This window comes from Phascolarctos cinereus, unplaced genomic scaffold (genome assembly GCF_003287225.1).
Source record: "Phascolarctos cinereus isolate Bilbo 61053 unplaced genomic scaffold, phaCin_HiC Scaffold_3;HRSCAF=262, whole genome shotgun sequence".
Lineage (NCBI taxonomy): Eukaryota > Metazoa > Chordata > Mammalia > Diprotodontia > Phascolarctidae > Phascolarctos > Phascolarctos cinereus.
In genome coordinates this window covers 199,868,761-199,940,849 of record NW_027555736.1, presented here as the reverse complement: position 1 = coordinate 199,940,849, position 72,089 = coordinate 199,868,761, and the positions used below count along the sequence as shown (strand labels likewise).

Sequence of the window (72,089 nt, the reverse complement as noted above, 5' to 3'; positions counted from 1 at the left end):
ATGGAAATTAACATTATCAAATCAGTTTCTATCCTGAAGATTTTCTTTCTTGCTCTCAGATTTACATGCATGCGCCACTCTTATACTTTTGTAATATGCCTTGCTTATTACTGGCTTTTAAATTTTCAATTTCATAAAACCTGTATAACTATTAGGAGTGACATGCTAAGATTAAGAACATGGAAATTGCCATTAATGTTCACGTACGCCAATTATTTAGCACCTGAGATAGTTGAGAGAGATCAATAATGAGAGTTGGAAGTTAAAAGAGTGGTGAGTGTTGGATCTGCAAGTTGTGTTGCTTTCCTGCCTTAAAATTACTCTCCTTCACAAAAGTCCTCCACATTGTTGCATTGAAATTCATAGATTTAGTGGTGGAAAGGATGTTAGAGATCATCTTGTCCAACCATCTCATCTAACTGAGGAGAAAATATGGCCCAGAGATATTAAGTGACTTGCCCGATGTAGCACAAGTAATAAATGACAGAGGCAGAGTTTGAACCCAGTTCCCCTGACTCTAAATCCAGCATTCTTTCCATCCCATCACATGGATTCCTAAAGTCCATTGAGTGAATGTTCTGCCTTTTCTTACCGAGGTAGAGAAACAATAAGCACAATCAATAGGGCAACAGAGTGTATTTGCTGCTCTAGGAACAGCCTACCTAAGTAGAGAGGTAACCACCAGCCTAAAAATGATGAATTCTTCAGACCTACAACCCATAAAAAATATAAATGTAAATAGTCCTAAGTCTGCTTCCTTCTGCTTCCTCAGTGATGGCCAGAGAATATTAAAAAAAAAATCAACAGATCGTGATAAGAATCATGACTTCTACACTGTCTACTGTTGTTAACTTTAGACTCTAACACTGTTGGTGCTGTTCAGTCATTCAGTCATTTTTGACTCTTTGTGACCCCATGGACCATAGCACATTAGGCCCTTCTCCACTATCTCTTGAAATATGTCCAAGTTCTTATTCACTGTTTCTGTGACAATATCTATCAGTTTCATTCTCTGCCATCCTCTATTCCTTTTGCCTTCATTCTTTTGCAACATCTGTTTTTTTCTAATGAGTTTTATCTTTTTATCATGTGGCAAAAGTATTTAAGCTTCAACTTTAGTTTAGCCAGTGTATAGTTTGAATTAATTTCTTTAAGTATTGATTGATTTGATCTCCTTGCTGTCCAAAGGATTCTCAAATGTCTTCTCCAGATGCAATATTGATGTTTAATCTTTCCTTCTCCTATTTGACCACATCCAGCTTACCTTGGTTCACAGATCTCACATTCCAAGTTCCTATGCAATATCAAGATTTACAGCATCAGACTTTCTTTTCTTCACTAGATACATTCAAAGCCGGGCTTCCTTTCAGCTTTTGTCCATCCACTTCATTAGTACTAGAGAAACTTGTAGTTGTGTTCTATTCTTCCCCAGTAGAATATTAAACACCTTTGGACTTGAAGGTCTCATCTCCTGATGTTATCTGTTTTCATAATTTTAAAACTGTCTATAGGGCATTCTTGGAAGAGATGCTGCAGTGGTTTGTCATATTCTTCTCCAGAGGATCACCTTTTGTTAGAAATCTCCATTATGACCTCTTTATTTTGTATAACCCTGCATGGCATAGCTCATAGTTTCACTGAGCTAAGCAATTGCAAGTACCATGACAAGGGATTAAGCCAAGAGGGGAGACTGTCTACAAACAATTTTAAAAGGCGAGATCTTTTGTTCAATGTTAATCACATTTGTAAAACACTGGAGAAATTAAAACATATCTACATTAAAATTTTTTCATGAATAAAACTAGAAGACTAAAGTAGTTGCAGTTGAATGGAAAGAAGCCTCACAGGTTCTCAGAAAGTTGAGGAAAGGAGTGAGCAGAGTCAGTTATATCACACAACAAAGAAAATAAGAAGCATCTTTTAATGGGACAATTGGTCAGCTTACTAGGCAGTGCTCATTTTGAGCTTCAGCAAATAGAACAAGTCAAAGAAAATTGCAACTTGTGTTCCAACATCTGTGGAAGAGAATAAAGTAATAGAAAAAAATCTACAAAATAGTTAAGCAACTTTTTGAAATTATTGTTTAAATGGGTCCATGGAATAGTGACAAAAATAATGACAGGAAATATGGTAAATGAGTTAAACAATTAGACAAGGGATTTGTATGTTATTCAAAAGTCTCATCTATATCATATGTTTTTCTTTCAATAAGAGAGATTGCAGGTACCAAAAATGGCGAATACTAAGCAATGTCACTAAAAATACTACTATCTTAGAGAAGAAACAGTACCTGGTGTAAGATAAATTTTAAAATATGTTAACTATGCAATCACATCCCGGACTATATGAGCCTGGATAAAAATTAATACTAAATTTGAAAAAAAAAAGGTCAAGATGAAATCTTTCTTGCACTTAGCAATAGTTTTTGGGGTGGCAGCAAGATGGTCTAATAAAGGCAGGGACTCCTTTGAGCTCTCTCAAATTTCCAAACAACATTAAAATAACAACTCAAAATGAATTTTGGAGCTGAAGAACCAACAAAAGGATGGAGTAAAACAGTTTTCCAGCCCAAGGCAATTTAGATGGTTAGCAGGAAAGGTTTGTCCCGCTGGTGCGAGTAAAGCATCACCAGGATAGTCTAACACCAGAAAGCATATGAATAAATTGAACTTTCCTTAAAATGATAAATACTATCTATCTAAAAACATCAACACGCATTATCTGTAATGGAGATAAGCTAGAAACCTTTCTGATAAGATCAGGGGTGAAGCAGAGATGCCCATTATTATGACTATCATTCAATATTGTGCTAGACATGCTAGCTGTAAAAATAAGAGAAGAAAAAGAAATTGAAGGAATTAAAAGAGGCAATGAGGAATTCAAACTTTCTTCCCAGCTGACATGATGCTATACTTGGAGTATCCAAGAGAATCAATTAAAAAACTAGTTGAGTTAATTAACAAGTTTAATAAAGTTGCAGAATGTAAAATAAACCCACATTAATTATTAGCATTTTTATGTATTACCAATAAAGTCCAGAAGCAAGAGACAGAAAGAGAATTCCCATTTAAAATAACTATATGCGATTAAAGTACTTGTAAGTTTACCTGCCAAGACAAACTCATAATTACAAAAATACTTTTCACAGAAAATATGATCTGAACAATTGGAAAAGTATTAATTGTTCAGGGTTAGGCTAAGCCAAAATAATAAAAATGACAATTCCATCTAATTCAATTTACTTATTCTATGCTACACCAAACTACCAAAAATTATTTTATAGAGCTAGAAAAAAATGACAAAGTTTATCTGGAGGAACAAAATATGAAGAATATAAAGCAAATTAGGAAAGTGTGGAATAGTTTATTTGTCAGATCTATGGATAAGAAAAGAATTTATGACCAAACAAGAGACAAAGAACATTATGGGATGTAAAAAGTATAATTTTGGATTAGATTTTTATAACATAGCCATTTCTTAGATTTTCTTAAAATCTAGCCACTGCTCAGATTCTTAAAATCTAGCCCCTGCTCAGATTCTTACAATTGAGCCAATAGCTCACTAACATTCAGACTCCTTAAGAGTCTGCCCAGTATGACAAATGTTCTAATAAACCTTGTTTTTGGCTGAAAAAAACAGAATAATTTGGATTACATTAAAGCAAAAAAAAAGTTTTTGAAAAATTTTCAGTTCCTTGCCACCACAAAAACAGTTGCTATGAATGTTTTTTGTGCATATAGGTCCATTTCCTTTTTAAAAAAGACATTTTTGGATGCAGACAATAGTTCTATTGGTAAGTCAAAGAGTATGAGCTTTATAGCCTTTTGGGCATAGATCCAAGTTGCTCTCCAGAAGTTGGATTAGTTCACAATTCCACTAGCAGTACTTTCCCACATCTCCTACAGTATTTATCATTTTCCTTTTCTGTCATATTAGCTAATCTGATAGATTCATGTGGTATCCCAAAGTTTGTTTTTATGCCCTTTGCTGGCATTGAAGGAGGACTTATACAAAATCATTGAAAGTGAAGTGAGCAGGACCAGAAGAATATTGTACACAGTAACCACAATATTGTATAAAGATTAACTGTGAATGATTTCATTATTCTCAGCAATACTGTGACCTAAGACAATCCCAAAGGACTCATGATGAAAAGTGCTATGCACATCCAGAGAAAAATTTGATGGAGCCTGAATGTAGATGAAAGTGTATTTTTTTTAAACTTTCTTACTTTTTCTTTTTGTTTTGTTGTCACAATATGTTTTCTTTCACAACATGACTGATGTGGAAATAAGTTTTGTATGATTGCCCATGTCTAACTATATCAAATTACTTATCTTCTCAATAATGGGCAAAAGGGAGGGAGAGAAAAGAGGGAAGAAAGAATGAAGTTGAGAACTCAAAACTTAAAAAAAAAGTTTAAAATTTTTACATGTAATAGGAAAAATATTTTTAAATGGCTCTAATTTAAAAAATCATTTTAAAAATGGGAGATAGAAAAAAATAAATGATTGATCATTACATTTTTAGAGAAATTTGATGGTTATAAAGGTTGCTACAATAAATTGTCCAAAAGAGATGAGATACTTTACTTGATAATGCCTGTTTCTTTGTCATTTAGAGAAACAAGATAGTCAATAGACCCACACAGATAGAGTAAAAGCTCATCTGAAAAACATTATTGGGGAAGTATTACTTCAAAACCATAAAAAGGGATGATGGGGATAACTAGCATACAGAAAGCTTAGTGTGAAACTCAGCTGAGACAAGTAATTCAGGGAAAATTTAAATCTGAAAGCATATAACCAAACAGAATGAAATTCAATCCAGTATTCATTTATTAAGTGCCTACTATGGCCAGGCACTTTTTCCATTATTCTATACTAACTGCAATTGATTAATATATTTATTTTTTCAACTTTTCAATTACTTTTTCAAAAATGATCCACCGATGATACCCCAAGAGAATCTATGATGAGGATATTAAGAATAAAAAAGCAGATTTATTTGTACTCCCAAATAATATATTTTGTAAAACAGCTTAATTAAAAAAGGATATTCAATAGAAGGTAAAAATTAAAACCTTTCTTTCAAGAAGAAATGGAGGTGAGTAGGGTATTGGGTTGTAACAAACATTAAGTAAGTGCTTTTTATGCATCTAGGGCTAGGAAAAGCAAAAAATGAACAAACAAAACTATTAGTGTGGGTTGTGGGAGTTTTCCTTTGTTGATTTTTCTCTTAAAATCAACTTGCACATTTTCTAAGAGACATTGAGAGAACAAATAATAAATTTTATATAGGCAAAAGAATCTAAGCAAAAATTTATTACTCAAGAATAATAAATTAGGAGGTGTTAAAGAAAGAATCAAATTAATATTTCAATGACATGTAGTCTCTTCTGATTAGCACATTAACATTCTTGGTGTCAGAATAATATAGTGCTGAATTTTCCTATGTTGAGGAGAGGTGAGAGTATAGAGCAGAAAGGTCTATAAGATGACTATATAGAGTACAGAGTAGGATTATTCAGGAGGGCAGGTTGTTCAAGGATGGATCATACGAATGGATTTTTAAGCCTACCTACATAAGGAGGGAGTGAGTGTGAGACTTTTGTGAGAGCATTACTTGGGGAAGAATGAACAGAAGAACAGGGGTATACATATATGGTTTGTAGAATATGTGTGTGTGTGTGTGTATGTGTATACCCATAAATATATATGCATTAATATATGAATAACTAAAAAATAACTTCCATTGGGATTCATATGTCAGATTGCTGATAAATTATGGTATCTTAAACATGTAAATTAATTTTTTTCTTTCTTACTATGTTGCATATTAATGTTGAAAACCCTTTGAAACATATTAATACCAGGAGTGTTGGGCTAGCAATAAATGTATCTGCCTTATCTCACATACATATATTCATTTATGATTCTCAAGTTGAGAAAAGAAGAATTCAATGGAACAGAGTAAATCTTTGTGGAGGAGATCTAAGTACATGGGGAAAAGCAACATTTATCTACACGGGAAATTTTTGAAATATGTGTGCTGTTATAAAAGTTAATTCCCCTTCTGAATAAATGATATTTGGTTTTTATATTAGCATACTAGTTTGAACAGCTGCACAAAGCTGCTAAGATTTTTTTTTTAAGTTCAGAATTGAAATTTTGTTTTTAGGTAAGCAGGTGCAGAGACCAGTAGGTAAACTTTATTTGTAGTTTAAGCAATTTTTCTGTGACTTTGGGGTTATTAGATTAAATTGATAGTGAAGCAGGTTTCAAATACAAACTTTTTTTATTAACCCTAAATAGATTACTAATACTTGAGAGAGAGGAAGAGCTCCCATGACCATTGATTGGTATGAATTCAAATCCACAGAGAATGAGAAGTATAGGAAGTATCAATTGCATTTCACATTCTTTTGACTTGTCTTCAGGTTAGTAAGATCACAGGATGATAGATTTAGAGGTAGGAGGTCAATTACCCTAGAGGTTAAGCCTAACCCTTTCATTTTGCAGATGAGGAAATTGAGGCATAGCAAAATTTCCAGTCTTGTCTATAGTCCTTCTTTTCTCTAAATCCAATGCTCAATGCATTACTGTATGCTATCTTTCAAGGAGATTAGATATAGCTATGAGGTGTAGTTAGTACTTCAAGTTTCCCTAAAAATATCTTGGCAGAAATCTATTAATTTCAGAGGAAAAGAATGACTAATGGTAAACTAGATTGAAGGTGCAGCAATCTGTAGCTGTTTTATATGGAGAAAGAAAGATAATTGGGCAACTTTGTGTAAACACCTGGGGATCTAGGTTCACTGAGACAATATACATAAAAAAAATCTTTGCAAACTTTAAAATTCTTTATAAAAGCCATGTTTTATCATCATTACCATTACCATAATCTTTTTCTCATCTTTTTAACTGGCATTAAAACACAAATGGTCTTATGACTATTCTTCTACTGTTCTTTTATATTTAGTGTTATTGGATTATTGTATAGGGAATAAAATACCTGCTTTTGGCTGAGCCTACCCATGCTCTAGCACAGCTCCAGCTGAAGAGGAATCCTCCAATGTCCAGACCACCAGCACATTCATACCACTTGCCATGATATTCACTGTAACCCTGGTGAAACACAGGAAAACTCCACCTGGCCTTGGCATACACCAACCACCATCACCAGCTCTAGCTCAACACCAGATAAGCTACAGCCTCTACAGCCTCCGGCCAGAATCTGAGGCCTCAGCACACAAATCCAGTAACCAGACTCCAGCCCCCAGTACAAGAAGTGTGGGACAGTGCCCCTTGTGCCCCAGAAGCATAGATCAGCTTTAAAATCCAGGAAAAGGGCAAACACCATGAAGAAAAAGCAACATAGAAAAGCAAAAAACATTGATCCTTACTATGGGGACAGGGAAGATCAAAACACAAATTTAGAAAAGGGCAGCATTGTCAATATACCCACATTTGAAATGTCATAAGGGAATATGAAATGGTCTCAATCCCTAAAAGCTTTCTTGGAATAGCTCAAGAAGGAATTTAAAAGTCAAATAAGAGAGGTAGAAGAAAAATTTGGAAATGAAATGAGAGGTACGCAAGAGAGAGTCAATAGCTTTGAAAAGGAAGGACAAAAATTGACTGTAGAAAGTGAGTCCTTAAAAAATACAATTGGCCAAATGGGGAAAAAAAGTACACTGAAGAAAACAATTCCTTAAAAAGTAGAATTGGCCAAATGGAAAGGGAGGCACAATTTGTAAAAGAAAAAAAATAGAATTGGGCAACTGGAAGTTAGTGACTCTATGAGACATCAGAATCAGTTAAACAAAATCAAAAGAATGAAAAAATAGAAGAAAACATAAAATAATTTAATTGGAAAAACGGCTGACCTGGAAAATAGATGCAGGAGAGATGACTTAAAAAGTATTGGTCTACCTGAAAGCCAGATGACAAATAGAGATGAGAAAGCTCTATTTCCAAGAAATCATCAAGGAAAACTGCCCTGAGGTACTAGAACCAGAGAGTAAAATAGTCATCAAAAGAATCCACCCATTACCTCCTGAAAGAGATCCAAGGTTGAAGAAGAAATATTATAGCAAAATTCCAGAATTATCAGGTCAAGGAGAAAATACTGCAAGCAGCCAGACTGTGGAACCACAATCTGGATTACACAGAACCTTGCAGTTTCTACATTAAAACATCAGAGGACTTGGGATATGATATTCCATAAAGCAAAGGAACTTGGATTACAACCAAGGATCAGCTACCTACTTTGAACATAATCTTTCAGGCAAGGATATGGATATTCAATGAAATAGGGTACTTCCACACCTTATTGATGAAAAAGCCAGAGCTCAAAGGAAAATTTGATCTTCAAATATGTGACTCAAGAGAGGCATAAAAAGGTAAACAAGAAAGAAAAAAAACATTATTCAGTAAGGGTAAACAGTTTATATCCTTACGTGGGAAGATGATACTTGTAACTCTTGAGAACTGTATCTTTTTTATGATATTTAGAAAGGATATACATAGTCAGAGGTGTGTGAATAAATTGACTTTGATATGATGATTAAAAAAATTATTAAGATGTGAAAAGGGATTGTAATGTGAGAAGAGGAAAGGAAGAAACAGAAAGGTAAATTACATCACATGAAGAGGCACAAAATATTACAGTAGAGGAAGGGAGGGAGATCAGCATTGTTTGAAACTTATTCTCATCAGATTTGGCTCAAGGAGGGAATAACATACTCCCCTATAGAAATCTAACTTGTCTTATTGGCAGTAGGAGGGGAAAGGGAAGGAAAAAGGAGGAAGTGGTTAGAAGGGAGGGAAGAAGTAGTAAGTGAAAAAGGAAAGAAAAGATAGTGGCTGATAGAAGTAAGAGAAGATTGAAGGCAACTGTGGACAGAAGGAAAACTCATTTGAGGAGGGAATGGGAGAAAGAAAAGCATAAACTTGAGATGAAGATAGGATGGGCACAGTAATCATAACTGTGAATGTGAATGCTATGAACTCTCCTATGAAATTGAAGCAGATAGCAGAATGGATTAAAAACCATAATCCTACAATATGTTGTTTATAAGAAACACATTTGAAACAGAGGAATGCACACAGGGTAAAAGTAAAAGGCTAAAGTAGAATATATTATGCTTCAGCTGAAGTTAAAAAAAAAAGCAGGGGTAGCAATGCTGATCTCAGACAAAGCAAAAGCAAAAAGAGATCTAATTAAAAGAGATAAGAAAGGAAACTTTATCCTGATAAAAGGCGCCATAGACAATGAAGTAATATAATTACTAAACATAGATGCACCAGGTAGTTTAGCATCCAAATTCTTGAAGGAGAATTTAAGGGAGTTATAGGAAAAAATAGATGGTAAAACTATACAAGAGAGGACCCCAATCTCCCCCTGTCTAAACTAGATAAATCTAACCACAAAATAAACAAGAAACAAGTTAAGGAAGTGAATAGAATTTTAGAAAAGCTAGATATGGTAAAGATCTCAAGAAAATTGAATGGGGATAGAAGAGAATATACATTTTTCTTGGTGGTACATGGCACCTACACAAAAATTAACAATGTACTGGGGCATAAAAACCTCACAATCCAATGCAGAAAGGTGAAAATATTAAATGTATCCTTTTCAGATCATGATGCAATAAAAATAATATGTAATAAAAAATTAAATAATCTAATCCTAAAGAATGAGTGACTCAAACAACAAATAATAGAAATAATCAAAAGCTTCATAAAAGAGAAAGGCAATAATTAGACTACGTACCAAAACTTATGGGATGCAGCAAAAGTGTTTCTTAGGGAATGTTTTATATCTCTAAATGCTTACTTTAATAAAGTAGAGAAACAGGATATCAATGAATTGACCATGCAACTAAAAAAGCTAGAAAAAACCCTAAAAATCCCCAATTAAATACCAAATTGCAAATACTGAAAACCAAAGGAGAGATTAATGAAATTGAAATTAAGGAAGCTATTGAACTAATAAATAAACCTAAGAGCTGGTTTTGTGGAAAAAAAACCAATAAAATAGATAAACCTTTAGTTAACTTGATTTTTTAAAAAAGAAAAGAAAACCAAATTACCAGTATCAAAAATGAAAAGGGTGAATTCACCACCAATAAAGAGGAAATTAAAACACTACTTAGGAACTATTTTGCCCAACTGTACACCAATAAATTTGACAATCTTAGTGAAATGGATGAATATTTACAAAAATGTAAATTGCCCAGATTAACAGAAGAGGAAGTAAAATACTTAAATAACCCCATATTAGAAAAAAATAAATTGAGGAAGTCATCAATGAACTCCCTAGGAAAAATCTCCAGGGTCACATGTGTTTACAAGCAGATTTTATCAGCACTCAAAGAACAATTGATTCAAATACCATACGTGCTATTTGGGAAAATAGGTAAAGAAGGAGTTGTACCAAATTATTTTAATGATACAATTATGATACTGATACCTAAACCTGGAAGAGCAAAAACATAGAAAGGAAATTATAGACCAATTTCCCTAATGAATGTAAATAAAAAAATTTCAAATAAAATATTAGCAAATAGATTAGAAAAACTTATCACAAGAATAATGCAGTATGACCAGGTGGGATTTATATCAGGAATGTAGGATTGGTTCAATATTAGGAAAACAATCAGGGTAATTAATCATATCAACAACAAAACTAACAGAAGCCATATTATTATCTCAGTAGAGGCAGAATAAACTTTTGACAAAATATAACATTTATTCCTATTAAAAGCACTAGAGAGCATAGGAATAAATGGAGCCTTCTTTAAAATGATAAGTAGTTTCTACCTAAAACCATCAGAAGCATTATATGTAATAAGGATACGATAGAACCATTTCCAGTAAGATTGAGAGTGAAACAAGAATGTCCATTATCACCACTTCTATTCAGTATGGTACTAGCTTTAGCAATAAGAGAAGAAAAAAAAATGAAGGAATTAGAATAGAAAAAAACAAAGATATTACTCTTTGCAGATAATATAATGATACACTTTGAGAATCCTAGAGAATCAAGTAAAAAACTACTTGAAATAATAAACAACTTTAGCAAAGTTGCAGGATATAAAATAAACCCACATAAATCATCAGCATTTCTGTGTATTAGTAAGAAAACCCAACAGCAAGAGAAGAAAAGAAAAATATCCATTTAAAGTTACCTTAGACATTAGAAAGTATTTGGGTGTCTACCTGCCAAAACAAATCCAGGCACTATGTGAACACAATTATAAAATGCTTTTTTCCCAAATAAAAGCAGATCTGAATAATTGCAGAAACATCATTTCCTCATAGGTAGGCCAAGCTAACATAATAAAAATGACAATTTTACCTGAATTTATTTACTTATTCAGTGTCATACCAATTAAATTAAATGAAAATTATTTTATAGAGCTAAAAAAAAATAAGATTCATTTGGAAGAAAAAAAATGGCCCAGAATATCAAGGGAATTAATGAAAACAAACACTAGGGAAAGTGGCCTAGCCGTATCAAATCTTACATTGTATTATAAAGCAACAATGATGAAAACTACTTGGTACTTGGTAAGAAATAAGGTACTGGGTCAGTGGAATAGGTTAGGTACACAAGACACAATACTCAATGGCTATAGTAATCTACTGTTTGGTAAATCCAGGGACCCCAGCTTCTGGGATAAGAACTCAGCATTTGACAAAAAATGCTGGGAAAACTGGAAAAGAGTATGGCAGAAGGTGAGCGTAGAACAACATCTTACACAATATACAAAAATAATATCAAAATGGGTACATGATTTAGATATAAAGGCTGATGCTATAAGCAAACTAGGAAAGCAAGGAATACTTTACCTGTCAGATTCATAAAGAACAGAAGAATTTTTGACCAAGCAAGAGAAAGATAACATAAGGAAATGAAAAATTGATAATTTTGATTGCATTAAAGTGAAAAAAAAAAGGAACAAACAAAGCCAATACAACAAAGATTAGGAAGGGAGCAGGAAACTGGGAAAGAATTTTTACAACTAGTGTCTCTTATAAGAGCCTCATTTCAAAAATACATAGAGAAATAAGTCAAATTTATAATAATACAAGTCATTCTCCAATTGATAAATGGTCAAAGGATATGAATAAGCAGTTTTCAGATGAAGAAATTAAAGGTATCTGTAATCATGAAAAAAATGTTCTAAATCACTATTGATTAGAGAAATGCAAATCAAAACAACTCTAAGGCAGCACATCACACCTTTCAGACTGGCTAACATGACAAAACAGGAAAATGATAAAGGCTAGAGAAGATGTAGGAAAATTGGAACACTAATGCACTGTTGGTAGAGTTGTGAACTGATCCCACCATTCTGGAGAGCAATTTGGAACTATGCCCAAAGCGCTATAAAAATGCATACGCTTTGACCCAGCAATAGCACTTCCAGGGCTGTATCAGAAAGAGGTTATAAAAATTGGAAAAAAAGACCCACTAGTATGAAAATATTTATAGCAGCTATTTCTGTGGTGGCCAAGAATTGGAAATTGAGTTGATATCCATTAATTGGGGAATGGCTGAACAAGTTGTGGTATATGAATATAATGGAACATTATTGTGCTATAAGAAATGATGAGCAGGTGGACTTCAGAAAAACCTGGAACAACTTAAATGAACTGATGCTGAGTGATGACAGCAGAACCAGGAGAACATTTTACACATTAGCAGCCACACTGTGCAATGATTGACTTTGATAGGCTTAACTCTTCTCAGAAATATGAGGACCTAAGGCTACTCCAAAAGACTCATGATGGAAAATGCTATCCATATCCAGAGAAAGAACCATGGAGTCTGAATGCAGATCAAGGCAGACTATGTGTTCTTTCTTGTGTGTGTGTCTCTGTGTGTATGTTTTGTTTCTTCTTTCTCCTTGTTCCTCTCATTCCTTCTAATTCTTCTTTACAACTTGACAGATTTGAAAATATATTTAATAACAATGTATACACAGAGCCTAAAATAATGGCTGAAGTGGAGCCAAGATGGCAGAGTAAAAACAATGACTTGATTGAGCTCTCCCCCAAGCTTTATATGTTGTTAGTTATGACATTCTTGACTGTTTTCATTTTAGGGTTTCTCTCAGGTGTAATCCATGTATTTGTTCCATTTTTACTTTGTGTTTTTGTTCTGGCCATTTTCATTTGTGATTTCTTGAAAAACAGTATCCAGGCTTTTTTGCTTTATCATGATTTTCAGAAAGTCTCATAATCTTAGATTAACTCTCCTTAACATGTCTTCCAGATGTTACATTTTCTTTTTTTAATCTTTTGTTTTTTTAAAAAATATTTCTTACTGTCACATACAGTACTTTTTTGTTTGACTCATTCTAGTTTTCAGAGTTCAATCATAAGTCAAGATTTACCAATATCGTTTGTAAGGCATTAAATTTCCTTGCCAATTTTCTTAATCTCATATTGACTCTGGAACTCCTTCCCTATAAGAACTTTAAAAAAAAATCACTCTCTATAACCCTTTAGACTCCTAATTTCAGTAAATGGGCATTTGTCCTTTTTACAGAGAAGTTCAAGGCCAGCTGATATAAACTCCCTACCCCACACCTCAAATCCTCTTACATTTTCACATATTGTCTCCTCCTTTTCTAATATGTGAGAAAAAGAAATATCCCTTTCCTTACATAAGGGTAGTTACTCCATATGTGCCTTTTATCCTAATCCCTCACAATACCTTATATCCTTGACCCATCAATCATTATTTTTCTTAGCTCCTCAATATTTCCTATTGCTTTTACCTTTAAATATACTCATCTCTATCCTAAAATCAAAACAACTCCCCCACACCTCATTTCCCCCACTTTTTGATGCATCTACCACAGTTTTCTTTCCAATGACAAATTTTAAGGAAAAAAAGTAATCTCTGTTCACTGTTTCCATGCATTGAAGTCTTCTGAATTTCCCATTACAGCTCTGATATCACTCACTCCACTTTATGCCTTTTTAAATATTAGCATTATTCAAATTTTCCTCTCATTCCAACTGCTGCCTATTACCAACAGAATCAAATGGGTAGTCCTCAGTTTGACTTTTAAACTCATCACTTGGCTTCTTTCTACATTTCTAGTTTTCTTATATCTTACTGCCTTCCATATACTCTATTTGACAAATATACCAGCCTACGTGCTGTTACACACACACAGAGACACACACACACACATCTCTCCTCCTACTCTGTCTATTCCTCTTTACTAGCTGTGCTCTATTCCTTGAATGTTTTCCCCTAACATTCTCCAACTAGAAGACTTCTCTTCTTTCAAGATTCAGCTCAAATCTAACCTTCAACAGAAAGCCTTTTGCAGATCCTTGCACTGTTAGTGCCATTACTTTTCATCTATTTTGTATATATATTGAATACATACCTAATTATTTTGTCTACCCCATTAGAATACGTTAAATCAGCAAACATGGAATTGAAGTGATTGGGAAAGGACTTTTGCAGAAGGCATCATTTCAAGTACTGGAAATAGTGATTAGGGATACAGAATTATCAGGAGGGAGCTACGTCTAACTGAATGCCAGAAAATAAAAGGAGTGAGAAATCAAAAGTTTTAAGATCAAAGCAAGTTTGTTAGCTACAGAGTCAGCATTCCAAAGTACACAGTGAATGAGGTAGAGCGATCTGGAGTGGAACATTAAAGGGTTGAAATTGAGAAAAATTGGAATGAGGTAAAGGAAAATAAGGGATAGGAAACAGGGCTTATTCATGATAGGCAAGGTTCAAAATCACTGGGATTGGAAAAGTTTGTTAGTATGGAATAATTTTCACCATTGATGAATGAGTTCAGTCAAGTTATCAGTGACTGGACAAGTCTATCGAAAGAAGCAGGTGATTAATTAAACTCTTTAAAGCCCTCATTTAACATGCAAATTTATGGCAGCAGATTTGATTTTTAGTAGTCAGGAGAGGAAGAAGATTTAGAATGGGGGAGATTGGACCAAAGGAAGTAGCTTGCAATTCAAGGTAGGTCTAATCTGGAAACAGCACCTGGAAAAGGCCTTGAAACAATGACAATACCTGTCATATAGTAAGTGCTTAATAAATGTTTGTTGGCTAACTAATTAACTTCTCTGTTCCATCTCTATATTATTTTTCCAAAATTATTTCATCCACTCTTATTTTTCAACTGTATCCAGTATAAAAATAACTCCTAAATCTGTGTCTGATTTGATCTACTACATGACTTACTCTTCTTTTTTTATTTTATTAATTTTTTTTTGATTTATCAATAATTATTTCCATATCCTTTTGAGTTTAAAATTTTTCTTTCCCTTCCTCCCCACTACCCTCCTCAAGATGGCACACAATCTGATAAAGGCTATACATTTACATTCCTATTAAACATATTTTCATATTAGTGGTGTTGTAAGTAAAAATTAAAACTAATAGGAGGAACCACCAGAAAGAGGAAACAAAACTCAACAGAAGAGAAAAAATAGCAACTTTACTTTCATAGATCTTTCTTTGGATGTGGATAGCATTTTCCATCACAAGGGCTCTGGAGATGTCCTTGTATTGCTGGTTAGGGTTAAGTTTATCAATATTAGTCATCACACAAAATGGCTGTTATTGTGTACAATGTTCTCTTGGTTCTGCTCATTTCACTCAGCATCAGACCATACAAGTCTTTCCAAGTTTTTGTGAAGTCAGCCTGTCCATCATTTCTTATAGCAAAATAGTATTCCATTTCATTCATATACTACAACTTGCTCGGCCATTTGCCAATTGATGGGCATCCTCTCAATTTCCAATTCTTTGCCACCACAAAATGAGCTGCTATGAATATTTTTGTACATGTGGGTTCTTTTCCCATTCGTATGATCTCTTTGGGATATAGCCCTAGAAGTGCTATTGCTGGGTCAAAGGGTATGCACATTTTCATAGCCCTTTGGTCATAGTTCCAAATTGTTTTCCAAAATGGTTGGATCATTTCACAACTCCGCCAACAATGCATTAGTGTTCCAATTTTCCCACACCTTCTCCAACATTTATCAGTTTCCTGTTTTGTCATGTTGGCCAGTCTGATAGGTGTGTGTGGTACCTCAGAGTTGTTTTGATTTGCATTTCTCTAATCAATGATGATTTAGAGCATTTTTTGATATGGCAATAGTTAGCTTTAATTTCTTCATCTGAGAACTGTCTGTTCATATCCTTTGACCATTTATCAATTGGGGAATGGCTGGTATTCTTATACATTTGACTTAATTCTCTATATATTTTAGAAATGAGGTCCTTATGAGAGAGATCCGTTTTAAAAATTCTTCCCAAATTTTCTACCTTCCTTCTAATTTTAGTTGCATTGGTTTTGTTTGTGCAAAAACTTTTCAATTTAATGTAATCAAAATCATCTATTTTACTTTTTGTGATGTTCTCTATCTTTTGTTTAGTCATGAAATCTTCTGTTCTACACAGATCTGATAGATAAACTATTCCTTGCTCTTCCACTTTACTCATAGTATCAGCCTTTATATCTAAATCATCAACCCATTTTGACTTTATTTTGGTATACGGTGTGAGATTTTGGTCTATGCCTAGTTTCTGCCGTACTCTTTTCCAGTTTTCCCGGCAGCTTTTTTTTTTCCCAAAGAGTGGGTTCTTATCCCAGAAGCTGGGGTCTTCAGGTTTATCAAATAATAGATTACTATAGCCATTGACTACTGTGTCTTGCATATTTAACCCATTCCACTGATCGACCACTCTATTTCTTAGCCAGCACCAAGCAGTTATGATTATTGCTGCTTTATAATTCAATTTAAGATCTGAAATGGCTAGGCCACCTTCCCCTGCATTTCTTTTCATTAGTTCCCTTGATATTCTGGACCTTTTGTTCTTCCAAATGAATCTTGTTATTATTTTTTCTAACTCTACAAAATAATCTTTTGGTAGTTTGATTGGTCTGGCACTGAATAAGTAAATTAGCTTAGGTAGAATTGTCATTTTTATTATATTATCTTGGCCTACCCATGAGCAACTGATGTTTTGTCCCATTATTTAGATCTGATTTTATTTGTGTAAAAAGTGTTTTGTAATTGTGTTCATAGAGTTCCTGGGTTTGTTTCGGGAGGTAGATTCTCAAATATTTTATAATGTCTACAGTAAATTTAAATGGAAATTCTCTTTCTATCTCTTGTTGTTGGGCTTTGTTGGTAATGTGTAGAAATGCCGATGATTTATGTGGCTTTATTTTATAGCCTGCAACTTTGCTAAGGTTGTTTATTATTTCAAGTATTTTTTTATTTGATTCTCTAGGATTCTCTAAGTATATCATCATGTCATCTGCAAAGAGTGATAGCTGTGTTTCTTCTTTGCCTATTTTTATACCTTCAATTGCTTTTTCTTCTCTTATTGCTAAAGCTAACATGTTCAGTACAATATGACTTACTTTTCTAAACTAATCTGATCCATGTTTTCCTGGATCCTATGTTCTAGTCAGAGTAAGCCAACATGGTTACCTTAATTTGTCCATGGTTTCCTACCTCTAAATTTTGTTCATGTTATTCTTTATGAATTGAAATACTGCACCTTTTCTCCATTTCTATCTGTTGAAACCCTTCCTATCCTTCAAGGCCCAGCTCAAACCTTTTCCATGAAGATTTACCTTATTCTGAAATAGTCAAATGCAATTTTTCTCTACCTTGGATACTCTTAGAAATTTATCTAGATTTCTTTAATGAAAGTACCATATATTTTATATTATAGGAGTGTGTCTCATATCTTCTAGTCAACTAGATACTCAATAAATGTTTGAAGTAAAAATATTTCTTAGAGAATGAATAATAATTATAAAATACAGGACAACTACACTGTCTTATACAAAGAACTACTTTCAAAATGTCAATTTCTTTTCATTTGTTCATCCCTCTGTATCTCTGTCTCCCTCTTTCTGTCCCTATCTCTGTCTTTCTGTGTTTATCTCTCTCTCTCTTCTCCCCATACCTCCAGGTCTAGGAATGTCTAGAATCTAGGGAGATATGGATAAATTTTGATAATTTAAGGCCTACTTTAGTAGTTCATGACATATTTAGGCCCTCCCTGTATCCTCTCTCTAGCTACCAATCTTTTATAATTTCAGTAACATTACTAGCAGAGGGTGAACAGTAAGGAAATAAGATAAAATGTAAATGTTTTAAATTGTTTTCTCTCATTAGCAATAGTAGTCAAAAGTTTGGCAAAGGAGGATAGTTAAATGATTAGTTAAAAACAAACTTTAGAATAGACATGGATATAATTTTACTTCCTTACTATCCTCTTTCCTCTCCTGAGACAAATATTCCCTTTACTGTATTATGACCAACTTTCCTCAGATATAATGTGTGTATGTGTGATTGGGTTTATATCATGCATTCAAACTGCATTATAAACCTTTGAAACCTGGCTCTATGCCATCACATGTAACTGTTTTTACAACTAGTAAAATTCTATAAAATATTACCAGGTATGAAATTAACAGGGTCAGTAAATTTGATGAGTGGGGACAGTATTATGTTATAGTACCATGGTAACATTCAATTAATTACATTATAAAATAAAAAAATAACCTTCACTATTTTGCTGTAAAATGATCCATAATTTTGGATCTAATCTCAGAAGTAAAATTTATCTTTTTTTTAAAAAAAATAATTTTATTTTTCAAATGACAAGCATCTATTTCTTTCTTCTTTATTTTATTTTTTCCCATTTTGTTTTGGAAAAAAACGACTGACCTGGAAAATAGACATTTACTTCTTTCTTCTCTCCACTCCTCCCAATTTAAAAGGAAAAAACAAAAGAAAAACAAACTTGTAACAAATATACAGTTAACAAAATACAAATTCTCACATTGTTCATGTCCCAAAAATGAATGTTTCATTCTGCATCTTGAATTCATCAGTTCTTTGTCAGGAGGTAGGTAGTGGAGATCATCATCAATCTTTTAAAATCATGCTTAGTTAGCATTCTTGTCTTTCAGGGGTTTTTGTCTTTAGAGTTATGTTATTATTGTATAAATTACTCGTTGGGTTCTGTTCTCTTCACTCTTCATCATTTTTGCAAACATACCTTTAATCATTCCTTCAGTACAATACTATTTCATTACATCCATCAGACATTTATGTAATAATAATCGTATTTCATCCATTCACATACCATGATTTGCTCATCCATCCCTCATTAAAGCCCAGTAATTTGCCATTATAGAAAGAACTGTTACAAATGTTTTTGTACAGATAGACATATTAGATGTATTCCTTTGTCAAAATTTGTACAATTTAGTGTCTTTTTGGTCAATGTTCCAAATTACTTTCTAGAATGATTGGGTCATTTCACAGTTCCACCAGCAATACATGACTATAACTGTTTTCTTCCAGCCCCTACAATAGTTGAAATTTTCCTGTTTTTTTTTTAATCATTGCCAATCTGATGTGTATGAGGTAGAATCTCAGGGTTGATTTAATTTGCATTTCTCTAATTATTAGTGATTTATAGAATTTTTCATATATCTGTTGATAACTTGAATATCTTCCTAAGAAAACTGCTTGTTTCAGGATTAAGTTAAACTGACACCAGTTGTGGGTACTATGTGACTATTGGCAAAGGAAGCAGGAGTCAAGCTAGCTAAGAGATCTCGTAATTGCATGTTTGTGCCTGCACAGCCAAATTCATAATGGGTGATGTTGACAACGGCAGAAAGATTTTTGTTCAGAAGTATGTGCTGTCCCACACAGTTGAAAAGGGAGGCAAGCATGAGATGACCTAATCTGAATGGAATCTTTTACCAAAGGTCTGGTCAGGCTCCAGGATTCTCTTAAACAGATGCCAACAAGAGCAGAAGTGTCATCTGGTGAGATGATACATTGATGCAATAGTTGGAAAACCCCGAGAAGTATATCCCTGGAACAAAAATGATCTTTCAGGCATTAGGCAGAAAGGGCAGACTTGATAGTGTATCTTTAAAAAGTCACCAATGAGTAATAGTTGTTTTTTTTAACACAAAGCTGATGAATACAGAAGTTACATTGCTAATCCATGCAGGCAAGTTAGCTATTGTGTTGATCAAGTCTACTGTGCTTGGTATGGTCTTTTAAGCAGCCTGAAATAAAACACCTCAGGAAACTAGTTTATTTTTCAATGGCTATAGTCTGAGAAATAGATATTCAAATTGTCAGAAAAAAATTTTAACTGCCCATTCATATCTTTTGACCATTTATCAATTGGGAAATGGATTTTATTCTTACAGAGTTGAATAAGTTCTTAAAAGAACCTAGAAATGAGATCTTTATCAGCAAAACTTCCTAGTTATTTATTTCTCTTCTAATTTTATATGCATTGGTTTTATTTGTATAAAAATTTTTGATTATATGCAATCAAAATTCTCCATTTTATCTCCTGTGGTTCTCTTTATCTGTTGTTCGGTCATGAACTCTTCCCCTTATTACAAATCTGAAAAGCAGTTTCTTCCTTGTTCCTCTAACTTGTTTATGATATGAGCTTTCATATCAAATTCACATAACTATTTGGAATTAGCTTTGGTATATGATGTGATATATTCCTTTATACCAAATTTCTACCTGACAGCTTTCTAGTTTCCAGCAATAGTTTCTTTTTATTTTTTGTGGTGTTTATTGAACAGTAGGCTATTACATACCTTTGTGTTATTTATTTTTTAATAATTGATAGCCTTATCTCTCTTTCTTTCTCTAGATGTCTGTAGTCAAGTTACTTTTGGTTGTGGTGGCCATGCTTTGCTTAAAAAGTACTATTAATCGTAATCTTATGATTATGGAAAGGCTGCATCCCAGGAATAAAGGCCATAAGGCATTGTCTATGAGTAGTGACAGTGGAAGTGACAGTAATTTTAGGAGACATGTTTTATAGGATTATTTCACTAAAATTGCTTTGTTTTTCAAATGTAAGTGGAAATATCTGTTACTTAGGAGATCACTTTTCCTTTCACTACCTTTATGACTTTGATTTTTTTTTCTGTGACTACTATCTTCCCTACGAAGTAGCTCTTCTTCTCATTCACCAATATTGCTGATACTTGCTACATACTGTTACATTTTTTGCTGGAATATAAAGGGGCTTCATAAAAAAAATAGATCAGTCAAATATTGCTGAATGCAACAGGCCCTTTAACTTAACTCATTTAAGGAGAGGTCGCAGGATACAAATGTTAGCCTTAAATGGAGTATGGAGTTAGAGACAAGGACTACATGGGAAGTATATTTGAATAGTCACTCAACTATCCATTCTAGGACCAGGACTAATGCCTCTAGAAAGGAATTAGGAAGGACAGGAAAAGGAAAGAAGCAGACCTTCAAGATGCTTCCATGTTCTTTAGCTTGAGACAGGAACAAGGAGACCATGATTGTTTTGCAAGAGGCTATTTTAAGGAACTGGTAAACACTAAGCTTTCTTAATGGGACTGCTTAATTCATCTTCACTTTATGAATCAGAGTAACTCTGGAGCCAGGGAAAATTATTATTTTATGGGGGGAATGGGTCTCACTTAGATGCATGTGATTATTTGTCCACCTTGATGCATAGCTGTCTATGACTTGTGTCAGCTAGGAAACTGAAACTATCTAGGTTAGATGGTTTCAGTTATAGAATATTTTAGATATAAGTATTTCCAGAAAAATGGCAGGGCAGGACTAAAGGCATAAACAGTGTAATGAAAGAGAATATATATATATATATATATATATATATATATATATATATATATATATATTCTGAACTACAACACATTGTCTTGAGTAGGACAAATGAAGTTAGTTATTCTCATCAAAAAGAGAGGTAAAATGACTTAGTAATTTTATAATGGAGTTCATTTTTTTTAACTTAACATGGTTTAACCTAACATTGACAGATGGTTGAAAATTAGGGAAGTTCCTCTGTTGAATTTTCGCATTTTGAAATTTTCTATCATGCCTTTGAAATATATTTCATCTAGCATGCCCCAAAGAAAACAGCTAGGAGCTATCTGGGCAAGAGTACTTCATTTGGAGTTAGAAAGCCCTGAGTATGAATCCTGCCTCAGACACTTAACAAGTTGTATGATCCTTGGTAAGCCACTTCTCAGTTTCCTCACATATAAAAGGAGGAAGTTGGACTTAATAGCCTCTGTTGTCTCTTCCAGATTTAAATCTATCATCCTCTATATTAAATCTATGTGTTCACTTACTCTGCTGTTGCATTAGTCAATGCCTGAATATTAAGAGATATCATTCCTTTTATTCCACACATTTTTTGCACATACTGTACATTATTGAACATATTTTTTTGATTGCAGCTATGTTATTCAATAATTTTAGTAATGTCTGAACCCATTTGTCATTTCTTGGCAAAGATACTGAAGTAGTTTGCCATTTCCTTCTCTAGCTCATTTTACAGATGAAGGTCTGAGGCAAACAGGGTTAAATGACTTGTCCAGGGTCACACAGCTAGTAAGTGTCTGAGGTGAGATTTTAACTCAGGAAGTTGAGTCTTCCTGATTCCTAGCTGGGTGCTCTATTGTTGAGCCACCTACTTGACTCTGATTGTATCTACATGAATCAACATTTGCAGAGAAAGTTTACTCTCATTTTTCCAGTTGGTGGTTGTACAGATAGCAAAGTATTGAGTTTTCAAGAGGATTTAATTTGATCTTTTATTATTGGAAAAAGAAATAAACATTTGGGTATTATGGAAAGGGTAGTAAATTTGGAGTTGAAGGGTACAGGTTCAAACATTTAATGTGTGTCTTGTTCAAGTCATCTAATCTCATTTTGGCCTCAGTTTGCTCATTTGTAAAATGAGGAATTTGGAATAAATGACCAACAAAATCCCTTCCACCAATAAGATCAATTTAGATCTGGAAGGGATTTTGAAGGCTACTTAGTTAACTTCTTTATTTTGCATATGAAGAAACTAAGGTCCATGGAGGTCATGTGACTTGTCCAAGGTCTCAGAGGAACTAAGTGTTAGAGGTGGGATTTATACCCAAGACCTCTAACTCTAGAGCCAGTGATCTTTCTACTGCACTCTTTATTACATCTATTAGTCCCAAATTAAAAGTTTCCAAGGTATTTGCAGGAAAGAATTGATAAAGTGCTTCCCCCCTCTTTTCAGAATGCCTCACACCTAAGAAACCCATCATAATAAAGGTAAAAATAAGGCCCATATAATATTTTAATTAATGCTAAGCTTAGCTGATATCATAGTCCAGATAAGCTTTACACAGAAACATACTCATATAGCCCACTAAAGTAATTTAGGCTTTCCTAATTTACATTTCCATAAAGTACAGGTCCCTATCCTAAAGATATTTTTTCTTAGTGTTTAAAGAGGATGAACCTGGAAAATTATATTTAGGGGGTTGTTGATCAGTGGCTTTGTATTCTTTCTAACATACTCATAGAGAAAGTTTGTCATTGATTCTCTGTTATTTTTTTTTCTTTCAGTAAACTCTCTTTAAATTAGGTTTTAAAAAAAAGCCATGTGGATGCGATCTTAGCTGAAAGCCACTTGGAAGAGAAACATACCACAAAGTAGTGTATTTGTCTGTGTTTATACAAATTAAAAAAGGGACTTGTTTGAGTCTATGTTTCCTTAGGGAACAGGTTATTTTTGCTTTGAACATATTTTAGACCTCATTATCTTATGGATAGTACATTTTATTTTGAGAAAATGTATGCAAAGAATTAAAAGAATCTGATTAACTCCTCTATCAGATGAGATCCTGTATGACACACTTTTGAAATTTTATGATGATTTGCTAACACTGAACAATTCTAGAAATCAACATTCTAGCAAAGAAGCTATTACCGCTGCCTAAATAAAGAACTTTAACTTGAGCTGAATGTGCTCCTGGAACTTTTGCTTCTCATATCTTATGCATGGTCTATTTTCTGGTATTTGCTAAATCTATCCCATGTGTATATATGAAGCCTATTTTTGTGAATGGGTCCATATCTGTCAACCTATCCATAGATCATTGTTTATTTGTTTATTTTTTTTCTTTGTTTTTTATATTTTTGTGACAGGTCATGCTGCTATTTGCATGCACGAGGATTACTTTTGAGGCCAATGAATGACTTTAAATCTTTTCTATATTTATTTGTTGGATGCCTTTAAGACTGATCCTATTTCTTAAATCTTTTTTTTATTTTAGGGGGAAATTGGTTTTATAGAATAATCTGATGGGCTAGCTAATGTTAAAGGAAAATAATAGGTTATCTTGTTAGATGTAGATAATGTACCTGGAGGCAGGGACAATAGGAAAAACATACTTGTGTATCATCCATGAGCAACAACAGACACATCAAAAGCTTAGAGCTCCCTTTTCTACCCTGACTCCCCCATATTTGTCCAGGGCTCACACATTCAAAATAGGCAGCTCACTAACCTTCCAACAATTATGTCTCCAAAACAAAATGCGAAATGTCAGGGAACAATCAAAAATACTGCCAGGAGGCCTCAGGTATGTTCTTTAGGTTGTAGCCTGAGGAAGTAGTCCAGGGTATTCTTGCAGGAGGCTGCTTCCAAGTCATTGCACATAGTTAGACTCAGCTTTCGTTGTGACTCAAGGTTCTATCTTCACTTGGTGCTTAACTACTCAGATAGTTACTTAGCCACTTAGGTTGATAAAGAAGCTGTAGCTCTTTAATAGGAACATTCTTCTTAAATAGGTATGTTTATTGTCCCAATTCTGATACGACGGGTAGGGAATAACAATCAGCTAGGAAAGAAAAATCTTGTATGTTGAAATAGCATATTCCTCATTTGGGGCTTGGGAGGGATTAGAGAAAGAGAAAAATGGAAAGGAGAGAATTTCAGGTAATGGTGGGGGTGGGGGTTAAGTTAAGGCACAGTTACCTTGTTGAACAGAAAAATGCTAGACCAGGAAAACAAAAATAAAATAGAAGTTTTCTAGACTAAAATGGACCAGCAAACCTCTTTGTAATGTGAGCTCTAATTGCTGCCTGCTAATCTCTGGCTTCATTGTTCCTGTTTCTTAGCAGTGAGCAGTTTACCTTGTTTAAAATTGTACTTGAAGACCCAGTTTGTAATCATACTACTTAGGAAACCCTTGCCATGCTGAAAGTACAGAGGAAATTAATGCTTAAAATGGATATGCATTAGAATATAGAACACGGAGAAACCAGGAAAGCCTCTTCACATAATCTGAAGAAGAAGGGTTCTCCTCCTGGCCATACTTATACAAGATATCACCTTCAACTGTCCTTTACTTTTCTTATTAACTTTCATATGTAAGTTTTGCACCCATTTAGGATGGCAGCATGGCAGAGGAATAGAGAGCTGGCCTCAGAATCAGAAAGATCTGAGTTCAAGTCCTGCTTCTATCATATATTGGTTATATGATCCTCAACAAGAATCTTAACCTCTAAGCGCTCTAAGCAACTCTTTGAGACCATAAGTTGATGGGAACATAATGAACTACATTGGTAGAGAGAGCTTTCTTAACTTGGAATTCCATACACCAAAGAAATTGCAAGTTCTTGGCATATAGTAGATGCTTAGATAAATACTTGTTAAAGTTACTTGATTATTCTCAAAAATCATAGATTTAGTCTTGGAGGGGACCTTAAAAGCCATCTAGTCCAGCTCCCTCATTTTTTTTTCTATGAAGGAAGTGAGGCCCATAGAGGTAAGATGACTTGCCTTAAGTCAAACAGATAGTAAATATTTAAGCCAGGATTTGAAATAAAAAAAAAAGTTGCTAATAGTTTTTCTTTTGTATTCATATTTATTTGATATGAAGCTGAAAATAAACAATAAAATATACAGTTTCAAATAAATAAAATTAAAAAGCTTTATGCTTAACAAAATCAATAATAGAAACAGTCAATTGAGAAAAATCTACAGCAAATATCTCTGAGGTCTGGTATTCAAGCTACATAGGAAATTGATACAAATATCTAATATTAATAGGCATTGTTTAATGGATTTGTGGTTGAAGTTTATGAACAACTTTCAAAAAATGAAGCACAAGCTATCAATAACTGCATGAAAGAATTAGAATGTTTCAAAATACTACTAATAAAATAAATGAAAATTGAAACAACCCTAGAGCTTTGCCTCATCTTTAAGATTAGAAAAGGTGATAAAAATGATAACAGTAAATGTTGGAGTGTCTGTGGCAAGGCAGACATACTAACAGCTTCTTGATGGGACTCTGAATGTGTTCAATCATACTCAAAAAATTGAAACTGTACTAAGAAAAAATCAGTAAACTGAACATCTTTTTTGACCCAGAGTAACCACTTCTAGTCAAAAACATGAAGGACATTAAAGACATGAAAGAAAAATCTTATATATTCAAGGGCATTTTTTTTTTGTAACAGTAAAGAACTGAAAAGAAATTGAGTTTCCATTTATTGGAGAATGGCTGAAAAAATCATGGCATATGATTATAATGAAATATTAATGGACACTGATATATAATAAATATGAAGAATTCAGAGAAACTTGGGAGGATTTCTTGGTGAAGTGTTGAACAGAACCAGGTGAACAGCTTGTATGATGAATACCATAAGGTGAGAACTCAGAACTCTGATCAATATAGTGTCTAACTATTACTTCAAAGGTTTGATGGTGAATTATGCCTCCAGGTATGTTATAATTATGAAATGAAATGAATACTTTAAGTTATGGTCAACATTTCAACCAAATCATTGAACCTCCCTAGGCCTTGGTTTCCTAATCTATAAAATGAGGAGAGGGTGGGTTAGATGATTTCTAAATTTCCTTTTCACTCTAAATCTGTGATTGCATGATTCTATGTAAAAAAAAAAAAGAAAATCAGTAAAACATTAAAGAAAAATAAAATGAAAAATAAAAAACCACCAGCAGCAACAAGAACAATTTGTTTAAAAAAAGACTCTACAATGAAAAAACCCCAGAAAAAGACAGAGGAGAAAAAAAAAAACTAAGGTCATGGTTTCCTGTGACAACTCTAATGAAAGCAGGGAGCAAAGACGAGGAGGTACTCTTTCGACTGACACAAGAGTGCTGAGACAAGCAAGAAAAATGTTGTCTGTAAAGCCTAGATAAGCAGCTAATCAATATGGCGAAGGTTAGTTTATTAATAGTAACAAATAGAATTTCTTGCTGGACAGTGCCATAGGTAGGACTGTCAATACTGATGAATATGATCTGGTGAACTTCAGGTGTGGAAAAGGAGCTTAGTGAAAGTCTCCTTGGAAAATATCATAAATAGGTCTTTTATTTGGGCTATTGAATTCTGTTTTATCTCGCATGAGAGAAGGTAGCTAAATGCATTCTAAGACTTTCCCTAGCAAGCTGTGCATTTTTATGGTAAGATTTTAACCTCTAACTTAGGAGATAGATTGTCTATGTACATAATAAAGAAGTAATCTTTTACTTTTCAAATCTAAACTCACATGTTCCTTACTGTTCCTTAAATTAAGCTGTGACAACTCAATTTTACCATCAAAAATAGCTGGGAGAACTTCACTAGAAATGAGAATATTGAACTTCATTTTCTAATTTCTAAACCTTATCCCTATATGGAGCTCAGAGGAGCAAACATATTTTCTTTGCTTGTTGTCCTTTGCAACATTTCAAAATCTTGCTAATCAAGTCAAAATGTTTAATATGCCCCCAATCTGATCCTCTGATAGCCTAAGAACACTTATAGCATTTAGCATAATCCCTGTAATTAAGCTTAGTTGGGAAAATAAGGCACATGGACAGAAGTTTACTTAATGTCAATAGAGTAATTGAATATTGGAATGAACTGTTATACTTAAAGTTGTTCAAGAGTGCAATGCACTAGATTTTTTTTTTGTAATGAATTCCTCCACTTCTGTAGAAGTTGGATGAGACTTGCCAGCCACTTCTGTGCTCAAGAAGCTTAGCACAGTGCATCGCCCATAGGAAGACCTAATAAGCACTTAGGGATTGCTTCAATATTGTAGAAGGGACTCCTGCTGATGTAAGGGTTGAACTAGATGATCTCTGAGGTTTCTCCCACTTCTGAGGTTCTCATAGAATAAATGATGGAAACTCTATGAATTCAGAGAAAGAAGAAATCCCTGTGGTCTAGCAATAAAAAGATTAATTGAAGAATAATATAGGTTCTTGAAGAAATCGTACTACCAGAGAAAAAGAGTTTCAGTAGGAGGAAAACAACATATGGAAAAGAACATGGCAGTCCCAGACATAGTGAGAGTATCTGCCCAAGATGACTATCTACAAAAATATAAATAGTCTACATTACTTAAATAACATTGTTTTAGAAAAATAAATGGAAAAAAGCCATAAATGATCTGCCTAAGGAAAAAAAAAACATGACCAGATGGATTTATAAGCATATTCTACCAAACCTTTAAAGAACAATTAATTCTAAGAGGTGTATAAGGAATGACTTTTACAGTGCATAGGAAAATAGAGGAAGGGAGTTCAAGCAAGGCTTGAATCTCTCATTTCTAAGGTGGTCCAAACAGGGAATAGCTATATCTATCTATCTATCTATCTATCTATCTATCTATCTATCTATCTATCTATCTACCTATCTACCTATCTATCTATCTGCCTATATCTGCACATGCACACACACACACACACACACACACATATGCGTATACCCAATTGGTAATAAAAATCTATCTTACTCTACAGGAAAGTAGAAAGGGAAAGTCATGAGAAAAAAGATGAAAGGGTGACAAAAGGGAGAATGCATTTTTTTTTAAAAGGGCAGTGGTCAGAAGGAAAACATATTATAAGGGGGACTGGATAAGAAGAGAGAGAAGGATAAACAGAAGAAAATGGGAGAGAGGGAAATTCACAGTTAGTGGTCATAACTGTGGATGTGAATAGGATGAATTCATCCATAAATTTGAAGCAGACAATAAAATGAAATAGAAAAGAGAATATAACCTAGGGTATTTACAAGAAACACACTTGAAACAGAGAGATTCTCATACAGTTAAAATGAGTAGCTGGAGCAGAATCTATTATACTTTGGCTGAAGTTAATAACTCAGGTAGCAGACATGATCTCAGATAAAGCAAAAACAAAAATAGACCTAATTGAAAGAGATAAGTGGGGAAAATATAGCTTGCACAGACAGACAATGAAGTAGTATCACTATTAAACATATGCATCAAATGATATAGCAAGCAAATTCTTTTTTTAAACAATTTTATTAATTTATTTTGATTTATCAATAATCACTTCCATATGCTATTGAGTTTAAAATTTTTCTACCCCTTTCTCCCCACCGCCCTCCCCAAGATGGCACACAATCTGATATAGGCTATACATTTACATTCCTATTACACATATTTTCACATCAGTGAAGTTGTTAGTAAAAAGTAAAACTAAAAGCAGGAACTATCAGAAAGAGGAAACAAAACTCAACAGAGGAGGAAAAAAATAGCAATTCAACTTTCACAGTTCTTTCTTTGGATATGGATAGCATTTTCCATCAGGAGGCTTCTGGAGATGTCTTAGATCCTTGTATTGCTGAGAAGGGTTAAGTATGTCAATATTAGTCATCACACAACTTGGTTATTGTTGTGTACAACATTCTCTTGGTTCTCCTCATTTCTCTCAGCATCAGACCATACAAGTCTTTCCAGGTTTTTCTGAAGTCAGCCTGCTCTTCATTTCTTACAGCACAATAGTATTCCATTACATTTACATACCACAACTTGCTCAGCCATTTCCCAATTGATGGGCATCCCCTCAATTTCCAATTCTTTGCCACCACAAAAAGAGCTGCTATGAAAATTTTTGTACATGTGGGTCCTTTTCCCATTTGTATGATCTCTTTGGGATATAGCCCTAGAGGTGCAATTGCTGGATCAAAGGGTATGCACATTTTTATAGCCCTTTGGGCATATTTCCAAATTGTTCTCCAAAACAGTTGGATCATTTCACAACTCCACCAACAATGCATTAGTGTTCCAATTTTCCCACATCTTCTCCAACATTTATCATTTTCCTTGTTTTTTCATGTTGGCCTACCTGATAGGTGTGATGTAGCACCTCAGAGATGTTTTGATTTGCATTTCTCTAATCAATAATGATTTGGAGCATTTTTTATATGACTATAGATAGCTTTAATTTCTTCATCTGAGAACTGTCTGTTAATATCCTTTGATCATTTATCAATTGGGGAATGGCTGAACAAATTATGGCTCATGATTTGTGATTGAATAGTATTGTACTGAAATAAATGATAAAGATGCTTTCAGAAAAATAAAAACAAAGCAAAACTGGGAAGACTCATAAAATGATGCAAAGTGAAATGAGCAGAACCAAGAGAACAATGTACAAAGTAATAGCATTATTGTAATAATTATCAGTGGTGAAAGACTACTCTGATGAATATAATATAATGATCATGACAATGCAAAAGGACTCATGAGAAAAAATGCTACCCACCTCCAAATAGAGAACATCTGATGGATTCTAAGTGCAGATTTAAGGATATTTTTCTTTATTTTTATTGCTTCTTTTTACTACTTACATAGCTAACGGGCAAATATGTTTTGCACAACTTCATATGTATAATGGGTTTTATATTTCTTACCTTCTCAATGGGTGATGGTGGGATGGAGCAAGAGAATTTGGAATTGAAAATAAAATAAAAAAAATTTTTAAGAGAGAGTATCTGCCTGATTCATATTGAGAGTTAATTTTGGAGAAGAGAGATAAGATTAGCTAGGCAAGACAGAGCTAAATGAAGAGCAGGAAGAAGAATTTCTAATCTACCGAATGGTGAAAAAAGGACCTTTTACAGGTTTGGGGGTAGAACAGGGGTGGGGAACTTGAGGCCTTAAGGCTACATGTGGCCCTCCAGGGTTCTTAAAGTATGGCCCTTTGATTCTAAACTTCACAGAACAAATATGTGTGGACCCCAGAGGGTCACATGTGGCCTCAAGGCCACAGATTCCCCACCACTGGTCTAGAGGATATTTGGTGAAAGTCCTTCTTTTAGGGAGATTATTCTGATAGCAGTATGAAGACAGATTAAAAAAATGGGAAAGTCTGGAGACAAAGAAAATAGGAGGTTGTTGTAATAGTACTTTCAACAAAGCACTTTTATTTAGTGCTTTGAGGTACTTTTCCTTGCAATAGCTCTGTGAAGGAGGTAGTGTGAATGCTGTTATCCCGATTTTTGGGATGATGAAACTGGTTCAGCTAAGTGAAATGATTTATTTACATAATGTGACATGAACTAATAAGTAATAAACTCAGGTTGTCCGATGGATAGTCCAGTAATCTTTTTATTCTAGTACTATACCTTTCTGCTATTCTCAGTGGATAGTAATATAAGTCTCTCTAGGATCCTAGTGATGATCCCCTCTTTCCTTTTGATGCTGAGGGAGGTATGGATATGGCTTTGATAAAATTAATCTGTGAAGGACACTCATGGCTGGTCTGGATAGCTAAATGAGCAAATGATGGAATACTTGGTCTAGAGGTAAGAGACCTGAATTCAGGGGTGTGCTGGAGCCAGGTGGTAGTACTTTAGGAGAGCCAGCTGTTAAATATTCACTGTGAGAATTTATATCCCAGAAATTGGCAAATGAAGCAAATTAGGATTTGATTCATACTTTTGTTGATTTTTTAGACTTAGAAAAGTGATGGAAAAATGTTATTAATGCAGATTGCACACAAAAATGTGTCATGGGTACATTTTCTTTTTCTGGAGACCCAGTTGTTAAGCATTTACGGTCACATCTACCATCTCTGCTTGAATGTATATCTCGCATGTCCCTGACTTACTTTGAGAGGGGGATACCCTCTTGTTCTTTGAGTCTCATTATCTGTTTGACTCTATTATCAGTGAATATATAAACAAGATTAATCTTTTGGGGAAGAGACAGCCATAATTTTCTTTAATGAAAAATCTTTCCTTATTAATTGGGAATTTTTTTTTTGGAAAGGGTTAATAAAATAGGAGGGACATTTCATTTAGACTTCCAAAAGGTCCTTGAAATCATTGGGCAAAGAGCAGGGAGGAAGTTCAATGATCGTTTGATCTCTCTTTTTCATTTTTCAGCAGCAGAAACTGAGGCCTAGAAGGCTTAAGTAACTCATTCAAGTTCACAAAAGCAACAAGTAGCAGAACTGGAATTCACAGCCTGGTTTTCTGGTTCTAAATCTAAGACTCTCTAATTCCAAATCCAGGGCTCCCTCCACTACACCAGGTTTCAATTTTGACATTATGTGATGAAAGGAAATACCACCTTTCTATTACTCTCAACTTCTTGAACACATTACTCTGAGGTTTGGCAGAAGATGTTTAAGCCCAGAGGTTCAAAGAATATTTGGACAAAACTGGAGGACAGATCCTTAATGGGTTTTTCAGTGGGAAGTTGTGGTAATGTGATACAGTGAGAAGAGATAAATTTAGATTCAGAGGACCTGTGTTCAAATTCTGACTCTTGCCACCTTTTTGTTTGATATTTTGTCTAGGTCACTTGAAATTTAAATGATTTGCCCAGAGTTACATTAACAGTGTGTATCAATGATGAAACCTAGACCTGTCTTTTTGACTCCCTACTCACTCTTTTGCCACTTCTTTAAAACTGTGTAGAATAGGGGTACTGAAACTGGGGTTTGTGATTTTTTAAAAGTTATTGTTTCCTTGGTAATCCTATTTTATTTATGCATTTAAAAACATTGTTCTGAGAAGTAATACATAAATTTCACCAGACTGCCAAAGGGACCACGACACACACAAAAAGGGTTAAGAACCTCTAAAATTAGAAACTTGATGAAAAAAGGCAACGCACGCAAGGTCCTTGGGCACAGAGGCTTTCTTGCCTCATAAACCCCACCTTCCCATGCCTCTCAGCTTGTCCCTGTTGTGCTTAGATTAATCAGTGGGTGAGAGGGAGAAAGAATATGAGAACCCTATAATGTATCCCCTCTCTAGTTCCTGCTCCAGTGGTACTGCCTCCACCTTGAAAACTCTGAGTAAAGTAGTAGCTTCATTGAATCATAGAATCTGAGAGTTTCAGGTTTGTTGTAAACTGGTTTGCCTAAGGTTATATAATCATGTTCATGCTCTTATGGGAGAGAAACTGGGTTGCTTGATTCTAAGTTTAAAGGTTTTTTTCACTTCACTGTTGGGGAAACTTGAAGAGACCAATGGATCACTTACAGAACCCCTCAGGGCTACCAATGGTCTATAGACCATTTTGTAAGGTGCTGGTGTAAAGAAGAATCTGAAACAGTTGTGGTCTGTTTAACTCAGCATCCCATCATCATTTAACAGCTGGGCCTTATAAACACCACATAATTTCAATAAGCTATCTACAAAGGAAGAATGGTAGGGAGTGTGTGGGAGAAAAGGGAAAGATAACACATCTGTGGGAGTGTCAGTGAAACTTTCCATGGTTGGTCAGTGTTCCTTGATCCAAGAATAACTTGGCCTGAGTCCTTGGCTTATCTATTGCAAATTTAATTGTGAAATTGAAGGCTTCAGACCACCTTGAGGTATGGCTGATGTGAGGAAGTTTTGCAGCACATCAGGTGTAAGAAAATGTAGGGGAGAATCAAAAACACCTTCACACTTTCATTGCTGAAGGATCCCATACCGTCTGTCTGTGGAAGTTACTTACTTCCTACGTCTAACTGCCCAGGGAAGTTTTCCAGTATCTAGTGAACATTGCAGGAAGGAAAAGCTGATGAAATAACTCTGAGTGCTTTAGCTGGTGTTTTTCTTTCCAATAAAGCTAATGGGAAGGGATGCAGACTCCAGTCCAGATTTATTCCACTTGTTTTATTGAGCACTTTGGGTAGACTATAAACTCCCAGAGGGTAGAGACTGTTTCATTTGAATTTGCTTCTCTAGGACCTAGTACAGTGCTTAGAACATAGTAGGTGATTAATAAATGCTTGCTGCATGAATATATTTGTGAAATTAATGTGGCTCTGGGGTTCCGATTATTTTTGAAGCTCTAGGTCCAAACTCTCTGAAAGATATTACACTCAGTAATTCCTGGGGCGTTTGTGAGAGTTCAGAAAGGCATTAATGAATTTCTCTTGGTCACACAAAAGCACTCACAATCTTATATATTCTAGTATAGTTTTACAGAGAAAAAAATAATAGCCAGATAAAGACTAAAGTCATGCGCACCTTATGAATTGGCCAGTAAAAACAGGAGGATGAATCACAGATAAGAAAGAGTATTTTACTGGATGTTTCCTGGTGTAAATAACACATAGAGTTGTCTCAACTCTCCTCTTCAGTTTAGTTGTGTAGATAGTTGACAAGCTTGCTTGAGCTGAAAGCTGGCACTAAATTTTGCTACTTTGGCAGTATGGTTCACTTGCCAAGAGATGACGAGCAATGATAATGTCTGAGCAATAAAGAGTTCAAGGTTTTTGTGTCAGCGTTGGTGTTGGGACCTAGCAATAGATGGTGGGGATAGTTCCATTTGGAGAAATCTCCATGTTCTGATCATCACACAAAGAGACGAATACACTGTAAGCATCTATCTCTGCAAGCAGAGCCCTTAGCCGTTATTGTAATTCCCACGGGCAATAAAGAGTAAAACTGACATTTATTTTATGTACTTGTCTATCTCCCCATTCACAGAGTAGGTTCTCTTTTTTCTTCAAACATACGTTTCCCCCCTCTTCCCCATCTTCCCTTTGTCACTGCTACACTCTGGACTTCTTTACCCTCTTTAATAGTCCTTATATTCTAGCCTTTAGGAATATAAAATAATAGATTTAGAACTGGAAAGGATATCAAAAGCCATCATGTCCCAAATCCTCATTTTTGATATGATGTTATTGATGTTCATGGAGTTTAAGTGACTTTGCCCAAGTCATACAGGTAGTAAGCAACAGAGTCAGAATGAGAAACCAGGTCCTCTGACTTGAGAATCAGTGCTTTTTCCATTGAACCTCAATGCTTCCTGACTCATAGGTGCCTCTCAACAGAGCAAAACAAGTTTTTTTCCCTCTCACTTATTGAGCACCTACTATGTGCAAACTGCTACTATGTGCAAATCACTGTGCTAGGTGCTATGGGAGATAGCACCCCTCTTCCCTCAATGAGTTTATTTTCTAATAACAGTGATAAGAAATAGCACAAATGAACACCCCCAAGTTAGAATGCGAAAGGTAAGAACAAATACCGCCAGTATTTCAAGGAGGGAGAGATCAGTTATGGCTAAGAGGAAAAGGGAAGGCTTCATGGAGGAGTTAGCATCTAGGCTAGGTCTTGTTTATGTATTGTGAGGGTACTAGTAGAGCAGCAGAGTATCACCAGTGAATCATAGGTTTGGAGCTGGATGGGACCTTAGAGGTCATCTAGTGCAACCCTCTTATTTTACAGATAAAGAAATTGAGGTCCAGGGAAATGAAGTGAGTTTCCTATGGTCACACAGGTACTAAGTAAAAGAGCAAGAATTTGAACCCAGGACTTCTGATTGCAAATCAAGTGCTCTTTCTACTGTGCCATGCCTCCTCTAAAGCATTCATGGGGCCGGGCATATAGTCAGCACTTAATAAATACTTGTCACCTTGACAAATTGCACTCTTTCTGGTCAAAAGTTCATTCTACTTGGCAGAGGAAACAGGTATAACATGAGAATCAAGGAGCCCTACTTTTTCTTAGTCATTTGTTACTACTATTCCATCTACTCAAAGCAGTGTTCCAATCCCTTCTTTGAGCCTTCTCTTTCAGCAATAGAACTATCTTTACTTTTTTGTTGACCTTAGCTATCATTTTTGTCCAATAAAAGTTAATGACTGAAGTGTTGGGAAGTTCAGTTCAGATAGTTGAGAAAGATGGCATGGGGGCAGACCAAACCAGTGGGGGAGATATCTTGTGAATCAACCTATGGAACTTTGTCATGTCCTAAGTGAGATGCCATGCTACCTACAAGCCTTCACCCTGACTGAAGATCTTTTAAAGAACACTTATTCAAAGAAAAGTATCCTCAGGAATAGCTATTGAAATAGTTCCATATTTTAATCAACAATGGATTTTTCAGTATTTGTTTACAAACTTAGAAAATCAAGTGAGTCATATAATGTAATTCTCAAAGACTAATTTGAATCAAAGGGTTTCAACACTTTAACAGTCTTTTATTCTTTCATCTGTTATCTATTCTTATAATCTCATAGTTCCAGGTTTCTTTGCTACATGGTTCCGGCATAGTAAACTATTTAGCACCTGACTCTTGCTCTGGATTAAAAAAAAATTCTCTCCTTGACTCTTCAGATTTAGCGGTGCAATGAAGAGAGCAGTAGACTAAAAATAAGGAAAAATAGGTTCTATTCCTATATTTAGCATTGATACATCTCATGATTTCTTATTTTCCCCATTTGAAGGTATTGATAATAATACTCTAATATGTATTTCTCTTTATAGTTTTCAAAACAATATCATATGTAAGTATATAACCAGACCCATATAACAGTTCCATCCACCAATCTACCTATCTACCCTACGCATCTTGTAATCTACCCTAACCTTTTCTCCTATTTTCTTCTCATAACACTTTTTTCACCAGAACTAATGAGAGGAATGGGTATCTCCCTCCCCATTGGTTTCTTCTTATCTGTCTAAACACATACACACATACACATTTAAGGGAAACAAACAAACAAACAAACTTTCCCTTCACTTTTATGTCACACAAAGCTACTGTTCCTTCTTTATTTGCTCCTTCGCTATCAAACTTCAAACTTCATGAAAAAAGTCATATATATTTATATATGTATATATATGTATAATGTGTGTGTCTGTGTCTGTGTGTGTACTTCTGTATGTATACATGTGTGTATATATATATAAATATATATAAAATATATATTATATATAAATATAAAAATATATATAAAATATGTATATGTATAAAATATATATAAAATATATATGTATATTTAATGTCTCTACTTCCTTACCACCTACTCTCTTTCCTAGCAGAATTCATGCATTCAGCTTTGCAACTTTACCCTGAGGATGATCTGTACTGATTTTTCAATCAGGTGAATGAATGCAAAGTTACCCCAAAATAATTTTGATATTTAATATGTGCTCAACTCCAAATCCCATCACCCATCCACCTGATTATATCACACCTACGATATCATTAGTCCCTTTTGAAAAACAAAGATGAACAACAACATGCCCTTCCATGCATGTGTTCCACTCACCATGACACTCTTCCTCTCTATCTCTTCTCAGTTTTCTACCTCTTACTCTTTGGAAATGGCATGAAAAATGTGGCTCTGCTTTCTATCCCTGTGACTGTCCAGGTCAAAACTCATTTCTCTGACTAGAATTTTTTTTTCTTTTTTATTAATTTATTTTGATTTATCAACAATCACTTCCATAAGTTTTTGAGTTTTAAATGTTTCTCCCCTTTCCTCGCCCCCACCTCCCTTCCCAAGATGGCATGGAATGTGATATAGGCTATATATATGCATTCTTATTAAACATATTTTCACATTAGTGATGTTGTAAGGGAAAAATTAGAACCAATAGGAGGAACCACAAGAAAGAGAAAACCAAGCAAAGCAGAAGAAAAAATAGCAAATATTCTTTGATCTGCATTCAAACTCCACAGTTCTTTCTTTGGCTGTGGAGAGGATTGTCCATCATGAGACCTTTGGAGATGTCTTAGATCCTTGCATTGCTGAAAAGGGCTAGGTCTAGCAACATTAGTCATCACACAATGTGGCTGTTACTGTGTACAAAGTTCTCCTGGTTGTAGAATTTCTTTATACATGTTGTCTCTTCTCCCATTAAAATTAAGATGTCTCCCTTTTGTTGAAGGCAGGTATGTCTCATTTTTAAAAATTTGAATCCTTACCAACTATCACAGTGCTTAATTGACTAGGGCCTTAATATCAGTTTTTTCATTAATTTATTCATTTTCATTTAACATAAACAAGGACAATAATTTCATCATTTTACTTTTACTATTGGCTTGCAAATCTAAAGTTGTAAGATGTATCAGTGGCCTTCATTTTTAGGAACTAATGCCCAAGGAAGTTAAATTACTTGCCCAGGGTCACACAGGCAGTAAACATCAGAGGCAGAATTTGAACTGATATACTATGACACAAAGCTATAGTTTTTCCAGTAGCAATGTATGTCTCTGGGAGTTAGGCTATAGGGAAAGCTGAGTGCTGCAGAATTGATGCCTTTGAATTGTGGTGCTGTAGAGGGCTTTTGAGGGTCCCTAGAACCACAAAGAGATCAAATCAGTCAATACTTAAAGAAAGTATTTCAAACTGTTCACTGGAATGTTAAATACTGAAGCTGTAGCTTAAATACTCTGGCCACATAATGAGAAGACAGGACTCATTAGAAAAGATCCTGATGTTGGGAAAGATTGAAGGAAGAAGGAAAAGGAGACGGCAGAAGATGAGATGGATAGACAATGTCATGGAAACAATGAAATTTAACTTGGACAGACTTTGAGACATAGTGGAGGTTAGAAAGACCTGGCATGCTATGGTTCATAGGGTCACTAAGAGTTGACTGAAAGATTGAACAACAATAACTCTGACACAAGAGTAAATGCTCTTTCCACTGTACCTTGCTGCCTTCCCATGACTGACTTTCTCTCTTACTCTATTCTGCTATCATTCTCACAGACTTCATTTTGAGTATTCCTTGAACATCCTTGTCACCCAATTTCTCAGCCTTTTTAATTGTACTGACTTCTTCCTATACCACAACTTGTATGATTATACCTGAAACCCCATCTTCCTAGATCACTTCCTAGAACTTTACTACCTCCAAGATTCTAAACTTCAAAATTTCATTAGCTGACCACAACCTCCTATTCTACTATGTCACACCAAACTGATCTTCACCTTAATCATGATCACTAATTCCTTGAACCTTGCCTAATGGATTATTTTATTCTTCCCCCTCACTTTGACTTCATTCTTCTTCCTATGTAGCCTTAAACCCATTATCCACCATTTTAATGTGTCACTAGTCTCCACTTTGGAATTCTTCATTTTCCTTCACTTTCCCTTATTCCCAACTTTCTGAGGTTTTTTCTGTCATTAATCTCTACACTTTATTTATCTTTTGTAAGAGGTATTACTGAAAAAAAATCCCAACATTGAAGGGATTTCATCCATAAATTTGTAGAGGACAACTCAGATGAGCCCTCACCTCCTATTCAATGAGATTTCAACTCTATTAAAAAGTCCATATCTCCTAGTCTACTCTACAGCAAGTATTCTAAACATTTTCATTTTTCCTCAAAACTCTAACCATTTAACCATTTCCTTATACAAATTATAGTAGATAAGTTAGCTTCCTACTTAATTAAGAAGACTGAGGCCATCAGAAAGTAGCTCTCTTAACTCCCCTCCACTAATCTTCTACAAAACAGCATCAATATTTGCTGTTCTCCAGGCCTAAACAGTGGCATTCCTCTTTTAGGTTGGACTAATATCTCTACTTGTAACCTTACTTCAATCCCTTAGAGGAACATGCTCCAGGAATTATCCCTGATGTATCTCTGTTTTCTCCTTTTCCATTGGCTGCATCCCATCTGCTTACAAACATACTTTAAAAAACAAACAAACAAATGATTTTCCTTGCACCACTGACATCATGAAGCTGTTTTTCCTTTATTCTCTACCCCTGGACTAACAAACTTCTGGAAAGAGTTATCTAAATCTGATGCTTCCATTTTGCCTCTACCTTCTGTCCTGACTTTTTTTAAAAGTGTCTTTTATATGCCTCAGTCTACTGAAACTTCTCTCTTAGTTCTCACCAATGACTTCCTAAAAGCCAAATCTCCCAAGGAAATACTTTTGAAAACTGAGACAAGCATTTACAGGCTTTAATTCTCAAAAAAAAATTTTTTTTAATGATTTCCAAATATCTTTATCAGTGTGTTGGGAATTTTAACTGGATAATTTCTGATCAACCTGATAAATGTAGAGGATTGTGAACCTCATTTTGAGGCTTTGATTGTATCTCCCTATGAAAGGCATGTACATGCCCTTTGACTCCTCATTGAAGATGAGAGCATATTCTTAAACCTCATTAATGAGTCATGGAGTGATTGGCCTGAGCTGCTTTAGATTGATTAGAAATGAATTATGTAGTTTGTTGTGGGTCAGGCTCATACTTTTGTGCTAAGCCTACAAAAGGAAATCTCCATTGAAGAGTTGGTCCCTGGACCCTTTTCTGCTGTGTTCCAGAGAGCAACAGAACTAAGAGAGAACTTGGGTCCTAGAATGAAAAGGCAGTGCATACTGTCTCTCCACCAGGATGTATCATTAGCTGCCTTAGGATAAAATCTTACATCAGGTGTATTTACTCTCATTATGCAACTGATGAGGAAGGAGATTTCCTGGACTCTAAGTTCCTGGACCCAGATGTGAGGAGGTATCTCTCAGTCTAAGATATGAATATCAGAGGGAGAAGAAGCCTGTGGCTAAGTTCCAGAGTTCAGGACTCAGGGGTGGAGCCAAGATGGTGGGGTAAAAACAGTGACTTGCTTGAGCTCTCCCCAAAAACCCTCCAAATACCTATAAAAATGGCTCTAAATAAATTCTAAAGCAGCAGAACCCACAAAAAGACAAAGTGAAACAAATTTCCAGCCCAAGACAACCTGGATGATTGGTCAGAAAGTTAGGTATATCATGCCACTTTGGGTGAGGAACTCAGTCATGTCATTCAGGAAAATGGGGGACTTTCAAGCATTCCTGAGGAAAAGACCAGAGCTGAATATAAAATTTGACTTTCAAATGCAAGACTGAAGTGAAACATTGAAGAGGTAAACAGGAAAGATAAATCATAAGAGACTTATTAAGTTTGAACCGTTTACATTCCTGCATGGAAAGATGATATTTGTAACTCATGAGTCCTTTGTCAGTATTAGAGTAGTGGAAGGGAAAAAATTATATGTATGAATAAATAGATAGATAGATAGATAGATAGATAGACAGACAGACAGACAGACAGACAGACAGACAGACAGATAGATAGATAGATAGATAGATAGATAGATAGATAGATAGATAGATAGATAGATAGACAGACAGGCAGAGGGCAGAGGGTAAGTTGAAGATGAAAGACTGTTATTAACAGAATAAAACTAAGGGGTGAGAGAGAATTATGCTGGGAGAAGGAGAAAGGGAGAGGTAGAATGGGGTAATTTATCTCACATGAAACAGACAAGAAAAGGCTTTTACAGTGGAGAGTAAATGGCAGAATATGAGAGGGAATGAATGAATCAAATTCTCTTAGGATTTGGCTTAAGGATGGAATAACATACACAATGAGATATGGAAATCTATCTTACCATACATGAAAATAAGAGGGGAAGGGGACAAGAGACCAGGGGGTTAATAGAGGGGAGGGCAGATTGGGGGAGAGGACAATAGAAGCAAACACTTCTGAGGAGGGACAGGGTCAAAAGAGAGAATACAATAAATGGGGGTAGAATAGGATGAAAGGAAATATACTTAGTTTTTCACCAAAAAAAAAAGAGTTCAGGACTGTAGCCTCTAGAAAAAGAAAGATGAGCCTCCTTAGTAGCACCAGCCTTCTTGTTGCCTCTCTAACCACCCAAGATTAATGAGGAGCCTGGAATTCAGCCTCTCCTGAGAGAAAGGAGACACTCTGTTTTAGCCATAGTCTTTTGATTTCCAGTTTTACACCACCAATTGTCTATTAGAAACTACTTGGGAAGGAATGACAAGGCATCCCCTGGAGCCTCCCTGCTTTATATGGTTTCTCTGGAGTCTTCCCTTTTGGGTGCTGCTGTTATGTTCTGAAGTAATCAAATGAATGAGTTGATCCTACTTTAGCCAGTAGCACTTTGGGATCTTATTAGATAAACATTAATATTTTTTGACTTAATAACAAATTCGGAGAAGCAAGATAAGAAAGGACTTCGAATTTAGAGTTTGCAACCCACAGGGAGGCATTAAAAATTCTTACAGGTTTTTAGCAAATCTTTAATATTTTAATGAAGCATTTAAGTACCAATAGTACTTAATATTCCAAATTAAGCCTATTCTCCTTCTGATATGCACATGTAACTACCATTATGCATTGTCAAGGGGAAAGCTGGGAGAGAGGCTTTATGCACAGGAGGTCAACAATAAAGTCTTTTGATTTTAACTAGCTGAGGTTACTTAATAAGGACTGCAATGCTTCAGTACACACTTTACATTTTAGTCAAAACGTGTGAGTTGGATAATGATAGCAAATTTCAATATGGTCTCAGTTAAAAATAAATTCACAATTTTTCTAATGTCATTCTCTCCTTCTAAGAGAACAACACATGTGAATTGCAGGATCTGGGGTGTGAGGGTCACTTGCAGATTTTCAGGGAGATGTGAATCTGAGCAAGGATGGCTCATATAACTTACTTAATTGCCAGCATTGAGCAGTTCTGAATCGGATTATTGGGTTTCTTTACAAAGTGTGGCAGTCCCTGGCCCCTTCCATCTCCCCCCTCCAGAAGAAAGAAGGGAAAAAACCATTAGAAGGACATACCTGGGAAAGAATGTCTTCAGCTGTTTAACTTATTGATGCTTGTCTAAATTAATGAACAGAAGAGAAAGGGGTAGGAATTCTTTGTAAAGATAGATAAAAGGGAGGTATGGAGATGTTTTGCATATATGTGCTGAGTCTTGTAGTTAATGGGATGCTGATTGTTGGAGAGAGAGACAAAGATTGCCTAGGAGGTCAATTTACTTTAGCAACTATTTGGTTTGCCTGAAATTTGTTACATCTTCTTTTAGTTTCTAGGGTACATATCCTTCCTGCATCCCTCACTAGTGGAGAAGGATTTGGCTTTAATCATTATGCTAACCTTGGAGTTTGAAGTGGGAAAAAACAAACAAACAAACAAAACAAGGAGAAGCTAGGACTCCTTTCCAAATGTTGTATCTCTTAGTTGAGGGATTGAGGAAGAAATGATCTTAGGATCATAGATTTAGAGCTATAGACATGTGAGGTGATCTTGTCTAATTCCAACATTTTATACCTGAGGGAACTTGGAGCCAGTGATGAACTCCACCTCTGTCAACAGAATGCTTTATTATCATTGTGAGCAGGGATGGCCTTATAAGCAAATAGAGAAAATGGAAACCTAGTGATATGAGTTGAGGAACTTTAGAAAGGAGGTCAAATTTCTTCATAAATCATCTGTTGATATGGGATGTTCAGTGTATAAGAGGTAGGCTCTTTTCCCCCTCCCTTTTTCTCGTCTCATAGAATACTGTTCTTAATCCGCATTGAATCAAGTTCATCAGTATCAACTATTAGGGATATATTCTAGGCCCAGTTAAAAAGGACAATTTCCCTTTGGTCTTCCTCCTCTTCCCCCTTTCCTTCCTCCAGGTTTAGGCCACTGATTCTTGTTTTGAATTCAGGTTTCACAATAATAAAATAAAACAGAAAGATACCTGAGGAATATGAATATATTTCTTTTTTTTTAGCTTGCTATCCTTTATTTTTTAATTTAATAACATTTTATTTTTTCCAATCACATGGAAAAACAATTTTCAACATTCATTTTTTTGAAAGGTTTTGAATTCCGGATTTTTCTCCTTCCTTCCTTCTCTTTCCCCTCCCTAAGATGGCAAGTAATCTGATATAGGTTATGCATGTGCAATCATGCAAAAAAATTTGTACTTTGTCATATGAAAGTAAATAGAGAACAAAAGGAAAAAAAATGAAAAAAAATGAAAATAGTATCCTTTGATCAACATTCAGACTCCATCAGCTCTTCCTCTGGATGTGGATAGTATTTTCCAATATGATAGACATTTTTACCATACTACTGTATTTCTGCTTTTCCTGACAAAATACTCAGGATTGGGTCACACCCAAAAATGTTACTTTCCTGATCCCTCAAAGACGCTTAACCATTACACTTAATATGGCATTCATTTCATTTTGTATTTTGATAATATATCTATACATTATTATAATTATACATACACACATACATGCACACACATATATGTATATGTCTGTGTGTGTGTATGTGAATATAATCTTCTACCCATACTAGACCATAAGTTCCATGAGAGCAGGGAACATGTTTTATATAAAATTGTGGCCTTCACAATGCCAAGCTACAACTGTTTTATACTAGCTAAATACTTAAGAAATATTTGTTGAATTAAATGCTTCTGGATCAAAGCAGTGAATAGTAAAACTCCTTTCAGTTATTAACCTAATACTGCCATCATCATCTCTCAGATTCTTCCTATATTCAATTCACTTAAATAAACAATAAGTTCTTATTGTATGAATGATGCCTTAGACATTAGAAGAGATTTAAACTCTAGATAAGACAGTCTCTGCCCAGAGAAAAAGCTGTCTAGAGAAAAAAAAAATACATTTTTTTTTCCTTTTTTGCAGAAAACCTCCTAGAAAAAGCTCTTTGCTCTCATTGGATGTCATCATGCCCTTTCTCATTTCCCAATTCCTTGCACTTTGGCTTCTGACCTCATCATCATTTGCTGGAAATTTTGCTCCCTAAAGTTAGCAGTGATGTCTTAATTGTCAATTCCAACAGCCTTTTCTCAGTCCTCAAAATTTTTGACCTCTCTGCAGCATTTAACATTGTTAACCACTCTTTCCTTCTGCATATTATCTTTTCTTTGTTTTTTCATAATCCAGTTTCACTTGGTTTTTCTTCTAATTGTCTGACAACTTCCTAGTCTACTTTGCTAGATCTTCATCAATATACCAACCATTAACTGGGAGTGTACCACAAGGCTTTATCCTGGGACTTTTCTTTTCTTTCAGTCATCTCTTTCTTAGTATTGTCATAAGCATTCAAGTGGATGGCTTCCAGAAGAGTAAACACACACACACACACACACACACACACACACACACACACACACTCACACACACACACACACACACACACACACACGCACACACACACACACAGATGCAGTTTAATTTCTTTTTAGTTCCAATCCTACATCATCAACTACCTATCAGACATTTCAAAAAAAGGTGTCCCATGAGCATCTCAAACTGTGTCCAAAACAAAAAAAATTTATTTCCCTCTCCTCCTACCCTTCTTCTTAACTTTCCTGTCTTTGTTGAAGGACAAGGCCACCCTTCAAATACCCAGGATTATAACTTTGAAATCACCCTTGACTAATTGTCCTCCTTTGTCCTTTCCCATATTCAATAAATTGTGACACCTTATTAATTTTACTTCCAGAACATTACTTTCTCTCCTCTCACAGACCTATTGTCTTAGATCAGGCCCTCATCATCTCTTGAGTGAATTATTATAATAACCTCCTAAATGGGTTCCCCGTCACAATTATCTCCCTTGTCCAATGAATCTTTGACATAGCCTCATGTAATATTCCTACAGCATAATTTTAACCTTATTTTTCCTCCACTTATAAAGTTCTAGCATCATTATTTTCCATCTAGGACAAAATACAAATCTCAATTTTTGGCATTCAAAGTCCTTTATGATCTGGGCTCAACCTCACTTTCCAGATGTAATTAGACATTTTACTTCCCTTAGCATACCCTCCACTCACTCCATCTATGAGTGCATAAAGCAATGTCCCTACTTGCTTTTCCTTTCCCATGACATTTTCATGCCTTTGCCGAGGCTGTACCCCATACCTTAAATGCATCCTCTCCTTACTTCTACGTCTTAAAATCCTTAGCTTTCTTCAAAACTCAAAGTGCCACATTCCATAAGAGATCTTTCTTGGCCCACCCAACTCAGTTACTAAATTATTTTATATTTCCTGCATATATATTTAATATTTACTTATGTATGATGTCACTTCACCTTTCTGGCCCTAAGTTTCTTCTTTTTCAAAATCAGAGGTTTGGTCCATATTGCTTCTTAGGTTAATTATATGTCTAGATCTATGATTCCATAACCCTATGCTGCATCCCCTCACAGAATATAAACTACTTGAGGGCAGAGACTATGTTGGTTTTCCTTTGTATCAACAACATCTGGCATAGTGCCTGGTGCTTAATAAATGTTTGTTGATTGATTGACTGATCTTGGGAAGGTCAGATTGAGTGGGTTCTGGGGGAGACCAATGGCAGCACTGAAGTTAAGGACAAAAAAATGTCAGATGATATCCTTACTTCAGAAGTTTTACCAAGGACCAATTCTCGTTGTCAGACAGAGAATTTATAATGAAAAGGGACCTCAAACCAAACGATCAAAGATTCAGTGCTAGAAGGGATATTAGAGATTAACTTGACTAACAGTCTTATTTTACACGTGAGAAACTTGAGGCTCAGATGTATTAAATTAATTTTACCAACATCATATAGAGGTGAAATGATAACACTGAGATTCAAATGAATTTTCCCTACATCATACAAGGATGAAATGGCAGAGCTGAGATTCAAACCCGGGTCCTTTGAATATATATCTAATGTACTTTCCCTTATATCATGTTGTATCCTATTTTTCTGGAGATTGTCCCTTCTAGTCACCCTATTTTGCAGATGAGGAAACCAAGTTTCAGATGCAATTTGTTTTTTGTTTTGTTTGTACTCTCAGAAATACTCAGACACATGGAAACGGTTAAGGAAATAAATCTGGTTTTTGTATTTGCTTTTCATTTGCTAAGAGTTTACCTGTCTTTAGGATTTATGTGGAACCCACAATCTGATATCCTTTTGGCAATCACAGGAAGAAATAATTTGATTAACAAAATGGAGGAAATGTCTAGTAATATTTTTAATATTGCAAAGCTCTGTCTATGTTTCTTAGATATTTTTCTTTACTACCAAGTGGAAATTTTGCTGTAATTATTTGTGTCTATGAGGCTTGAAATTCCATCTTAGCTTTGGAGATTTTCTGTTCTAGTATAATCTCACCAAGTTTCAAAATCTAAGACATTTAACTGGCATAGGTATTTAAAGAGAATGAGTATGGATCACATAAACATTTTATATATATATATATAATTACATATATTTATATGTGTGTATACATACATAGTATATATGCATACACATGTATGATATATATGTGTATATATATAATATATGCATGTATATATTTAGAATGTGTGTGTGTGTGTGTGTGTGTGTGTGTGTGTGTGTGTGTGTGTGTTCTGGGTAAATCCCTTAGTTCAGTCAAGATTTCTTTTGTTCCTTGACTGGGTTGGTGTGACATTCATTTCAGCGATATTTATTGAATAGGCATGTAAAGGCAAGCAAAGAAATCTGACAGTTTGCAAAACTATAACTAGAATACTATACCTGGGTTTTGTTAAAGACATTGGCATCTTGGGCAAAGGAGGGAGGAAGTATGTTTCTATCTTCAGAAAAGTATGTGCTTTTTCCCTGCTTTATTCTGGAGAGCAACATCTATGCCCATCCCCTCCCACACCATGCCTTGTATTTTTCTAGTGATTCATACACTTTTGAAGATTTAGGGCCTGAAGCAAGTGTCTGAGAAAAAAAGGGAGCAGGATCCACCAACCAATTAACCAGCATTTATTAAGTGCTTTTTATATACCAGAAACTCTACTAAGTACTGGGGACACAAAGAAAAAAAATCAAACCAGTCCTTTCCCTCAAGGAGTTTACAGTCTATGAGGGTATAGGGGCAACAACACATGCATATATGATTATATACAAATATCATTTCAGATGAGGTTGTATAAAACATTTATTAAATGCTTAGTATCGAATACAAATACAAGCAAAAACAAGGACAGTCCACATTCTCAAGAAGCATACATTCTAACATAAGAAGACAATAAATAGAAGAGAGCTGAAAAGCTGCAGAATAGGGATGGAGCAGAGGGATAGCACAGTACAGGAGTTGCTGAGAAAAGTAGAAAAGTCACAAGGCATATACAAAGTATACACAAAATAATTTCAAAGAAGGAGACCCTAGTAGCTAAGGGGATTTGGGAAAAGTTTCAGGTAAGAACTGGCATTGACTTCCAAGGAGTTGTGGGCAACTCGGCAGGCAAAGGTTTGCAGGGAAGGGAAAGGATTATGCTTTGTTTCAAATCATCTGTAACATCATCTTGAGCCCCTGGGGAGCTTGGAGAAATTCAGTTCCTTCCTGTGGAAATCAAGGAAGGAATAAGTAGGAATAAATTGTCCCCTTTCCTTCCATAAATTGACCCATCATCATACTGTGTCCCATGGAGCACTCGCCTTCTACTTTAACCTTCACAGTAGTTTGACTGGATTTTGGGAGACGGTATCTGGCTCCTTTCAATGAATTTGTCTTACAGTAATTAATTACAGTAATTAATTCCTGAGGGCAACAAGAATTGTCAGACGAAACTGAGTATAAAAAATCTAGGTCACAATGTGGCTTTTATTTGCCAGGTTTCAGGACCCCTGGACTGTATCACTACAACCTAAATTAGTTCTTAAACATCTAGAATTGGTCATATGTTTTGGTCTATTACCACTTTGTATTAGAATGGAATAGTATCTACACCATCTTAGTTTTCTTTGGTGAAATTTCAAAAGAATACTCTATGATTTATCTTTAAGATAAACTATGTCTATGGAAATGTAAGATAAATAAAATCCTTTTAGAACAAATTCTATTAGAATATTGATCTCTTTTTAATAAAAAAATAACAAAAATGTTTCTAAGTCCCACTAATTTCAAACTATATTTAATACAGCTAAATTCTGAAAGAATTTTTAAATTCCTTTGGGGAGAGAAGAGAAAGAAAGGAAAAAAAGTTTTTATGCAATTCCTCCTATGTGCTAGTCACTATGCTAAGCTCTACACAAATATTAACTCATCTGGTCTCATTGATCTGCATTTTTCATAAGATTTCATCATATTTCACTACATAATCATCACACCCTGTAGTTTTTTTTTAATCCATAAAATTTTTAAATTTTAGCAGGTAATTGTCATATTGTTATAATTCTGTTCATCATGCCACTTAAAAAATGAACAGAGCAGCAATGTATTCACCAGTGGCATAAAGATTTGCAATTATCTCTCCCACATTCTGAGCCAGAAGCCTCGAGCTCTTATTGCATGCAATATATTTCTGAAAGCTGACTTGGGTGTTTTGTTAGAGTGCTGTAGTATTAAAGGTATGGTCATTCAACTCAATGAAGAGCCCTAGGTGCAAGGGTAGTGGCAGGGCAGGCAAAGTCACATGATGTGGTAAGACTTGCATCTTCCCACACTAGCTGAACTGTACAGTTTGTTTGCCAAAGATACATCAACACGTGAAGCATTTCTTTCTGATTATGGGTAAATATATAAACTATTCTGCAGACTTCAAGCTGAAAGTGATTGTGTTTGTTGAACAGCATGGAAACAGAACTGTGAAAAGATGGTTTTCAATGAGTGAAAAGGTGGTGCCAGACTGCCAGAAACTGAAAGACAACTAACACCAGCACAATTTTTTAAAGGCTTCACACAACAGTCACACCCCACATTTTTACCAAAAAATTTGGCATAAAATCTGTGATGATTATGTGGTGAAATGCGTTATCTGATCTGTTCTCTAGTGAGACCCACTAGATCTTGGAAGCAATGTTAAAATGAACCTTAAACAATCATTTTTGGTATACTTTTTGTGATTGTTAAAAAGTTATAAGATTAATTTAAATGTCAGTACCTGAAATATTTGATGACTTCGTAAAGTATTAAAATTATTGCTTTCAGAAAGAATATGTCAAAATGTTTCATCGTGTGTTCCTCTCTGGTAGTAAGCCCTACACATTTTCTATAATTGAATAATTGAATACTGAAGTGTTAATTAGGAAACTTATTACTAGAAAATTAGCATGGTGTAGGCAAATAGGTGTCACAGGGAATAGAGAGCTGGGCCTGGAGTCAGGAAGACATGTATTCAAATCTGGCTTCGGACATTTTCTAGCTGAATGAACCTGGGCAAGTCACTTAATCATGTTTGCTTCAGTTTCCTCGTCTGCAAAATGAGCTGGAGGAGGAAATAGCAAACCATTTTATTACCATTGCTGAGAAAATCCCAAATGGAATCACAAAGAGTTGGATACAACTGAACAACAACAACAAACATGTTGTAGTGGATAGAGAGCTGATCTCAAAGCCAGGAAGACCTGGGTTCAAGTCCCAGCTCTGACACATAGGCAAGTCACATAAATTCTCATTACTCTAGGCAAAAATTCTAAGATTATAATTTGCAGAAAAAATAAGAGCCCTGCATCAGTAGAAGGACTTTCCCCATCTGGGAAATCCCTAACTTAGTGTTATCACATGTTCACTTCCTAACTCTACTGATGATAATTTGATTTGTATTTCAAGTCAATCAACAAATATCGAAACTGAACTGAGATCTCATGTTAAACTGTGACCTTCATAGATTTCTTGGTCTGTTTTCTAGCTTATCAAATCACATTGCCTTTAAAATATTCTTCTGAATGTTGCTTTCTGCCTCATTCAACTGCTTAGCATTCTATAATTGCAACAAGATTTTATTTTAAATCATGTTAGAGAATATGATAAAATCTGGGGACTTTGAATACTATTGTGTCACTATAGAACACAAAATACTTGAGTTGTCCATGTCATAGATTATTAACCTTCACTTCTCCACCTATAGAATGTAACATTGCAGCTTTGACTACTTACAGGGAGACATTCATCTCTTCAATTTCAAACATGAAGAGATTTTATTCCCTTTCTTTTTATTGAACTCATGCAGGGAATTAATTGTGGCTATACCAATTTTAACTTTCTAGGGCCATCAACTTATTTTATAACATCTGGAGGAAACATCATAATGTTAAATGAAAACATTAGGGAGAGGTTTCCATAACTGGGATATGAGGTGGGAGCTTGCTAAAGGGCATTGAAGTATGTAATAGACCAAATCAACTAGCAGAAGTGAGGGCCAACTGAAAAAGGAGATATGTCTACTATAGCAGCTCATTTTAAAATACCTAATTTCTATTTGGTGAAACTGAATGTAAACATATCAAGATATATAACATTCTTCAGATGTAAGTATAAATTCCATTTTACACATGGTTATACTCAAGAACAAAATACTGAGGGACTTGACCAGTGTGGGGGAAAGCATGACTTTGAAGTGGTTTTAATATTTATTATATAATAACTGGGTGTGAGAGGGAAATAAAGCATTTATTAGGAGCCTATTATGTGTCTGGCTCCATACTGAGTGCTTTTACCAATATTGTCTCACTTAATTAATGGGTGATGGAAAATGCATAAAATAGGGAATTAGATTGCATCAATCAACAAAGATTTATTATTGGCTGACTATGTGCCTGATACTGGGCTGGGTACCAAGGATATAAATACAAAAATGAGATAGTCCTTGCTTTCAAAGAGTTTGCATTCTACTGCAGAAATTCAAGATGCTCACATAAAAAATATACAATAAATTAAAATAAATAAATAATGATCGTGAGGACAATCAATTGGGGTTAGAGTCTCTTCTAACTCTAAAAGTCTGTAACTTCTACATATCCAAAGCCAGTTCATAACAAATATGTTGTGCTGTAGTGTTCTTCTTTCTAACTTAAGTCTTGAAGTGGACTAAAGCCAGAAATGACAGAGATGGGAGGAAAAGAACACATACCTGAAGCCAAGAATTGGAGATATCCTGAGGGAGGTTGGTTTATGGCTGAGACCTGGAGTAAGAGAAACTCCTGAGAGGATCTAGAGGTAGAAGTGACTTCAGAGGTCATTTAGTTCATTATTTTATATATGGACAAACAGACGCTCAGGAAGTTAAATGACTCACTGAAGATTATACCAATAGTGTCAGGGCTTGGGTATGAACCCATTTTCTGATTCTCGAATCTGTGATCTTTTCACTAGATCTTGACCCCTCCTAAAGAACAAGATGAATAGGGTCTTTACTGTCATAACCCAGTAGCAAGTGGACTGAAAAGGTAATGCTCAATGCATACTCAAAAATCAGAAGAAACAAAAACACATCTGTAACTGTCAGAACACAATAGGCAATGTAGCTTTTGGATGGTTTTGGTTTGGAGACTTTGGTAACAGAAGAAGAAGAAGAAGAAGAAGAAGAAGAAGAAGAAGAAGAAGAAGAAGAAGAAGAAGAAGAAGAAGAAGAAGAAGAAGAAGAAGAAGAAGAAGAAGAAGAAGAAGATGATGATGATGATGATGGAGGAGGAGAAGAAGAACAACAACAACAACAGTGACAACAACAACGGCAAACAAAAGAAAGAGGAGGCAATGATGGGAAGGAGGAAGAAAGACGAAACAGAAAGAGAGACAGAGAGAAAGAGAGGTAGTGGAAAGTAAACTGAAAAAAAATGACTTTGATTCAAATTAGAGCTCAGCTATTTACTAGCTATAGGACTTTAACTTTAGTTTCTTCATCTATAAAATGGTGGTAGCAATACCTACATTACTTCCCTCCTGAGAAGGATATTAAGGGAGTACTTGGTAAACTTTAAATCACTGATTTGTCTGTGAATTACCATTATTGTTCATTAGTATTATTATGTATTTCAATGTTGGTCTTGTACTTGGTGATTTGTTAGTTGAACAAGTAAAAAGAACCAGAAAGTGTGAAACATCCTAGTATTAGAAGGGAACAGTTGTTCTTTGTAAAAGGTGATCAGGTTTTTCAAGAGTGCTACCCATGGAGTGTAGGGAATGGGGCAGAAAAAAATAAAGAATGTACATATATCACAAAATAAATTTTATGATAAATTTAGTTAGTCAAATAACATTTATTCAGCACTTACTATATGAAAGGTACTGTTAAGCAATAGCAATAAAAAGAAAGGCAAAATACGGTCTCTGTTATTGAGAAGCTCACAGTTTGTTGGGGAAACCCATATGCAAAGATTTATGTCCAAACAAGATATATCAGGGATAAATTGAGGAGTAGTGTTAGAAGTCAGCAAGATTAAGGAGTCCTGGAAAAGCCCTGTTGGAGAATGTTAGACTTTATCTGAGACTTAAAGGAAGCCAGAGAAACTAGGTGTTGATGAGTGGGTAGAGTATTGCAGGAATAAGAGTTAGGAAAGGGCTGGGCAGCTAATAACAATGCTCAGGGTTGGGAGATGGAGTGTTATATTCAAGGAAGAGTAGAGATGTAAGCTGTAAGAGGACTGAAAAGTTCAGAAGGAATTAGGCCACAGAGGACTTGAAAAGCCAAACAAAGAATTTTATATTTAATCTGGAGGTGAGAGCTACTGGTGTTTCTTAAATAACAGAGTTACAAGGTCCAATCTGCACTTCAGGAAACTCAGTTTGGTAGAATGAGTGAAAGAAGAAATTGAATAGTGAAAGACTTGAGGCAGAGAGCTCAACAAGCAAGCTATTGCAATATTCCAGATGTGAGGTGACAAGGGCCTTCAGGGAGGTGGGGGCAGTGTCAGAAATGAGAAGGGACTGAATATGAGAGATATCTTTATAATGTAGGCACAACAGGATGTGACAATAATTAGATATGGGAAGGGTAAGAGAAAGTGAGGAGTGGAGAATGCAAGTTGTGAGCTAAGCTCTCTATATAAACTCTATACTCCAGTCTCATATCTCCAACTGGCTACTAGACATCTCAAACTACATGTTCCAAAGACATCTTAAACTCAATATGTCCCAAAGTGAACTCATTATCTCTTTCCCCAAAACCCTCCACTCTGATCAACTTTCCTATTATTGGTGGTAATGAGTTCACTTAGAGAGTTTATATAGAAAGTTTTAGTACAGAGTTTAGGGCTGGACAAGTATTTGAGAGTCTCTGTATAAAGATGTTAGTTGAAATGATGGGAACTGATAAGTGAAATAGTATAAAGCAAGAAATAAAGAAGGCCTATGATAGACCCCATATACAAAGATCAATAATTTCCAAATTTGGTTTGGTTTTGATTTGTGATACCACACGCACACACACACAAACACGCACATATTTAAATGTATGTACATATATACACACATATAATACATATATAAACAGATGCACAGATATAAAATACCTATATAAATACACATATATACACATATGTATATGTGTCAAAGTATATATGTAAAAAAGAATGCAAATATATGGCATGTTCATAGTAGTCAGCTTTGCCTTAAGCATTTTTAAAATTTCTATTCAAAACAGAAAGAGATATTTAAATAATATCTCTATTTTATATTCATCCTTAATTACCTGCTCTTATTTCCATCTTGTGTATATATCTTTTTACAAAACCTGAGCTGATCAATTCCTTTTGCATTCATGTCAGCCTCTTTGGACTTTTATCCATATGTATTCATTTATTTAATTTAAATATCTGAACTTTTCCAAATACACATACACATGTATATATGTATATGTATGTGTGTATATACATATATGTATGTACAAATAAAAATGTGTGTGTACATTATATAAATATATTTGTAAGAGATCAGCTGTCAAAAATAGAAGTATTTAGAAAAAAATCAGGTGTTTACATTTCCTAAGGATATTATGGAATTTGCTATTAATTAGGAAAATGTAATATGATAATGATTAATTCTGAATCACAAATAAAACTATTTACAAGTGAGAACTTTCCCTTTTCCCTACCCTTTTAAATTTCTACACATATGGAATTCACTTACAAGAGTGAGAAGAGCATTATGAATCACTTCAACAATGTATAACATGTTAGGAAGATGGCAACCAGCTGTTCTCCTGCTCTACAGAGGTCAGACAAGAGGAAACAGGCTTAAATTACAACATCATATTTAGAGAACTTATCATGAAAAAAAATTGTGATTGCCCAAGCAATTAGTTACTGACATGACAAGTAGATCCTTAGTCATTAGGATACCGTGGGTTCCTCTGTCCTTGAAGAATTGTAAAAAGAAACAGTCACCATATCTATAGGCAGTCCAAGATTTATAAATCTTCAATGAAATAATGAAAAATCATAAATGCAAAAAGCATTTATTAAATGCTTATGATTTACGAAATATCACATGGAGTGCTGACTGCAAATGCAAGTAAGCAAGGCAGTCCTTGCTTTGAATGTGTTTACGTTTGTTAGCTTTTTTAATTTTTTAAAATTTTAAATTAATTTACTTTTAGTTTTCAACATTCACCTCCATAAGCTTTGAGTTCCCAATTGTCTCTCCATCTCTCCACTCTTCCTCCCCACGATGACATGCAATCTGATGTAGGCTCTACATATATATTCCTATTAAACATATTTTCAAATTAGTCATGCCATAAAGTAGAATTAGAACCAATAGGAGGAACCATGAGAAAGAAAAAACAAAACAAAATAGAATTTAAAAAAAAGAGGAAATAGTATGTTTTGGTATGTATCCAGACTCCACAGTTCCCCCTCTAGATTTGGATAGCACTTTCCACCATGAGTCCTTTAGAGATGTCTTAGATCCTTGCATTGCTGAAAAGAGCTAAGTCTATCAAACTTAGTCATCACACGATGTTACTGTGTACAATGTTCTCCTAGTTCTGGAGGTACTTGTGTTCTACTAGGAAAAGACAATATTGGAGTTGGGATGTTGGGGGAAGGATAAATATATGTAGCAACACAGTAGAGTTAAGGAAATAAGGTTGCATGCTGGACCCAAGGTCAGGATTAGGTGATGTGAAATAGCACCATTTAGAGCTCAGGATGACAGGGGAAGGAATTCAATTCCTGGTCAGAAGTGAAGGAGAAAGCAGCTGGGACCAAATATGGCATGATGTGGAGATGGTAAGACCAACATTAGATTAAACAAAAGATTACTATTTAGAGTCCAATATTACTGGAAGAAATGACAAAAGGGGTGGATTCAGAGAAAGCTGGGAAATCTTGTACAAAGATTTAGAGTGGAATGGATAGAACCTGGAGAACAATTTAGGCAATGACTACAAGAATGTAAAAACAAATAACTTTGAACATGTTGAGAACTCTGACCAATGGAATGACCAACCATGATTCCAGAAGACTGATGATGAAGTATACATTTCACCTCCTGACAAAAAGCTAATGGACTAGAAATGCACATTGAAAGATACATTTTCAGATATGGACAATATATGGATTTGTTTTGCTTGACTATTCTTATTTGTTACATGAGGAACTTTAAACATTTTTGGGTGGTAGGGATAGGGGACCTGAGGACAAGGATAGCCAAAAAAAGAAGAAAATATTTTTATGAATGTCAGAGAAGCATTTAAAAATATTTGAATAAGATAACAGGAAAGAGAGAATAAGATAGGAAAGACTGCTGTGAATGTGCTGAATGTTTTGAATTTGTTATATAGTTTTTATCTATTATATACTTTGTTTTTTTTAAAATTTGTTTAATTTTTCTTTAAAGCACAGAGACTTTTTTGTTAGCTAAAGGTAGTAGAGAATCAAGTTTCATATGCCATCCTCTTTTCTTCATATTTGACAATCTTCCTGTTGATGTTTGTGAAGTTCAGAGTAACAAAATAATTAAAAACAACAACAACAACAATAAAGTAGGGTGACGTGGTATGTCTAATTCTTCCATTTCCCCTGAGTCTCTGAAGACCAACAGATAGGTATATATGTCCCAAAGCCCAACCTTGTGGGTCACATTCGGACAATGCTTTCCAGAGAAGATTAAAGCTGGCAAAATCCTACTCATCCTTAAAAGCTCCACTGAAATGTTTCCTTCATTAAGCTTTCCTTGATTCCCTCTTTTTGTTTGTTTGTTTTGCAACACCATAATTCAGAAAGGCAGCATGGATGAAGTAATGGATAGAAAGTCAGCCTCAGAGTCAGGACACATTTAACATCTTAAGGAATGCTTCTTTCCTTCCTGCTTTCTTCCCTTCTTCATTCTATACCCCCAATCCCTACACAACTGGAGCTATTCTCTTCTTTAACTGTTTCTGTCTAACCATCGGAGAACCCACCTAGCCCACTTCCTTGATGACAGGTTGGAAGTGGCTTGGAGGTCAAGGCTATTATAATTGCCGACAGATTCGACTTACTGTGACATTCTATTCTTCCTTTATAGTTCAGCTAAAGTATGGATTAAATAGGCTTTTTTTGGGTAGACTGAGATCCTAACCATCATTTATAACATTGTTTCTATGGAAAATATGTCATAAGTTTCACACAACTGACAAACTTTTGGAAGAGAAACCAATTGTCAATGTAAGACTAAATACATTTGGGTTAAGGGTCAGTGAGTTGGTACAGTGGATAGAGTCCCTGGCCTACAGTAATAAAGACTCATTTTGCTGAGTTCAAATCTAACCTCAGACAGTAGGGGGATGACCTTGGGCATGTCAATTAACCTTATTTTCCTCAGTTTCCTCATCTATAAAATTCTTTGGAGGAGGAAATGGCAAGCCACTCTAGTACCTCTGCCAAGAAAACATCAAATGGTGTCAAGAAGCATCAGATATTACTGAAACAAATTAATAACAAGCATTTCAGTTCATTTCACATCAGTCTTATAAACAGGTGCCTCAAATGGACACTACTGGCTGAATTATGTATTTTTTTAACCAGCATTTTCCCTTCAAGTTAGTGGGTAGGTAGTCAAATGAATGAAGTGTTAAATTGTAAGCACTTGTATTCATTTTCAGTGGAGAATACTTACAGCTTTTAGTAGTATGTTTCATAAAATATTTGCAAGGACTTAATAGCATTAGTTTGATGTTCTTACTATTTACTTTTGTCTTTTGACTGATCACGGGCAAATGGCAAGTTTCAAGGTTATTTTCCTTATACCTCTGGCTGGAAGCTGAGGAATGAATTCGGTTGCCTTTAAAATTTCAGATTCTTGTGTCCTGACTGGTTGTCCAAGAGCTAGCCATTAAAAACTAGTCCTACTGTCTTCATAAAAATCTTACTTCAAGAACCATTCTTTTCAGGAAGGTTTAACCTTCGTTGCCTCACCCCTAATTAAGTGGGGTAGAAAATAATGTTGCCTATCATGGAGAAAAAAATAGTATATTTCCTTTCCCTTTCTTTTTAAATAAAAATCTCCTTAAGAAGAACAATATCAACACCAGTAATTAAATTGGAACAGGGATTCAACATATGTCTAAAATACTTTGTGCATGGTGGAAATCCAATTAATGGGAAACTATGAACAGTTTTTCAGTCACTTTGGTGTTGTGGGGATATGTGTGTCATGATCCAGAGTAACATGGGACACAAATTGCATGCCACACTGAAATGAGAGCCTTGTTAGGAAACTGATTTAAAATACAGGAAAATATAGAAAGCGTAGGAGAAGAAGAACACATCACCAAGTACCAAAGATTTAATACTATTTGCCTGATATTGCTGGCTTAGCCATAATCTTATTTCACATAACATATGGACATTCTTTCCTTTTAGAACAGGAGCTACTTGAGGGTAAGAACTGTTTTTGTCTTTCTTTGTATCCCCAACTCTTACCACAATGCCAGGCACATAGTAGTTAAATGATTATACCTTAGATGGCTATCCACTGAAAACTGGCTTTATGGTATTCTTGAAAATCATATTTTATAAGCATTTTTTCCATGAAGGAATTGACTGACAAATTTTAAAAGAGAGTTGAATTCTCATGGGACATAATAATGTCATATCCTCGATCTATAGTGGGGATAGAAAAGAGCCAATGGCAAATAAAAGATTAAAAAGAACTCTAAGAAGTATATTGACATCAAGGCAGATCTCTTTTTTAGTTTTATATGATAATACCTCATATTTATGATGCTAGTGTTGTCCTGAGCAAAGGGCTTTAAGTTTTACCCAGGTTATTCCAAGAGCCTTAGTGAAATTTTAAGGAAAATAAATAAACCCCATGGAGCATGGTTGAAAGTTATTTAAGATATTTTGTTGATGGTGCTATGATTTTTAAGTGAAATTTTAAGACATGTTTTAAACTTTAATAGCTTATAACTACATTAAGACTTTTGTGACATCATAGACAATGTTTATGTGGTCCCTCAAGGTTTACAAAGCACATTTCTAACCCCACTCTTGTATGGTAGGCAGTAGAACTATCTTATAATCTGTTTTTTTTTCCAGATGAGAAAAGTGAGATTGAGTGACTTACCTATAGTCAAACAACTAGGGGGTATTGCAACCAGGATTGAACAGGTATTCTGATTCCTAGTCTGGTGCTCTTCCCACTATGCTATTTTGCTTACTAGATTAGCATAGTTCTTCAATACCAAGAAAAAAATGGAAAGAACACTATCCTTTAGTATCATTAGAAACAGTGCCCCCAGATATTTGTGGTAGAGTTTGAATGCTTGTCAACATGGAGGATTTTGACCCTGTTTGTTAGCTAACTTCCCTACTTTTTAGCAAGTGAGTGATGCTAAGAGAGTAAGAGAAAGAGGAAGGATAGCTCTGGAGGCCATCATACCAAAGGAGACTTTAATTACAGCCAGGGTCTGCTTCTCATCTCTTGTATAGCAACTGACATGTGATATGAGCCATAGTTGGCAGGTGTGAAAAACCTGCACCTGTTTGGCAACTCGGAAAAAAAAGAAATCCAGCTCCCATTTTTGCTTGTATCTGTTGCCTTTGGGATTGGGGTTTGTTCTTAAGGACCCAAGAAATAGTGCTCACTGGCACAAATAATTCAAGTTTTATGTTGTTTTAGATGAAATGACAAAGAAGAACTCTGTAGAGTCTATCTAGGGGAAAAAAAGTTAACGTAAAAAGTGACTGAAGGAGTTATCATTTGTTATGTAACTCAGTCGAATCAGAGGACAGAAAACCTCTTTGGATAGAAATCATATTTTTTTTCTTTTTCTTTTTATGATTTCTCATTTTAGGATAACAAAGATTTTAACTTCTGAGAAGATGCTTAGAAGCTTAGAATATACCCATTCCCTCCTCTCCATGATCTCCACACTTTCCAACCTTAAAATTCCATAAAATATTTCTTGGCATCTACATAAATGGTCATGAATTAGCCACAAAATCTCCATTGACCTCTCCCTCACTCCTTTTGTCTTTTGACCCTTCCCCATAGGGATAGAGGCCATCTTCTCCAAATGACTAAACCCTACTTCATCACCACCTAATTAAAACATTTGAGTGTAAAGCTTCACTTGCTGCCAAAGAGATTATTTAAAAAAAAAACTATAGCACCATCAACAAAATCTCTTAAACAACAATCAGCCATGCTCTACAGGGTTTATTGACAGTCAAGAAAAAAAAATTGCACAATAAAAAAACAAAAAATCCCTGCTAATCCTGACCATAGTGTGAATATATTAAAGTTTTAGCAGGTGTCCTATCAGATGTTATGTAATTAGTCCTTGAAATGGTTGCCAGAAATTGCTCTCATCTCTTTTAGGATTTGGGAATCCTATAATCTTTCTACTTGAAGTCAGATGCACACTCCACATGTCTAGAAATTATTCTGTTTTGTGTAACTTCCATTCATATTTCAGTGAAAAAAACAACATTTCATGGGGTTATTCTATACTCACAGGCTGGGGGTAAAGATAAAGGAATCAGTGACCTACTTATCACTGATTCTGTATTCACTCCTGGATTAATATGATTTCTTGTTTCTAATTTATTATTTATTTATTTCTAACATTATTTTCCTTGTAAATTTTGGGTTTCGGATTCTCTCCCTCCTTCCCCCATTTCCCCCACCTTCTGATGAAGCAAGTAAAATGATATCAATTATACATGTGAAATCAAACAAAATGTATTTCCATATTAGCCATATCATACAGTAAGTAAAATAAATAAGTGAGAAAGAGTTTATCAGTTCTCTGTCCGTAAGTTGATAGCATTTTTCCCCATCATTAATCCTTTGGAATAGTCTTGAATCAGGGAATTGATCGGAATAGCCAAGTCATTCACAGTTACCATCAGTACAACATTGCTGTTACCACAGACAATGATCTTCTTGTCCTTCTCACTTCACTTTGTATCCATTTATGGAGGTTTTGGCCATTTTATTTTCTTTTTCTGAAACCATCCTCTCATCTTTTCTTATAGTGCAATAGTACTCCATTACAATGATATTTCACACCTTTTTCAGCCATTCCCAATTGATAAGCATGCTCTCAAAGAAGGTACTACAAATATTTTTCTACATATAGATCTTTTCCCTTTTTCTTTGATCTCTTTTGGTACAGACCTAGTAGTGGTATTTCTGGGTCAAAAGGAATGCAAAGGGTATGCAAAGTTTTATAGCTCTTTGTGCATAGCTCCAAATTGTTTTACAAAATGACGAGAACAGTTCACAACATTACAAACAGTTCATTAGTTTTTGTTCCCTATTTTTCCTCATCCCATCCAGCATTTATCATTTCTGAGAAGTGTGAGTTGTTTTAATTTTCATTTCTATAATCAATAGTGATTTAGAGCAGGTGATCAGCAGATTTCTTTCAATTTATATTTCACCCTCTACTATATCAAGGAAATTTTCTTTGATAATTTTTTGAAATTTACTGTCTGGACTCTTTTTTATCATATCTTTCAGATAGCCAAATAATTCTGAAATGATCTCATTTCAATCTATTTTCTAGTTCAGTTGTTTTTATGATGAAATAGTTAACATTTTCTTCTATTTTTCTTCTTTTGGCTTTGTTTCATTGTTTCTTAATGTCTCATGGACTCATTCAGTTTCCATTTGCCTAATTCTATTTTTAAGGAATTACTTTCTTCATTGTGCTTTTGTACCTCTTTTTTTCCATTTGGCCAATTCTGCTTTTCTAAGTTTTTTTTTTCTTCAGTGAATTTTGGTGCCTCTTTTGCCATTAGAATAAGTCTGTTTTTAAGGTGATTTTTTTCAGTATTTTAATGCCTCTTTTACTAATCTGTGAGTAATTGATTAGATTTACTAATCTAATTCTCTTTTCCTAATTTTCTTGCATCACTCTCATTCCCCTTCCCCCCAAAAATATTTTCCTCTACTACTCATATATTTAACTTTTCCAGGAATTTTTGTTGGACTTTAGTCCAATTAGCATTTTTCTTCAAGGCTTTGTTCTATTGGTTTTCCCTGCCACTACAGGAGCTTTTTTTAAAAGGTAAAATTCTGCTGTTTTGTTTTGCTTTGTTTTGTTTTGTAGCAGGATCTGTGTTGCTTCTTCAGGTAATCAGGAGCAACATTGCAACTGGTTTCTGTGTCACTAGCACTTTTTCTTTCTACAATGGAATTTCAGACTTGGGAGAACATTGTTCTGAAAAAACTTGGCTGGATTTTCTTCCATTAAACTCTGATGCATGTGACAAAGTCTTTTGTAAAGATCATGTTCAGTATGAGCGGCATAAATGTAGTGCTGCCTATGAAAAGGATGTGCAGGTCCCAGTGTGTCCACTTTGTCATGTCCCTGTTCCAGTAGGAAGGGGAGAAATTGCAGATGTTGCAGTTGGGCAACATACGGATAAAGATTGTAAATATAATCCATCTCAGAAGAAAAATATTTTCATATACCGCTACTTAAAGGAGGGATGCAAAAAGAAGTAAGTGTTCAAGTTGCTTTTTGACCAGTGTAATGACTTCTGTATTAAGCATAGGCATCTTTTGGATCTTAACTACAAACATAGTGGTCATTCCATCTCCAAAGCAGGGTGTGCAGCTATAATGAGAGTGGCTGAATCATCTGGAACTTCAAACAAATTATATTCCAGTTGGCTAGCTCAGTGATTAAGAGGGAAGCAAAAGAGTTGATGATCATTTGACATTCCTGATCTCTAATCTGGCAACAAATTATTCTGTGCATTTTAATATAATTTAAAGTATTGTGGGCATTTCCACAAAACCTAAGTTATTTATTACTTTTTGTTAACTTTAATCTGAAAAAAAATTTCTTACATTTCTCAAGGATAATTGTAAAACTTCATTAATTTTGTTTTAAGTAAATCTTGGACATGTGATCAGCTTCATCAACTCCATTTAATTAGAAACAAAAGTGGTGCCTTTAAATTCTCGCTTTGTACATTTATACCTACTTTATATGTTTTAATTGTAATTTTAATTTATAACTTGTTTTCTGTACATTTTGATTATGATGAATTTAAATTTGCATCAGGATACCATAAAAAGTCAAATTCTTTTGTTGTTGCTGTTGTTGTTTACTAATTTTTTCAGCCTATTTCTTGACTTTGAACGTTAAGTTGTAGTTTCCTGTTCACTTTGGGGTGGAAAGTCACTGCCTCAAACTTCAGGCTTTCTTTTGCTATAGTTTTCAGAGCTAATTCTGGGCATCTGCAACTTTTATAGTGTTTCCAAGATGGTGTGATCTGGGGAAAGGTCTAGTCATTACTCTCCTGGTTTGTACTCTTGTCTTTATCCTGCTCCCTTGCAGCCATAAGTTTTAGCCCTCATCTTGGCCCTGGAAATGTGACCAGGTGTACTGTTCTCTTGCAGCCACAAGTGTTAGTTTTTCTCTGCATTGGAAGTTGGAGTAGCGCCCTTCCCATTTGTGACTGACCACAAGCATTCTTCTCTACCTTGGAACTGTGACCTAGAACAGTGTATTGGCAATATAGTTGCCAATCAGTGCCAGGTGCACCAGGTGCCAGAAAAGGGTCCTCTGTAATCTATTTCTGATCAGTTGTCTGACCCTTTTACCATTTCTGGGCTGATAGTTCCCAAAGCTGCTGCTGCTGCTGCTGCTGCTGCTGCTGCCGCTATCACAGACACCTCCCAGATCCATGGCTAATGCTGCTCTTGAGCTGTGGGCTGACTCTCATCCTGGTATTACAGACCTCTCCTGCAGACCTCCTAAATTATTTTAGGTTTCAAAAATGTCTCACTCTGACCTTGTGTTGCCTTTGTCATTCCAAAATATGATTTCATGAGTTATTTTAAAGTTCTTTGGAAAAGAATGTGGGGAGAGTTCAGCTGGGTGGCTGACTCTAATCTTCCATCTTGGCTCTGCCCTTTGATTAATTTCATTTATATAAATTTTCCTTGTGTCACAGTTTCTCACATGACACAAATGGTCTGGGAACATATTAGACAACAATTTGCATAGATACTATGCAGCAGATCAGGCAAATTAAAAAATATGACACTATGTGGCTTGCTGACATCAATTCCACTTCCAAATATATAGTTCAGAAAATTCTTATGAAGAAAGTTCTTTTAATAGATTGAGGAAAATAAAAGCAAACTTATGATAGAACTCCTGGAAAATAGACTCCCTTCTAGAAGTAAACCTCTACTCTAAGACATCTATAGATTTAGTCATCATCATTATCATGGCTAGCATTTGTGTAGTGCTTTAAGGTTTGCAAAGTACTTTAAAAATATTATCTCATTTAATCCTCACAATAGCCTAGGAGATAGATATAATTATACCCATTTTGAAGATGAAGAAACTAAGGCAAAGGTTAAGTGACTTTCTCAAGGTTACACAGCTAGCAAGTGTCTGAGGGTGGATTTGAGCTCAGACTTTCTTAACTCCAGTTCTAGCACTCTATATGCTATGCTTCTTGTTGCCTCTATATATCTAGAGTACATAGGGAGGCCAGTATGCATCACCTCATATTGGCAGAATATTTGGCATCTTCTGTATCTCTACAAATGTCCTAGCAGGGAGTATTGGTATCTCTTACCATTTGTGCTCTATTTCTAATTCAGTTTAGCTCCAATCAGGTAGTATCCCAGTTGTGAGTCATCCACTCATTCTGCAAAACCCTCAACAGCTAGAATGGCATCATTCCTCATTGAACTTTCTCTGGTCATTTTGCACAATGTGGCTTTTAAAGTAGCAGTAGTGAAGGGTGTTATCCTATCAGTAGAGAGAAGAAACTCCAATTTCTTTATCTTGGTAGTATACCTGCCAAGTTCTCTACTTTTTGTCATCCTAACAAACTGCTAATAAATAATAATAGCTGTCAGTGATATGGTTCATCTGCTTCCTTATCTGAAAAATGAAGATAACAATAGAACCTATCTCATAGGTAGGTGAGGATCAAATATGGGCACGTAAAAAGAACTTTATAAAATTTAAAGAGTTATACAAATGATGGCTACTATATCTATACTATATGCTATATCTGTATAAAGAATTACATAAATGCTGGCTATACTCTAAAGTTTGCAGGGTACTTTTCCTTTGCTCATTATTTCAGCCCAATGTTCATGAAAACATACCCAAAACCTAAAATAGTTTTAGAAAGAAAGTTATTAGGTTGTTTGGTAGAGAGACAAAGCTGGAAAGAAGGGGTGATTCCTTTCACAAGTTCTGTAAGGTTTATATTAAATAAGATTTTGACAAATCTGTATCTGTACCTCAGTCAAACATGAATTACATGTTTCAACAATTTTGCCAAGAGGACAATTTGAAAGAAAGGTAGATTGAGATGTATATAAGTAGACATAAAAATAAAATCTGGGCAAAGCCAAAATGGAATCCAAAACACAAGCTTAGGGGCACCCCAAACAAGTCCTAGGTGTGGTAAGTCAAATGAAAAATATTTTGGGTAGATTCAAGACCTGGGGGAGCCTAAAATTCATTGCACCCATCTACAACATTCCCAGAGAGTTGGTTAGGCTAGGTGACATACTGGGTATGAGCAACCTCTAATCACATAAAATTGTATTTGAACATTATTAATAAAGATAAATAATTCTTAACCTCACAACAATTTGTGAGATAGGTATACATGAGGAAACGGAGGCTCACAGAGATTAAACAAGTTATTGTCACACAGAAAGTATTAGAGATGAGATTTTAATTCAAACTCATCTGACTCAAAGTAAAACACCCTAGTGACTATACTGTATGCCATGATTTCTCTCTTTTCTAAGGGTAATAGCTGGGATTTCTTCCTTGAATTATAATTAAAGCTGAAACATGACTTCTACATATTTGCCCCAAATGAGGAAAGCACTGATTCTACAAGGTCCACACACTACCTAGTCAGCTAGGTGGTACAGTGGCTAGAGAATTGGACCTAGAGTTAGGAATACTAGAACTGAAATCCGGGTTCAAACAATTACTCTGTGTGGACAAACTGACAACTGAGAAAGACCTTAGCTTAAGAAGGTCCCCCACTGCATCTGGGGCCATCTCCAGTAGTTCTGATCTATATATTACCCTCAGCCAGTCTTGTTGTGAGGATAAAATGAAATGATATTTGTAAAGAACCTTGTAAACCTTAAAGAGCTAAATAAATATTATAATTAATTACCAGACTCGGACATGGTGAATCCCAATAATATTTTCTTCATAAATCACATTTTTCCCTAATATTCTTCCTTGTCTCATAGTTATTAGTCATAGTTATACTCGTATAAAAGTACAGGTATACCTGGCCTATTTCCCCCTGCTAAATTATAGGTTTCTTGAGGGCAAAAATCATGTATAGTTAATCTTTGAAATTTTATACAGTTCCTTGCCAATATAAAGTAGTTTATAAAAATGTTTCTAAAATATATTTCTTCCTTTTTCCCTCAACTGTCCTGGTGGGGAATATTTCAGGGAGTTGTAGAACTACACAGATTTTCTCTACCAATTCACTCCTACAAAGTATTGAAGAGTGAGTGAAGGAGAGGAAAGGGGAGTGGCCTGTGTAGACAGCTTTTTTTTTTCTAGGAGTTTGACTGAGAAAGGGAGGAAAGATATGAGAATATAGCAAAGTGTAGCAAAGATTATTTTCACAATAAGGATATTTGGACAATATTAAGGATAATTAAGGATGTAATAATAAGGGTATTTGGGCAATAGGGAAGGAACCAATAGATAGGGAGAAGGTGGAGATGAGAGAGACAGACAGATAGACAGACAGTCAGAGGCAGAGAGAGACAGAGACAGAGAGAAAGAAGAGAAGGATGGAAGTCACAGTCTTCCAGATAAGAGGAAGCACATGAGAGAAGAGATGGGCTACCTCACTGTTAGAAATTGGGAAAAGGATGAGTGAGTGAGGGATGATGTGAAAAGACTTTCAGATGATGATAAGGGGGTAACAGGAGCTCACATCAAATGGCCTGAGTTTTCTTAGTATATTAATAGATGAGATCCTCCACTAGGAGCAGGGGGAGATTGTTGAGGAGAGAAGAGATGTCTAGGAAAAGCTTTTATGGAGGATGAGATAGGAAATCTATTAGAGAGGGAAAAAAAGGACTGCCTAACTCTCTTCCTCTAGTTAGTTAGGGACCAGGTAAAATGGGATAACAATAATTTATAATATACATAATCAAGAGAGTTGAGTGACTTCCTACAGTTTTATATGAGTAAGAGTATTGGAGTAGAATGTTGGGAGTAATCCAGGTTAAAGTTTTGGAAGGAATATACAGTGGCAACAGTGAGGCAATCTTTTTTTTAATTAAATAAAAGAGGCCATTTCTTACTTCATTTCTTACCTAGCCTTAATCACTAAATGGATGTTGCCTTAGACAAACTGACAACTGAGAAAGACCTTAGCTTAAGAAGGTCCCCCACTGCATCTGGGGCCATCTCCAGTAGTTCTGATCTATATATTGCCACTGGACCCAGGTGGCATTGGAGAACAGAGTGAGGCTGGTGACCTTGCACAGCCCCATTTCATTTAAATTCAATTCACTTCCAAATCATGGCATCATCTTCCTGATGTCATGGTCCTCTTCAAGAACAAAGGACAAACAACAACCTGTGAGTAGTAATAGAACCCCAGTGGGGACCCAACTGGCCAGTTCTAGTTGGGCAATTCTCCTTCCTTGTTGCCTGGTGCATAGCAGGTGCTTAATAAATGCTTACTGATTTATTGATCTCTTAATTGCCTGTCCTGACTTTCCAAGTACTTAAACACCTGTATTTGTAGTAAGTCTAGTAAGTAATTTATTATCCATGTTCTCACCTTCTCCCAAAAAAGGAAATAATACACAAAGACAGCAACTGTGTTACAGAAAGTATGGCCAGTACACAACCAAAACCTACTGTTCTTCTTTATTTTCCTATTTCTGTCAAAGGCATCAGCATTTATCAAGTCACCCATGTTCAAGGATATAATTGACACTTCTCTCTCCCACCCCTAATTAGTTACTAAGTGCTGTGTAGATGGGGAAGGAGGGAAGGAGGGAAAGAGAGATTGTAGAGAAGAAGAAGAAGGAGAAGGAGGAGAAGGAGGAAGATGAAGGAGAGAGAGGGAGAGGGAGGGGAGACAGAGATAAAGAGACAGAGGCACACAGACAGAGAGAGAGAGAGTGGCAGAGACACAGAGATACTGAGATAGAAACAGTGATAAAGAGACACAGAAAGAGACAGAAAAAGAGAGGTGTTGAGAGAGAAATGGTGAAAGAGAGAGACAGAGGCAGAGAGAGAAATGCACCCCCCACACACACACACACATGCACAAAGAGAATATTGAATTACCCTTTACAATATGCTTAGTGCTTGGAATACAAAGGAAAAACAACAAGCAAGATAGACCCTGATCTCAAAGGGCTTACCTTCTAATGGGTGAAATAATATGTGGATCATAGGTTTTAATCAAGAAACTAGTACTGTACCATCCCTTCATTTTCCTTAAGTCCCACTCCCATTGAACCATTTCTTATGAAAAAGAAAATGCTTTAAGTATAGTCAAATAGCACAATAACTATATCTGAGAGCATATGACACTTTTGTTATCCATAGTCCCCTGCTCTCTACTTAGATGACAAAACTGTTTCTTTATTGGTTCTACAGGACTGAGGTTGTGAATTATATTTCATTAGAGTGCCCATTTGTTCAACTTTGTTCACTTGACATTATTTCCTACATATCTTCCCATATTTATCTGAATTCCTATATTTCATTTCTTATGGCATAATCATATTCCGTTACTCATATACCATTTGTTCAGCCATTTTCCAATCATTGGGCAATGATTTTGACTTACCCTGCCCCTCCCATTTTTTTTTCTGGTGATACAAACAGGGCTGGTAATACACACACGCATATAAATATGCATATATACACATGCATATAACATATCTGCATGCATGTTATATGTACAACATTCAACAATTGACTTCATTAGAGTATAAACTCTAACACACTGGCATTATTGGGTGAAAGGTATGCGTAATTTATTAAGCTGTTTTTTTTTTACAATTTGTAAATAGTTTTACAGAAAAGTTAGGGCAATTCACAATTACACCAACCATATGTAAGCAGTGCAATTAGTTTTTAACTCATGTAATATTTTACATTTATTCTTATTAAATTTCATTTTAAGGATTTATCCCACTATTCTATTTTGTGAATTTTTTATCCTGATTCTACCATCCAATGTACTGACTCTTCTTTCATGTTATATGGTACCCCAAATTGAATAAGTATGACAAACTTAATCTTCATCCAGATGAATGATTAAAATTTTGAACAGAGCAGAGTGAAAGCAAAAGCCTTATGGCACCCCACTTATGATGTCTTTCTATTTTTACGTCAATTCATTAAGCACTATTCTTTGCTTAAGTAACATTTAAAAAATTATCAATCATGCTATCTATTCTCCAGCTCACATCTCTTCATAAGATCATAATTCTATGGATAGTTGAGATATTAGAGGCCATCTAGGTCACCACTCCCCCTCATTCTACAGGTTGGGAATGCCCAGAGAGGAATGATTTGTCTAAGGTAACAAGAGACAGACTCAAGAGTTGAACCCCGCTCCTCTAATTCCACAGTTTTCATGCGTCTGCTTTGTCCACACCAATAAAGAAAAATACATTTTGTCAAAAGAATCACTGATTTCCAGGTGTAATACATCTATGACTTTCTCCTAATAGACCAGTTAAGTAAACCTGTCCAAAAAAAAAAAAAGAGTTATTCTGGCAAAACTTATTCTTGATGAATCCATCCTAATGCTTTATTCTAGTAGCTTACTTTCTAAGTAAGTGCTTGCAAACATTTCCTTCTATACTTTTCTTAGGCGTTGTTATCATCTGTTTTGGATTATGGCTATTTGTGTTGAGGGCTAAGATTGTGTCTACTTTATCAATAACCCCTGGTGCCTAGCACAATACTGCGTACATTGTATGTCCTTCATAAATGTCTGACGAATTGAATATCCTATCAAAAGCCTAGTTATTAGAAGAACAATTTGCATTAATGTTTGCCTAAATTGCTTCTTCACCAATCCCTTTTAAAGCAGACCATAAAATACTAGGAAGAACAAAAGCAGGTGAAATTCACATTTCTTAGAACTTGTCTAGTGTACATTTTGCTAACATATCATAGAAAAAAAATGGCTATTTGCAAGGCTGCCTCTGAGTCAGCCTTGAAGTACATTGAATCAGACTTTCCTTGTAATTAGAGCTTCCTTCCTACTCTATCTTTAGCTGTAACCAATAGGGTGTCATTGTTTCCTATAGGGGGAATTCTAGTATTTTCTAGTAATACCCATGGATTCATTGAATGTGGGTCAAGAAGAAGGCTCATGGAAATGGCAGCTGGACCATTGAGGGAGACAATCTTTGTGGTAAAAATATCAAAATGTCTCTTCAGGTCAATGTTAAAGGAAGGATGAATTAACTCCTGAAGCAATTTCTAAAAGGTGAAATTCAATGACACTGCAGTTGTTGGACCAGGTGTTAAAATATTATTGGGTGTTAATTTAATTTTTATCCTGTCAACACTCATCTGAACTGGAACAGCTGCTAAACACGGTTCCACAAGAGCAAACCATCACTGCAGAAGAAGCAGATGCCTAATCAATAGGGCCAATAGAAATGTATGGCACAGCCCAGCACACTGCACAAAAGGGGAATGAGTCCCATAGGACTGTGTCTCACCTGAATGGAAAAGAACTTTAATGACAGCGTGAGCATTCAAGCAGTTAGAACAGGAGGCTGGAAGTCCTAGGTTTGATTCCTACTGCCTCTCACCATAAATTGTGTAACCTTGGGCTGTATAATACATTCTGGCTCTCTCTGGCTCTCTCTTTCTCTCTCTTTCTCTCTCTCTCTCTCTCTCTCTCTCTCTCTCTCTCTCTCTCTCTCTGTATTGAGGGATAGTGTGAAGAGAATTTTTAAATCTTTTAGAGATATTTTGAGGGGAGGAATCCCATGAATTTTGTTATTAGAATGCTTATTTTGTGTAATTCAGTTTTAAAACCAACTACTGGCACTGATATCATATGCATATCACTAAATAGGTTCTAAGACACTAGATGAGATAAAGACAAGGGGGATGGTTCACAGCTGTTCTCTAATTCAGCTGAAGATTGGTGAAAAGAGAGTGACATAAAATTTCACACAGGGCGTCCCTGGGTAAATGTGAGAAAGAGCTTCCCAAGTACTTTGGAATACTGCCAAGATAGGTTCTCTGGAGCCTCCTCCACCAGAGATTTTTAAAACAAAGGGTCCAGTATCATCTTTCTCAACCAATTCAGAAGTACACTTTCCTAGGACTAATGGGTGGAAAAAAGAGGTGCCTTTCAAGACCATAGTTAGGGGAAATTTGTATAACCAAAACAAAAGGCTAATCATAAGCACAAAGGACAAAATAGACAGTAATAGACAAGTTCAAAAGCTTTTGTGCAAACAAAATTAAATTGATTAGAATAAGACAAACTGTCAAACAAGAAAAAATAATATTTATATTATTCTGGCTAAGAGTCTAATATATAACTCAAAAAAGGAACTGACACAAATACATGACTTAAAGCCAGTCACCAAAAGATAAAAGATTTGAACTTATTTTCAAAAGAAAAAAACTGCAAATTACAAAAAAAAATTGGAAATGGAAAATGCTCTAACTCACTAATGATAAAAGAAATGCAAATTGACACAATTCATAGCCATCAAATTGCCCAATAACCATTAAAAGATGCAAATGGTTTTGGATGGGTGATAAGACAAGGTACACTAACATCATTAATAGAAGTATGAAATAATTGAATTGTAACAATTTAGAACTCTCCTAGTGAAAGGTGGCTGAATTTCATAATTTCTGGCCCAGTGAGTAATGTTACTACTATGTATGTGCCCGAAGGAAGACAGGCAGAATATATACTAATATATTCATAGTAGCCCTCTTTGTGAGAGCAAAAAACTGGAAACAAAGTATGTTTCCACTGGTTGGTGAAGGCTGAACAAATTGTGATATTCATATGTAATCAAATTTTATTGCAGTGTAAGCAAAAACAGATATGAAGAATTCAGGGAAAAAAATAGGAAAATATGTGAATTGATGAAGAGTAAAGAAAGCTGAACAACCATAATAAAAAGCATTCA

The 72,089-nt window shown here is 35.1% G+C and overlaps 2 pseudogenes; both read left to right on the top strand.

Moving 5' to 3' along the window:
• The first annotated feature begins 19,699 nt into the window (after positions 1 to 19,699).
• Positions 19,700 to 20,007, top strand: LOC110220271 (cytochrome c pseudogene; annotated as a pseudogene).
• A 4,452-nt stretch (positions 20,008 to 24,459) lies between these two features.
• On the top strand, positions 24,460 to 62,609 carry LOC110220307 (AN1-type zinc finger protein 2A pseudogene; annotated as a pseudogene).
• Positions 62,610 to 72,089: the final 9,480 nt, after the last annotated feature.